The 72,089-nt window shown below is 42.4% G+C and overlaps 1 protein-coding gene, 3 long non-coding RNA genes and 7 gene segments (V, D, J or C); 7 read left to right on the forward strand and 4 right to left on the reverse strand.

Annotated features, from left to right (window-relative positions):
- Positions 1-2,365: 2,365 nt before the first annotated feature.
- On the reverse strand, positions 2,366-4,300 carry LOC117596671 (uncharacterized). The gene is made up of 2 exons (XR_008302295.1): positions 3,702-4,300; positions 2,366-2,841 (listed from the first exon to the last, which is right to left on the reverse strand). It is a non-coding gene; the product is annotated as an uncharacterized LOC117596671 (long non-coding RNA).
- A 998-nt stretch (positions 4,301-5,298) lies between these two features.
- LOC117598022 (immunoglobulin kappa variable 3-11-like) lies at positions 5,299-6,543 on the forward strand. The segment is given in 2 exon segments: positions 5,299-5,694; positions 5,822-6,543. Coding segments are annotated over 2 exon segments (420 nt in total).
- A 12,617-nt stretch (positions 6,544-19,160) lies between these two features.
- Positions 19,161-20,571, reverse strand: LOC128318854 (uncharacterized). The gene is made up of 2 exons (XR_008302291.1): positions 20,486-20,571; positions 19,161-19,636 (listed from the first exon to the last, which is right to left on the reverse strand). It is a non-coding gene; the product is annotated as an uncharacterized LOC128318854 (long non-coding RNA).
- Positions 20,572-20,589: 18 nt separating this feature from the next.
- On the forward strand, positions 20,590-21,298 carry LOC128318852 (immunoglobulin kappa variable 1-39-like). The segment is given in 2 exon segments: positions 20,590-20,769; positions 20,876-21,298. Coding segments are annotated over 2 exon segments (408 nt in total).
- Positions 21,299-22,593: 1,295 nt separating this feature from the next.
- LOC117598117 (immunoglobulin kappa variable 1-39-like) lies at positions 22,594-23,271 on the forward strand. The segment is given in 2 exon segments: positions 22,594-22,797; positions 22,925-23,271. Coding segments are annotated over 2 exon segments (429 nt in total).
- An 11,616-nt stretch (positions 23,272-34,887) lies between these two features.
- On the reverse strand, positions 34,888-36,168 carry LOC117598144 (immunoglobulin kappa constant-like). The segment is given in 2 exon segments: positions 34,888-35,207; positions 36,156-36,168. Coding segments are annotated over 2 exon segments (333 nt in total).
- A 44-nt stretch (positions 36,169-36,212) lies between these two features.
- LOC117598136 (immunoglobulin kappa variable 4-1-like) lies at positions 36,213-36,898 on the forward strand. The segment is given in 2 exon segments: positions 36,213-36,433; positions 36,561-36,898. Coding segments are annotated over 2 exon segments (429 nt in total).
- An 8,445-nt stretch (positions 36,899-45,343) lies between these two features.
- LOC117598116 (Ig kappa chain V-VI region NQ2-48.2.2-like) lies at positions 45,344-46,835 on the forward strand. The segment is given in 2 exon segments: positions 45,344-45,519; positions 45,647-46,835. Coding segments are annotated over 2 exon segments (432 nt in total).
- A 9,893-nt stretch (positions 46,836-56,728) lies between these two features.
- LOC117598143 (uncharacterized) lies at positions 56,729-58,157 on the reverse strand. The gene is made up of 2 exons (XR_008302297.1): positions 58,120-58,157; positions 56,729-57,204 (listed from the first exon to the last, which is right to left on the reverse strand). It is a non-coding gene; the product is annotated as an uncharacterized LOC117598143 (long non-coding RNA).
- Positions 58,158-61,487: 3,330 nt separating this feature from the next.
- Positions 61,488-64,851, forward strand: LOC113526632 (uncharacterized). Its single transcript, XM_053236907.1, is given in 4 exon segments — positions 61,488-61,796; positions 61,969-63,207; positions 63,209-64,006; positions 64,588-64,851. Coding segments are annotated over 4 exon segments (2,610 nt in total).
- Positions 64,852-66,422: 1,571 nt separating this feature from the next.
- On the forward strand, positions 66,423-68,647 carry LOC117598121 (immunoglobulin kappa variable 4-1-like). The segment is given in 2 exon segments: positions 66,423-66,625; positions 66,753-68,647. Coding segments are annotated over 2 exon segments (435 nt in total).
- The last annotated feature ends 3,442 nt before the right edge of the window (positions 68,648-72,089 follow it).

A 72,089-nucleotide genomic window follows, 5' to 3' on the forward strand; every position in this document is an offset into this window, starting at 1 on the left:
TTAGAGGTGCAGTCATTTGTGTAGAGGGAGAAAAGCAGTGGGGAGAGAACACAGCCCTGAGGAGCTCCAGTGCTGATGGTGCGGGTGCTGGATGTGAATTTTCCCAGCCTCACTAGCTGCTGCCTGTCTGTCAGGAAGCTGGTCATCCACTGACAGATGGAGGTGGGTACAGAGAGCTGTGTCAGTTTATTCAGAAGGGTATCTGGGATGATGGTGTTGAAAGCGGAGCTGAAGTCCACAAACAGGATCCTTGCATAAGTCCCTGGTTTGTCCAGATGTTGGAGGATGTAGTGCAATCCCATATTGACTGCATCATCCACAGACCTGTTTGCTTGGTAAGCAAACTGCAGGGGGTCCAGCAAGGGTCCAGTAATGTCCTTCAAGTAGGCCAACACCAGCCTCTCAAATGACTTCATGACCACAGACGTTAAAGCAACAGGTCTGTAGTCATTTAGTCCTGTGATTTTTGGTTTCTTGGGTACAGGGATGATGGTGGAGCGTTTGAGGGGACTTTGCATAGCTCCAGTGATCTGTTGAAGATCAATGTGAAGATGGATGATAGCTGGACAGCACAGGCTTTGAGGCAGGCTGGAGAGACACCGTCTGGGCCTTTGGCTTTCCTTATCTTCTGTTTCCTGAAGACTTTGCGTACATCATCTTCACAGATCTTAAGTACAGGCTGAAAAACAGTAGGGGGGAGCGACGGGATGGTGTTGAATGCTGTGTTGTGAGACGGTCAGAGCAGGTGTGGGGTGTCAGATCAGGCTTTTCAAACCTACAGTAGAACTCGTTCAGGTCTTCAGCCAGTTGTTGATTGGCCTCAGTACTGGGGTATGGGGTCTTGTAGCTGGTGATGGCTTTCAGGCCTTTCCACACTGATGTAGAGTCATTACTTGAAAGCTGTTTTTCCAGTTTTTCAGAGTAGTTTTGCTTTGCCACTCTTATCTCCCTATTTAGTGTGTATTTGGCCTGTTTGTACAAGGCTTTGTCCCCACTTCTGTAGGTGTCCTCTTTGGCCTGGAGAAGCTGTTTGAGTTTTGCACTGAAGCAAGGTTTGTCGTTGTTAAATGTTAAATAAGTCCTGGTGGGAACACACATGTCCTCATATTAATATTAGGGTGGAGAAGTACATTAATCTAGCAGCACTAAGAGCTCAGGAGGCTCTCCTTCCATGTTGTTTGAAATACTACCAATTTAGTTTGAAGCCATCTACATTCTAATATTCAAGTGAGCTGTTTGAAGGTGCCTGTGTGACCGTTATACCAGGGTGCTAGTTTTTTACTCTCTATTTATTTTTCTTTTAAGTGGAGTTACATTATCTAGCGTGTAGTGGAAAGTTTACTCTAAGCATTCAGTTGCCTGATCAAGTTCTGTTGGGTCAGAAATTGATCCGATCATGGTTGATAACTCTGGGAGATTATTGATAAAACTGTGTGAAGTAGCTGATGTGAATGTATGTTTGACGCAGTAGCATGGCAAAGTCCATATATTATGACAACGACACATTTTAAATGAGATGAGATAATGATCTGAGATAGCTTCAGACTGTGGGAATGTGACTATATTTTCTAGATTTAATCTGAATATTAGTGTTAGATCAAGTGTGTGACACCATAATGAGTGGGTCCTATTACGTTCTGATTAACCCTTACTGAATCTAGAATGGACACAACCGCTGTTCTCAGAGGGTCTTCTGGGTTTTCAAAATGAATATAAAAAGTCTCCAACAATTAATGCTTTGTCTTTACAATCTTTCAATAATCAATGTGAATGTGAACGTACATGAGAAATGACAAATAAGTATAATCAGTTTAATATAATTTAATCCAATTTATATCTGGATCTGATGAACCCAATATTTATCCCTTATGCTTGACTAAATTGCTCCTAAATGCTACATTTAAGGTAAATGGGACTAAAAAAAGAATTATTCTGAGCAGCAAATGTCAGAAGTTCATTTGCAGTTTAAATTCAGTGTCCAGTTCTGACATCAAGTAGAAATGCATGAAGGAGATCACGACTCTTCCATACTATTAATGTAAAATAAGTGTGCACTGTCAGTTAGCTCAACCAGAGATCCTGCACTAAAGAAAGACATGAAACGAGCTTCGTGCTCCACACCCAGCTAAACACACAGAGTCACTTTTAACCAGTAAAACAGAGAGCAGTGTAGAGGAAATGAGATTTACATGAAGACGGCTGAGTGATCCTCTTTCTCCCAGAATAGAGCAGCACTTTCACCAGATGTTCAACTTCCTTCAGCCAAACTTACTGAAGCACAACACACAGCACTGAATCTACAGCTGCACACACTCTCTCATCACACTGATAATGACTATTAACTCTAATAAAAGAACACACAATGTCCAAAAGGAAGCTTTATTTCAGCAGAGCAAAACTACAGGAAGAGCAACAGGACAGTGAAGAGAGTAAAGACAGAAATGTCAGCATTGTGTAGAACTGAAACTCTATTGTAGATGGATGTGTAAGCAGCTCAGTGTTAAATTCTATCTTGGAGCTGTTAGGCTTCACACTGGCTCTTTCTGAACGTGACCGGATGATTGACGCCGTCATGGGAGACCGTACAGACAAACTCCTCCCCCTTTTCCCAGAGTGCTTTGCTGAGGGTCAGGGTGCTGCTGCGTGTGTAACCGTCCTTCTTCTGTTCTTCTGCACTGGTCAGAACCCCGTCCTTCACCTGGGAGCCATCCACTGTCCAGCTCACCAGCGCCCCCTGTGGAGAGTAGGCAGACAGCAGGCAGAGCAGCGAGGCCGATCCCTCAGACAGCTGCAGAGAGGAGGGGGGGAGCAGAGACACGGAGGGCTTCACCGTGGGACCGGCTGGAGACCACAAACACACAATAAACACACATTTACATACGCTTACACAACATTTACTCATTACTGCTTATTCACATTACTGCAGTTCAGTAGAACTACTCAGCAGGAGAACATTTACTAGTTACTCGTTATATTGTGGAGCCACTCGGACTTTGATCAGCTTTATTCTGGGAGTGTATTCCAGTCCTCCTAAGCTGTTCTGTTACTTTTACATGTAGTCCTACAGAAAAATAAATACACTGATGATGTAAATACACTGATATTCCACAGAATCAGGGCTGGAAAATGCAACATCACACCTTCCCTTTGAGTTTCCTGAGAACAAGATTTACTCTGTTACAAATCACATATCTGGCAAAAAGGCTGAGAAATCAGTCCAGTGATGGAAATAACCACATCACACCACATCCACCTTTCTACACACTGTTTCTCCTTGTTTAGAGATTCAACATGAGTACATCAGTAAAATTATAGAAGGCTCACAGGCACAGGATGAAGTTTTATACCACGTCCTTCACAGCACACAATATGAACTTAAGAAGCTGTGAATGTAAAAGTGCTCTGTTTACTGAGGAACACACTGCGGACTCATTCAGCTAACAGCTAACTCCTGACTTTTTCTGGCTTTAGTGTTATTTTTATTTTACTGTAACTGTGTCTCTATCAAAAAAATATACTACTTTCTTTATAAATAAATAAATAAATAAATAAATAAATACATAGTGATTCTTTATGATGCCTAAATTATCTACTTAGTAGAGTTCAACATAAATAATTTTCTATTTGTCTAAACTTTATTCAATTTTCTGATTAACAATGAAATAAATTTATAGAATTTTAAATAAAGAAGAGAGACTTACTTTTGATGATCAGTTTGGTTCCTCCACCGAAAGTGAGCCACAGTGATACATTATAATGAAGACATCATACAAAAACCTCTGTTACACTACAGTGACCACACACACACACACACACACACACACACACACACACACGGTTGTGGTGTTTGCATATGTGTGCTGTGTCACTGCTGCACACACTTTAAGAGCTGTAGTGCTGATCAGAGTGTGTTCAGTCCTTTCAGAGCCACTGACACGCAGCACAATGATGATGGTACTGATTCTACTGCTGGGGACACTGGGACTCCTCGCTGTGTAAACCACTCTCTTTACTTTTATTATTCATACAAACCATCAAATCACTCTCACACTCATTACTACATTTGTTTCCATTATTTTAACTCTGCATCCTTCTCTTTAGAGTCCTTTGGGGAAATCGTCGTGACTCAGTCTCCAGGATCTCAGTCTGTTTCTCCAGGAGAATCTGTTACTCTCACCTGTACAACCAGTCAGAGTGTTAGCAGTTACCTCGCCTGGTACCTGCAGAAACCTGGAGAAGCTCCTAAACTCCTGATCTATAGTGCATCTACTCGTCAGTCTGGCATTCCAGATCGTTTCAGTGGCAGTGGATCTGGTACACAGTTTAGTCTAAAAATCTCTGGAGTTCAGACTGAAGATGCAGGAGATTATTACTGTCAGCAAAGTGAGAGCACTCCGTACACACAGTGTTATAGCGCCGTACAAAAACCTCCCTCAGCTGTAGAGGAAGTGCTCTGAGTCAGAAACACACACTGATCTGAGAACAGCTGCAGAGCTGCTAAAGCTGCACTCCACTGAACATCATCAAACGTGTTCATGTTTAAAAAATAATCATTCCTGAAAAGCAGAAAACTCTTAATCAGCTGTTCCTTCTGTGATGAAAAATCAGCTGATGTGTATAAAGGTATATGATGATTTCCACCTTCTGCTAAGAGGAGCAGTGTCTACTACACACTACTGTAACACACAATGTAGTGCAGGATCTTTCAATAAGAGTCAACATTCATTTCTATATTCTTCTATATTTTAATATTCATTTTCTCCTCATCTGTAAAGTTTAACCACAAAACAGTCTCCTTTTCTACCCCATATAAATCAAACTGAACTGAATGCCTTAAACATACATGACCTGAGTTCCTGGTGAAGGAAAAAATCACCACAATAAAACATAAAGCTTCATTTGACTGAAGCTAAATGTGAAGCCAGTTTGATGCAGGTCTACGTGATGATGTAATGACTGTATTTATGGTGTCATTGTCATTACAGTATTAGCCAGTACATTCTCTGTACATTCATTTTTATTTGTATAGCGCTTTTTTACAAAGGTCATTGTCTCAAAGCAGCTTTACACAAACAAAAGTAAAGTGAAGTGTGGGTGTGTGACGTCTCTGATGAAGCCCATTACTCCCATCTTCCTTTTTAAGAATATTCCAGAATGAGTCTCTTACCTCCTGTTTAATGTATTTTCTTTGTTGGTGGATCTGGACAAAGAAAAGTGTGCCTTGTTCCCCCTGAGGCAGAGAGCTCTACAGGCTCTTATCTTAATAAACTTGTTGGTGGGAAAACAACTTTGTATGTAGTTCCAATACAAGGAACCCTTGATATTTCCCCTCTCTCTTTCACTGCAAAAGAGTTTGAAAAAATGCCCAAAGCCACATGCCGTTCCTGTGTGGTAACCATGCCTGTTCAGTAGCTGTGTCTTCATGCAGCCTCTTGTGAAGCTGGAAAAGTCTCTTATTAAAAACATCAGTTACACTACAGTGACCACACACACACACACATACACACACACACACGTTTCCATAGAGAGAGGTTCCACTTTGCATTAGCAGCTCATGCTTCAGCGCTCTGCGAGTGTTTATAGCCCTGTGACTTTAACACTTCATGACTGAGAGCTGCTGCTCAGCGACTTCACCCACAGCAACCATGAGTTTGATCAGCGTCTTCATCTGCACACTGGCCCTCTGCGCTCGAGGTAACACAATGTTTTATCTTCTACTGTTCAGCTGACAAATCCATGTGAAGTAGGCCGACTAGATGAACTTCAAACTCAACATCATTATTAATGTAGGGAATGGATTTATTCTTCTTATTTTTTTCAGGATCCAGAGGTCAGGTGACTGTGACTCAGAGTCCTGCAGTGAAATCTGTTTCTCCAGGAGACACACTCACCATCAGCTGTAAAACCAGTCCTGCTGTTTACCGCTGGAGTGGCTATGACTATTTGTGCTGGTATCAGCAGAAAGCTGGAGAAGCTCCTAAACTCCTGATCTATGATGCTAACAGAAGAGCATCAGGTATTCCAGCTCGTTTCAGTGGCAGTGGATCTGGATCTGATTTCACTCTGACCATCAGTGGAGTCCAGGCTGAAGATGCTGGAGATTATTACTGTCAGAGTGCACATAGTGGTCCAGTGTTCACACAGTGTTAGAGTGTCGTACAAAAACCTGGGTGAGTGTGACTTCTGCAGCTGGGACCTACTGCAGGTGCTGAGGGGGACGATGTGATACAGCACAATGACACACACTGTGGAAGAAAACACAAACACACACACAAATCAAATATTGTTCACATGATATCACATGTTTATTTCACCTCACATCTGCAATTTCATCCCAAAACATGTTGAAAAGCACAAAATTTTATTAAAATGCAACAATCAAATGTCTCTATGGAATGTAGATACAGTGCCCCCTATAATCTTTGGCACAAAGGCATTATTTATTTTTTATTTGCCTCTGTACTCCATAGTTGTACTCAAAGAATTCACACGTGGTTAAGTTGCACATTCTCAGATTTTAATAAAAAATATTTTTATACCATTTAGTATATTAATTAATTCAATTCAATTTTATTTATATAGCGCTTTTAACAATGGACATTGTCACAAAGCAGCTTTACAGAAATAAATGGATTCACAAAAAATATATTGTAAATATGTGAAATTATCCCTAATGAGCGAGTCAGAAACCTTGAGAGGAACCAGGCTCAAAAGGGAACCCATCCTCATCTGGGTGCAACGGATAGTGCAATTATAAATAAATCCTTTCTATTATTGTGTACTATATGGACAAATAGTGCAATTGTGCAACCAATAAATTCATCACAGTTTGGTTAAAGAAGTCAAGTTGGTTAAAATCTATCCACTGTCCACTGATGGAGTCCTGAGTACGAAGGTGCTCGTGGCAACTGCAGCCCCAACGCCACTACAGTACAGCTTGCCATATGAGATCCCCAAGCCATCTCCACAGCCCCTAGGTGGAACCATCCCCAGCAATCCAAATAGTTCCTCAGGCTGTCCATGTGAGGCCACCCCCAGCAGGAGCGAGCGAACTCAACCGATGAGAACTCCAACCAGAAGTAGTGCATCAGGCAGGTCCGGGGAGCAGAAGGGGTCAGGATCACTGGCATCTCAGAAGTAGCATGTGTAACTCGACAGAGAGTGAGGGAGAGAGAGAGATGGAGAGAGGAAAAGAATGTTAGATAAGCTTTGTCCTCTAATGGTTAAGGACAATGTACTTTGCATGCAGAGTGCAACAGGGACTCCGGCAAGACTAGCTATGACAGCATAACTAAAAGGGAGAGCCAGAAGCTAACACAGACATGAGGGAGTCCTGGGACATAAAGCAGCAGCCACTCCACCATCGACAAACCTGAGTGAACACGTGAGAGTGGGGGGGCGACAGCATCCAAACATCCCAGTTCACCACAACACTCTATGCCTGTGAACCCTCCAGATCTGCTCCTTTACCTAAGAAAAAATTACTAACAAAAGGATTGAATAAACAAATATGTTTTCAGCCTAGATTTATACACTGAGACAGAAGGCTGTTCCATAACTGTGAGGCTTTGTAAGAGAAATTTCCGCCCCCTGCTGTAGCCTTCATTATTCGAGGCACCAACAAAGAGCCTGCACTTGCTCTTCATAAATGATCAAAGTAGGCGTCGCGGTTCATAAAAGGCCAGAAGTTCATGCAGGTACTGGTACGAGAACATTCATTGCTTTATAGGTTAATAGTAGTATTTTATAATTTAAAATGTTAAAAATTTTAATATAATTTTACTATATATCAGACAAAAAAGACCTGAGTCAGGAGAGGGCCTGAGAATAGTATGATCAATGGAGTCAAAAGCTGCACTAAGGTCAAGCAACACAAGCAAGGACACACAATACTGATCAGAGGCCGGTAGTAGGTCATTTGCTACTTTAACCAGCGCTGTCTCTGTGCTATGATGAGGAGATTAGAAATCAGGTTGACTGAAACTCAGTGCAAAGCTTGGTTGTGAAAGTATGAAAAGGTGTGAAACACTGAGCGCATACGTTACAGTTTTTTGTGAATGGATAGGGGAGTCCTTATAATGCGTGTGTGTGTGTGTGTTTGTGTGTGTGTGTGTGTGTGTGTAATTGAATCCAGGTGACTGTGATCAGTAATCAGGTGAACATGAACATGTGTGGTGGGAGTTGCAGTGTTTGTAGGCCACGTGGTGTTATGGGATGTGGAGTTCAAGGCCGACTCAGGCGTAGGCCTAACACAGATATAAATGATCATGATCATTATGTTTTATTTATCACATTCACATGATGTCACGTGCAATTTCAGGCCATAACATATTGAAAAGCACATCCACATGACCCTAAAATTTCATTAAAATGCAACAATCAAATGTTTCTCTATTAAATGTAGAAATGTATTAAATGTTGTCTATATAATTCATAACTTTTGGTGAAATTCAGTATGTCAGCAAATCAAATGATCAAATATCTCACTGCAATACTGCACTGTTTGTTCATTTAATACAAACTGATTTCGGTGAACAGCACAGCCTGCATGAAAATCTCCTCTGAAGCAGCGCTAATAGAAATCCAGTGAACAGCACTTCTGTTAGCTTCTATAGCAGATTCACTTACACTGTGTTTTCATGGGAGGAAAGATTAACACTCATTGGACAACAGACTTTTAACACATCATTTTAGGTCCTGCCATTATACCGTGTGTCTCTGGGGGTGAATGGGACCGTGAGGTCAGTGAGTTTTACACAGAATAAAAATATCTCATTGTTTATTGGACAGTGCACTCATCGATTGTCCCCAGATCTCAGCTGTGAAATTCCTCCAGATATTAACATTTAAACTGGAGCTTTTCTAAAAGGCCTTTTGCACTCAAACCCTGAATAAAACATTTCTAAGTGTTCAAATAACCCAAAAGTGAACAGTCCCTGGAGTTCCAATGTGTAACCCTAAGCATTGCTTCAGGAGCTTAAAAGCCATGACCTGCTGCTTCTCCTCACCTGTGGCTGATGGTGCACCACCTCCAGAAGACGTAATAGTCAGTACTTAATGCGATAAAAAATGTATCAGACTTTCAGCACCTAGCAGTAACACAAGTGGCCTCCTAATCCTAGTAATATTACAGAGCTAAAGAAGGAGTCTTTAGTTATATATTAAACACGTGGTTCCATTGATAGTTGATCATGAGTCATTGCCGGTTCCTGCCAAGGAATATAGCTCATAGCAGGAAAATTATGATTTTAACCTCCTCTCACAAACCCACCCAGCTGTATGAAAACAGTCTTAACCAGAAATAACTGACAGAGAGAGAGAGAGCGAGAGAGAGAGAGAGATCAGTGAAGTGAGAGAGAGATTTGCATGAAGACGGCTGAATGATCCTCTTTCTCCCAGAATAGAGCAGCACTTTCACCAGATGTTCAACTTTCTTCTGCTTATTAAGAGTCCAGACTGGAAACATTAATGTGTTCAATAATCTGTGCTATCAAAAACTCATGGTACGAAAACATCATTTACACTACAGTGACCACACACACACACACACACACACGTTTCCATAGAGAGAGGTTCCACTTTGCATTAGCAGCTCATGCTTCAGCGCTCTGCGAGTGTTTATAGCCCTGTGACTTTAACACTTCATGACTGAGAGCTGCTGCTCAGCGACTTCACCCACAGCAACCATGAGTTTGATCAGCGTCTTCATCTGCACACTGGCCCTCTGCGCTCGAGGTAACACAATGTTTTATCTTCTACTGTTCAGCTGACAAATCCATGTGAAGTAGGCCGACTAGATGAACTTCAAACTCAACATCATTATTAATGTAGGGAACGGATTTATTCTTCTTATTTTTTTCAGGATCCAGAGGTCAGGTGACTGTGACTCAGAGTCCTGCAGTGAAATCTGTTTCTCCAGGAGACACACTCACCATCAGCTGTAAAACCAGTCCTGATGTTTACCGCTGGAGTAGCTATGACTATTTGTCCTGGTATCAGCAGAAAGCTGGAGAAGCTCCTAAACTCCTGATCTATTGGGCTAGCAGAAGAGCATCAGGTATTCCAGCTCGTTTCAGTGGCAGCGGATCTGGATCTGATTTCACTCTGACCATCAGTGGAGTCCAGGCTGAAGATGCTGGAGATTATTACTGTCAGAGTTACCATAGTGGTCCAGTGTTCACACAGTGTTAGAGCGTCGTACAAAAACCTGGGTGAGTGTGACTGCTGCAGCTGGGACCTACTGCAGGTGCTGAGGGGGACGATGTGATACAGCACAGTGACACACACACACACAACAAACTCACTACCCCAAACACACACACACAGAAACACACCCTCACTACTCCACACACACACAAACACAAAACACTCAGTACTCCACACACATACACACACACACAATGACACACACTGTGGAGGAGAACACACACGCACACATACACACACACACATTACTCAACACACACACACAAACACAAAACACTCAGTACTCCACACACATACACACACACACAATGACACACACTGTGGAGGAGAACACACACGCACACATACATTACTCAACACACACACACAAACACAAAACACTCAGTACTCCACACACATACACACACACACAATGACACACACTGTGGAGGAGAACACACACACACACATACACACACACACACGCTCACTACTCTATACACACATACACACACAAACAAACATTACTCCACACGCATGCACACACACACAAACTACACTACTCCACATATACACACACATATACACAAACAAACATTACTCCACACACGCACACACACACAAACACACTCACTACTCCACACAAACACACACACAGATCACTACCACACTAAGCACACACAAAGCACTCTTTTTCAAAAATACAAAAACCACAAAAACAGACACTGAATAAGCATTTTAATGAACATTTCACCGTTCACAATTCTCCTTACCTTACACAATGAGATGAGCCACAAAACAAACATTTCTCACAAGCTGCTGCAGAACAAAAAAGTATTGCAGAAACAGAGGGAAAATGAAGTATTGGTACTCTGTGTGAAGTTTATATACAGAAAAACGATCAAAAATCAAGAAATAAAAGAAAACTTACGCATCATCAATCATGAGAATTTGGCCACAAAACCTCATCTACATCACAACTAATGTTCTCCCTGGCCACATAGCAGGGGAAGAAGAGCCTAGAGTGATGGATCCACCCATGACATGACTCTGCAGTGATCTCTTCACAGGCTCCATGCATTGCCTCAAGAAGACTCACTTGTTGATATGGGTTCTGCTCATATACCTTCCACTGCTACACTGAAAACATTCCTCAGCTGGATTGAGGAAGAGGGATTATGGTGGAAGGAATATCATCTGGATGTGTGGAAAACCATTCTTGTATGCACCATTTTTTATTTGTTTGTTTTTTGTTGAACCAGTGTGACAGGGACAGAGTTTACATGCCCCAGGAAATGAGGAAAACTGAGTGGATACTTATGGTGAATTGAGTTTTCACAGGTGAGATGTGGTTTCATTCATTAGCACGCTGAGTTCTGATTGGTGACTCCAGTAGTTAGGAAAATGAGACAGCTGTGTTCCCAATGAGAGGTACATAGTGTGTCGAGAAGTGTGTGTAGAATTTTGCAAAATGAATGCAGCAGAACTACAAACTATGTGGAATCAATGAGAATGTGTTTATCGTTGTGAAGGAATATTGTGTGACTGTGGGATTTCAGCATAAGGAATCAATTATTTGGTGTATTCATTCAGATACAGTGTGTAACTAAATGAGAAAAACTGCAATGAATCATTTTACCCAGAGGTAGCATGTATAGGGAAAAAAGCAATGGGTGTAGAACAGAGCTGTCTCAGTGCTGTGATGAGGCCTAAACACTGACTGAGACATTTCATGTATGTGATTCCTAGTTTATCTGCTGAACTACAAAGAGTTTAGTTGCAAATGGAGCTATTGTTATAAATAATGAAGATTAACAGAAATCCAGATATAAATGATCAGCTTATGTTTTATTTATCACATACTATTCACATAAAGTCACATGTATTTATTTGAGCTCACATCTGCAATTTCAGGCTAGAACATGTTGAAAAGCACATCCGCATCATCCTAAAATGCTAAAGGTGACCAAAAGCCTCAAATCAAGACTAGATGCTGAAATCTGTTTTATACCTGCACTAATGAAGCCATTAAGCACACCTGAGTAAACACAAACACCCGAGACGCCCCAACATTATTTTGCCTTGAAATGGAGGCTTATGTATAAAAAGTGCTGTAATTTCTACTCATTTCTAATATTTTTTATTAAAATCTGAGAAGGTCCACTTTATCAACATGTGAATTGTTTGAGTTTAAATATAAAACTGTGGATTACAGAGGAAAATAAAAAATAAATTATGCCTTTGACCCAAATATTATGGAGGTCAATGTATATTATTAACTATCTGCCAATCACTGAAATTGTAATGAACATGACTGACATCTCAGACTTAAACATCTCAGCTCCAGTCAGACTCTCAGAGCGCTCAGAGCTGCAGCAGTCGCTCAGTAACTGAAAAAAAGTTGCCAACTTTTGTCCACAGAACAGCATCTTGACACTACCATCACTATTCTTTTAATACACCCGTAATTTCCCACCCATGATATTTGTGATAAGGGGAAAATTAAATGTGTTGCATGATGTTTTTCTATATATTTATGCATGAGTTCACTTGGATTGTTGTGTTTTTCTTTTGTGTGAATTGCTGTGTTTTTTTTTCTTTTTTTCGTTTGTAAGCAGTATTCCAAGCCACACCCCTATTTAAGTCAACTGAACTAACAATGAGAGATGGATGTTGATTAGAGCCGCGAATTTTCCCCTATAAAAAGGCAGTTGTGACTGGGACATGAGGTGGCAGCACCGTGTGATCGCAACTGGAATCGGCCTAACAAGATCCAAGATGGTGGCGCGGCAGTAGCATGCAGCGGCCACTCCGGATACAAAATGGTGCTATTTTTGTCTTTAGCCCGACTTTTAACGGCACATGGACATCGGAGCTACTGGTGTTCGTGTATATCACTGCCAGACACTTCTAAACTTCAGAAATAACACTACGGCTACTCTGCATGATGATCTGCTGGAGAAGCTACGCAATCTTGGCTTGCTGCGGGGACCAGGCCTCCAGCCCTCGGTGTCGCCTGATACTGGTGGCCGGGGGAGGGGACGTCGCAAGCGGTGTGCGAGAATGCAGAAGCACGGCAAGAGGGCGGGGGTCCGTGCTAGGCTAAAAACAAACCCTAGTCGGCCGGCTCTCCCGTCCATCCTGCTCGCCAATGTCTACTCCCTGGGCAATAAACGCGGTGCGAGTTTAGAGACTGCTGCATCTTTGTTTTCACGGAGACATGGCTCAGTGACAGAGATCCGGATGCCGCCATTCAGCTAGACGGGCTAGCCTCGTTTCATGCCGACAGAAACACAGCTCTGTGCGGTAAGGCTCGTGGCGGTGGCTTGTGTGTTTACATCAACACGGAATGGTGCAAGAACTCGGTGCTAGTTTCTAGTTACTGCTCATCGCTGGTGGAGTTTGTGAATGTTAGATGCAGACCATTTTATTTACCACGGGAATTCACCACTGTCCTCATAATCGTTGTATACATTCCCCCCAGCGCTAATGCTAAAGACGCGCTCTGTGAACTGTATGGGGCTATTAGCGAGCTGCAGAATTCAAACCCTGATGGGCTGTTTATTGTTGCTGGAGATTTCAACCATGCAAATCTCAAGTCAGTGCTCCCTAAATTCCATCAGCATGTGGACTTTGCAACAAGATGGAAGAACGTGCTGGACCTTGTTTACACAAACATCCCCGGCACGTACCAGGATGCTCAGAGGATGTTCAGACCAGCTGGCAGATGTTTTCACGGACATCTTCAACACCTCCCTGAGCAGCACTGTTGTTCCGATGTGCCTCAAGGCCACCACCATCGTCCCCGTGCCAAAGAAGTCTCCAATGTCCTGCCTCAACGACTACCGTCCCGTTGCACTCATACCCATCATCATGAAGTGCTACGAGAGGCTTGTCATGAGGCACATCAAGACCCTGCTGCCCCGGTCACTGGACCCCTTGCAATTCGCTTACCGCCCCAACCGCTCAACAGATGATGCCATCACCACCACCCTCCATCTGGCCCTCACCCACCTGGACAATAAAGACACATATGTTCGAATGCTGTTCATAGGCTTCAGTTCAGCATTCAACACAATCATTCCTCAGCACCTGATTGGAAAGCTGAACCTGCTGGGCCTGAACACCTCCCTCTGCAACTGGATCCTGGACTTCCTGACTGGGAGACCTCAGTCAGACCTGATCGGGAACGGCATCTCGAACACCACCACACTGAGCACTGGGGCCCCCCAGGGCTGTGTGCTCAGCCCATTGCTGTTCACTCTGCTGACTCACGACTGTGTAGAAATGCACAGCTCAAATCACATCATCAAGTTCCCTGATGACACGAGCGTGGTGGGTCTCATCAGCAAGAACGATGAGTCAGCATACAGACAGGAGGTGCAGCAGCTAACGGACTGGTGCAGAGCCAACAACCTGTCTCTGAATGTGGACAAAACTAAAGAGATGGTTGTTGACTTCAGAAGAGCACAGAACAACCACTCTCCGCTGAATATCGGCGGCTCCTCCATGGAGATCATCAAGAGCACTAAGTTTCTTGGTGTTCACCTGGTGGAGAACCTCACCTGGTCGCTCAACACCAGCTCCATAACTAAGAAAGCCCAGCAGCGCCTGTACTTTCTGAGAAGACTGAGGAAAGCACATCTCCCACCCCCTATCCTCACCATGTTCTACATAGGGACTATCGAGAGCATCCTGTGCATGACTGCCTGGTTTGGGAATTGCACTGTCTCGGACCGCAAGACCCTGCAGCGGATAGTGAGGACAGCTGAGAAGATCATCAGGGTCTCTCTTCCCTCCATCATGGACATTTACACCACACGCTGCATCCGCAAAGCCACCAGCATTGTGGACGACCCCACACACCCCTCTCACATACTCTTTACCCTCCTGCCATCTGGTAAACGGTACCGAAGCATTCGGGCCTCATGACCAGACTGTGCAATAGCTTCTTCCCCCATGCCATCAGACTCTTCAATACTCAGAAACTGGACTGAAGGAACACACACACAAACATATATACACACACAACTGAGCATCCTACATCCTCTCTGCAATTTTTTTGCAAGTTTTTGCACATGTTTATGCTGCTACAATACTTATTATACTGTACATATCTGCTACTCTATGTTTACATTTATGTTTACACTATCTCAGCTACTTGTATTGTACTGTTGTACCCTTTGCACTATTGTCACTATGTTCACTTTTAAACAGAACTGTGTACTGGTCGGCGCTGCACTGGGACTTACTATGCTCACTGTCTGTCCCAGTAGTCACTGTACTGTCTTGTACTGTCTTGTACTGTCTTGTGCTGTCTGCACATTTTTGTACTTGCGCACTTTATGTATAAATTATGTAGTCCCTTGTAGTTCTGTGTTGTTCTGTGTCATCTTATGTAGCACCTTCGTCCTGGAGAAACGTTGTTTCGTTTCACTATGTACTTGTATATGGCTGAAATGACAAACTCCATTTGAACTTGAACTTGAACTTGAAATACCTTCTCAGCGTTCAAGGAAAGCACAAGGCCATCTACATCTTTTTGTTGAAATACTTGTATTATGTTTAGAAGATGCCTAATATTATTATGTGAAATATATCCTACTATAAAGCCGGTTTGATCCGCTTTAATAATCGAGGGTATTGTCTTCTAAACGGACCGCTAAAATTTTGGACAATAATTTATGATGAACATGAAGCAGAGCTTCAGGATTCTGGAGGTTTCCCTTTTTTAAGGATAAGTGAGATGTTTGCTTCCTGTAAAGTCTGAGAAAGGCCTTTACATGAGATTGAATCCTCAAACATCTCAACTAACGGATCTAGTAAGACATCAGGAAACTCCTTATAAAATTCACTGCTAAGTCCATCCGGCCCTAGGCCTTTCCACGGTGTAGCATTTTTGTAAAATTTAAAGCTTCCTCTCTTGTAATGGGAGCACTGAGAAGAGACCTTCGCTTGTCTGTGATTATTGGCAGACCAATATCAGGAAAAAAAAATCATTCATCAACCATGATGCATCCTCAAGGTGCTCTGCTCTGAGATGTAATGATTTACGTAGAATTCTTTAAAGAACTCTTTGATCCTCGTGTGATGATACAACTGATTTCCATCAGAGTCAGTAATAAATGTAATATATTGAAATACAGATCTATTAATAAGATATGTCAAGTACTTTCCTGGTTTATCCCCAAGCTCGTAATATTTTTGCTTGACAAATGTAATTTCTCAGAGTCTTGTGTCAAATGTGATTCCAGGGTGGATCTGAGAGCAGTTATCTCTTTCAATAGCATGGGAGAGGGGAGTTTTAAAGTATGCCTCTTCTTTCATTACTCTGTCGTTCTCTAATACTTCCTGCTTCTCCCTAAATTTTTATCTCTTACTGGCAGAAAATGAAATAATTAATCCTTTAGTATAAGCCCACAGAAGATCAGGGTTATCGTTCGACCTACGATTGACAGAGTGAAAGTGCTTAAACTTGGTTCTGAAGTAAGATGTGAATGAGAAGTCTTTCAAAAAGGTTACATTTAGTCTCCAGTATCTAGTCTGTCCATAGCCACCTTTCCATCTAAAACATAAGGTAACACTAGCCTGATCTGATATGACTATATTCTCAGTATTACTATCAACTACAGAATCCAATGAAGTCATGGGAATAAAAAAAATCTATCCTTGTGTGACACCTATGGAGAGCTGAATAGAAGGTAAATTCTTTGACAAAACCCAGATCCCTGGTCTTTGAAGAATTTGCTTGTGAAGAGAATAGTGCTGTATTGTGGGGAAATCTATCCATAACAGGGTTTAGGATACAGTTGAAAGGCCCCCTACTATAATATTCTCTAAATTCGTCTCTGAAAACTCCACAAATACTTGAGTGATTAAGTCTGACGGATAAGCTGGAGGACAATGTTCATTATAGACATATCGACCATGTTTATCTTTTACATAGTCTTCTAATTGGAAGAGTAAGCCCTTTCTCAATAACATTGCTATGCCCCTGCTTTTAGATGAGAAGAATGAAAAGAACACATGTTCAAAGCCTCCTCATTGCAAATTTGAATGTTCTATGTCATCTAGATGGGTTTCTTGTAGAAGTGCAATATCAATCTTTTCGTTTTTCAAATAACACATTTTTTTTCTTCTTAATGGGACTAGGGACCCCCTGACATTCAATGTGCTTAGCTTCAACTGATTACCCACCATAATGTTCTAAGCTAATATGATGCCTGTAAATCCTGATTTAACAATCAGGAAATCAGCATGTATGCCAATTTCTGTACAAGTTACTGAGCTGAAAAAAGAAAGAAGAACTTGAAAAACAGAACACAAATTTGAAACTACCAACACAATCAAACAACCATTGGAGTAGTCCCTGTTACCTAACTTACAAGGGATTCTAAATTTTTCCTTTAACTCATCTCCTATAGTGTCCTATAGTGTAGTGTCCTAAAGGTGCTACACAAAGGTCTATTTTTGCCTTCATTGTAATTATGAAACCCATGACGTGCTATTCAGGGGTGCTTTGGCAGCAGGTTTAAAGAGTGACCCCAGCATGCAAGGCAAATTCTGCATGGTTGATTTGAACACATCAGACAGAGTGAAATAATATAACCACACTTTACAGATCATAAAAAAACCACCTCGCAGGGAGTCAGCACATGTCCTTACTAGTGAGTCATCAGTGCACCTGCACTCAGCACTTGGACAGCAAACATCTGGGCATAGTGACCAGTGATTCTGGTCAGAACACTAGCAACATGACACAACCATCAACCTAAGGCATATATTCAAAACCAATCTGATTGTGATATTTATCCAGAACATAAACCACAGACTTCAGCCAAAGGTGAGCTGGAGTGTGTCCAAATCCGTGCTCCAAATCAGTCATAGTGCCTGGTATAAAAGGTGCCATGCAAAAGAGTGCATTCAGTGTTGTAGGTTGCATTACACTATTCAACTCAGGCTGTTGCCATCTATAGAGTTGCTGCCACAGCAAGGGTAAGAACTAAAAAAATGTCCAACACTGAGAAAGTCCCTAGAGTCCCCAACCACCTCTGGTCTTATGGAACCCAGCCCATGTGGAGGTCCCAGTAGTAAATGAATGGCTTTAGTATGGTAGTTAATCCCTCACGTTCAGGTGGAGCAACAATTAGATAACTGCAGGGAGGCTCCAGGATAGAGATCAGTTATCCACAAATATTCTGCATCTGAGAAGTTCTCATCATGTTACATGGGGCTCTTCAAGGTGACATATAGGCTCCAGTTACCTTCTAATTATGGACTCTATATAATGCAACCACAAGCACTCATTCTTTGCACAGCATCACACCTTCAATGTGCTTTTATTCTGCAATTCTTTTGCTAAAGTCATTCATGTCAATTCATGTTATGTTTATTTGAATATATCTTGTTAAATTTCATAGAAATCCAGTTGGTACTCATAGGCATTTTTTTTAATCACATTAACATGAACTGGAGCACTGACTGCACCCCAGACCTCCTCGACTTCCCAACATCAGTGCCTGACCTCACTAATGCTCTTAGTGGCTGTGGGAATGAATACATATTCCCACAGCCACACTCCAAATTACAAATGATATTTATTAGTACTAACAACTATACTATAACTATAACTATGAATCATTGCAGATTCATGCCAAGGAATATAGCTCATAGCAGGAAAATTATGATTTTTAACCTCCACCCGCAAACCCACCCAGCTGTATAAAAGCAGTCTTAACCAGAAAAACTGCCAGAGAAAGAGAGAGAGAGAGAGAGAGAGAGAGATCAGTGAAGTGAGAGAGAGATTTACATGAAGACGGCTGAGTGATCCTCTTTCTCCCACAATAGAGCAGCACTTTCACCAGATGTTCAACTTCCTTCAGCCAAACTCACTGAAGCACAACACACAGCACTGAATCTACAGCTAAACACACTCTCTCATCACACTGATAATGACTGATAAAGAACACACAATGTCCAAAATGAAGCTTTATTTCAGCAGAGCAAAACTACAGGAAGAGCAACAGGACAGTGAAGAGAGTAAAGACAGAAATGTCAGCATTGTGTAGAACTGAAACTCTATTGTAGATGGATGTGTAAGCAGCTCAGTGTTAAATTGTATCTTGGAGCTGTTAGGCTTCACACTGGCTCTTTCTGAACGTGACCGGATGATTGACGCCGGCATGGGAGACCGTACAGACAAACTCCTCCCCCTTTTCCCAGAGTGCTTTGCTGAGGGTCAGGGTGCTGCTGCGTGTGTAACCGTCCTTCTTCTGTTCTTCTGCGCTGGTCAGAACCCCGTCCTTCACCTGGGAGCCGTCCACTGTCCAGCTCACCAGCGCCCCCTGTGGAGAGTAGGCAGACAGCAGGCAGAGCAGCGAGGCCGATCCCTCAGACAGCTGCAGAGAGGAGGGAGGGAGCAGAGACACGGAGGGCTTCACCGTGGGACCGGCTGGAGACCACAAACACACAATAAACACACATTTACACACGCTTACACAACATTTACTCATTACTCCTTATTCACATTACTGCAGTTCAGTAGAACTACTCAGCAGGAGAACATTTACTAGTTACTCGTTATATTGTGGAGCCACTCGGACTTTGATCAGATTTATTCTGGGAGTGTATTCCAGTCCTCCTAAGCTGTTCTGTTACTTTTACATGTAGTCCTACAGAAAAATAAATACACTGATGATGTAAATACACTGATATTCCACAGAATCAGGGCTGGAAAATGCAACATCACACCTTCCCTTTGAGTTTCCTGAGAACAAGATTTACTCTGTTACAAATCACATATCTGGCAAAAAGGCTGAGAAATCAGTCCAGTGATGGAAATAACCACATCACACCACATCCACCTTTCTACACACTGTTTCTCTTTGTTTAGAGATTCAACATCAGTACATCAGTAAAATTATAGAAGGCTCACAGGCACAGGATGAAGTTTTATACCACGTCCTTCACAGCACACAATATGAACTTAATAAGCTGTGAATGTAAAAGTGCTCTGTTTACTGAGGAACACACTGCAGACTTATTCAGCTAACAGCTGACTTTTTCTGTCTTTAGTGTTATTTTTATTTTACTGTGACTGTGTCTCTTTATCAAAAAAATCCACTTCATTCTTTATAAATAAATAAATAAATAAATAAATAGTGATTTTTTTTATGATGCCTAAATTATTTACTTACTAGAGTTCAACATAAATAATTTTCTATTTGTCTAAACTTTATTCAATTTTCTGATTAACAATGAAATAAATTTATAGAATTTTAAATAAAGAAGAGAGACTTACTTTTGATGATGAGTTTGGTTCCTCCACCGAAAGTGAACCACAGTGATACATTCTAATGAAGCCATCGTACAAAAACCTCTGTTACACTACAGTGACCACACACACACACACACACACACACACGGTTGTGGTGTTTGCATATGTGTGCTGTGTCACTGCTGCACACACTTTAAGAGCTGTAGTGCTGATCAGAGTGTGTTCAGTCCTTTCAGAGCCACTGACACGCAGCACAATGATGATGGTACTGATTCTACTGCTGGGGACACTGGGACTCCTCGCTCACCGTGAGACACTCTCTTTACTTTTATTATTCATACAAACCATCAAATCACTCTCACACTCATTACTACATTTGTTTCCATTATTTTAACTCTGCATCCTTTTCTTTAGAGTCCTTTGGGGAAATCGTCGTGACTCAGTCTCCAGGATCTCAGTCTGTTTCTCCAGGAGAATCTGTTACTCTCACCTGTACAACCAGTCAGAGTGTTAGCAGTTGGCTCCACTGGTACCTGCAGAAACCTGGAGAAGCTCCTAAACTCCTGATCTATACTGCATCTACTCGTCAGTCTGGGATTCCAGATCGTTTCAGTGGCAGTGGATATGGAACACAATTTAGTCTAAAAATCTCTGGATTTCAGTCTGAAGATGCAGGAGATTATTACTGTCAGCAGGGTTACAGCTCTCCGTACACACAGTGTTATAGCACCGTACAAAAACCTCCCTCAGCTGTAGAGGAAGTGCTCTGAGTCAGAAACACACACTGATCTGAGAACAGCTGCAGAGCTGCTAAAGCTGCACTCCACTGAACATCATCAAACGTGTTCATGTTTAAAAAACTAATCATTCATGAAAAGCAGAAAACTCTTAATCAGCTGTTCCTTCTGTGATGAAAAATCAGCTGATGTGTATAATGGTATATGATGATTTCCACCTTCTGCTAAGAGGAGCAGTGTCTACTACACACTACTGTAACACACAATGTAGTGCAGGATCTTTCAATAAGAGTCAACGTTCATTTCTATATTATTCTATATTTCAATATTCATTTTCTCCTCATCTGTAAAGTTTAACCACAAAACAGTCTCCTTTTCTACCCCATATAAATCAAACTGAGCTGAATTGAACACCTTAAACATAAAAGACCTGAGTTCCTGGTGAAGGAAAAAATCACCACAATAAAACATAAAGTTTCATTTGACTGAAGCTAAATGTGAAGCCAGTTTGATGCAGGTCTACGTGATGATGTAATGACTGTATTTATGGTGTCATTGTCATTGCAGTATTAGCCAGTACATTCTCTGTACATTCATTTTTATTTGTATAGCGCTTTTTTACAAAGGTCATTGTCTCAAAGCAGCTTTACACAAACAAAAGTAAAGTGAAGTGTGTGTGTGTGACGTCTCTGATGAAGCCCATTACTCCCATCTTCCTTGGTAAGAATATTCCAGAATGAGTCTCTTAGCTCCTGTTTAGTGTATTTTCTTTGTTGGTGGATCTGGACAAAGAAAAGTGTGCCTTGTTCCCCCTGAGGCAGAGAGCTCTACAGGCTCTTATCTTAATAAACTTGTTGGTGGGAAAACAACTTTGTACGTAGTTCCAATACAAGGAACCCTTGATATTTCCCCTCTCTCTTTCACTGCAAAAGAGTTTGAAAAAATGCCCAAAGCCACACGCCGTTCCTGTGTGGTAACCATGCCTGTTCAGTAGCTGTGTCTTCATGCAGCCTCTTGTGAAGCTGGAAAAGTCTCTTAAACCTTTTGTTCCTATTTTCTGACTGAATTCTGGACTTTATTTTCAGGACTCACCAGAAGAGTCTGCTAGCATCAGCATCCTTCCTGAAGCAAGTGGCTCTGAGAAGATTGCAGATGTACAGTCAGCCATGTTATTTGTTAGCAGACCAAGAAGGCCAGTGAAGTGAGAGAGAGATTTACATGAAAACAGCTGAGTGATCCTCTTTCTCCCAGAATAGAGCAGCACTTTCACCAGATGTTCAACTTTCTTCTGCTTATTAAGAGTCCAGACTGGAAACATTAATGTGTTCAATAATCTGTGCTGTGAAACACTCATGGTACAAAAACATCTGTTACACTACAGTGACCACACACACACACACACACACACACACACACACACGTTTCCATAGAGAGAGGTTCCACTTTGCATTAGCAGCTCATGCTTCAGCGCTCTGCGAGTGTTTATAGCCCTGTGACTTTAACACTTCATGACTGAGAGCTGCTGCTCAGCGACTTCACCCACAGCAACCATGAGTTTGATCAGCGTCTTCATCTGCACACTGGCCCTCTGCGCTCGAGGTAACACAATGTTTTATCTTCTACTGTTCAGCTGACAAATCCATGTGAAGTAGGCCAACTAGATGAACTTCAAACTCAACATCATTATTAATGTAGGGAACGGATTTATTCTTCTTATTTTTTTCAGGATCCAGAGGTCAGGTGACTGTGACTCAGAGTCCTGCAGTGAAATCTGTTTCTCCAGGAGACACACTCACCATCAGCTGTAAAACCAGTCCTGCTGTTTACCGCTGGAGTAGCTATGACTATTTGTCCTGGTATCAGCAGAAAGCCGGAGAAGCTCCTAAACTCCTGATCTACAGGGCTAGCTACAGAGAATCAGGTATTCCAGCTCGTTTCAGTGGCAGTGGATCTGGATCTGATTTCACTCTGACCATCAGTGGAGTCCAGGCTGAAGATGCTGGAGATTATTACTGTCAGAGTGTACATTCTATCAGTAGTAGCAATGTGTTCACACAGTGTTAGAGCGTCGTACAAAAACCTGTGTGAGTGTGACTGCTGCAGCTGGGACCTACTGCAGGTGCTGAGGGGGATGATGTGATACAGCACAGTGACACACACACACACACAACAAACTCACTACCCCAAACACACACACAGAAACACACCCTCACTACTCCACACACACATACACACACACACTCACTACTCCACACAAACACACACACAGATCACTACCACACTAAGCATACACAAAGCACTCTTTTTCAAAAATACAAAAACCACAAAAACAGTCACTGAATAAGCATTTAATGAACATTTCACCGTTCACAATTCTCCTTACCTTACACAATGAGATGAGCCACAAAACAAACATTTCTCACAAGCTGCTGCAGAACAAAAAAGTATTGCATTTAAATGACTTCTTCTCCTCTCATAGTCTGGATTTTATGTTTATCACTGAATCCTGGAGAAAGGTTGGTGATTTAACCACGTTTTCTGAATCAGTTCCAACTGACTGTACATTTTTTAACTCTCCCCGTCCAAACAGACAAGGGGGAGGATTAGTGACTACTTTAAAAAACTCTTTTCTTGCGCGATGCCGGTCAGTTCCAGTAAGTGTATTTACCAGCTTTGAAGCTCAGCTTCTACATCTTGACTGGAATGGCCCTGTTTTGCTAGGAGTGATTTACCGTCCTCCACACTCAGTCAAGGATTTCATACAGCAGTTCACTGAATTCATCGGTAATATCGCCACAAACTATGACCGCTTTTTATTGGTGGGTGAGTTTAACATCCACGTATGTTGTCAGTCTAAACCTCTATCAAAGGAGTTTCTCAGGCTCATTGAGTCTTTCAGCCTGGTCCAGTGGATAAAAGACTCCACTCACATTCAGGGTCATACTTTGGACCTTGTACTTTCTCACGGGTTTGCAATCAGTGATATTGTTGCATCTGACTTTATGCTTTCGGACCATAGGCCGATTTTATTTTCTTTGTCTCTCCCTAATCTTTCTCATTTCACTACAAAAGATATAACATTGTCTCGGTCCTATTCTCCTCAGTTTGGCTCAAATGTTAATCAGTACTTCATGGAATCCTGTTCACATTTGCTCTTGGATTCATCGTTACCTGACTTGGATGCTGACCAACATCTTTGTCTATTAAACTCTGCCTGGCTGGATGTCCTAAATGTCACCGCTCCGCTCAAGCCTTATAAGCCCAAACCTAAATCTGAACCGTGGCTCAGCTCTGATATTCGACTTTTAAGACAAGCTTGTAGAAAGGCCGAGCGTAAATGGAAAAAGGACAAATTACATATTTCATTCCAGTTGTTTAAAGACAGTTTATCGGTTTATCAGAGTGCTGTTAAGTCTGCCAAAGCTATATATTTTTCTAACCTAATCATGAATAATCATTCTAGACCTAAGGTTTTATTTTCAGTTATTAATTCTGTTGTAAATCCTCCAGTTAATATGATCTCTGCTGCTTCTGATGCTATATGTGAAAGCTTCTTGAGATTTTTTATTGACAAAATCTCTAATTTGAGACCCAAAGTAAGCTCTTCTCATACTGAACCCTCAATCCCGTTGTTGCATTCTGCCTCCTGGGATAGTTTTGATCCTATTTCCCTGCAACTACTTAAAGATATCATTTTTTTTGCTCTCTCGATATCATACACCCTAAATTTTTTAAATCAATTATTGACTCTGTTGGGCCAGGATTAGTGTCTTTTTACAATAAGTGTCTTTTTATTGGCTCTGACCCTGCTGCCCTTAAAGTGGCTACTTTCACTCCGTTACTCAAGAAGCCTTCACTAGATCCTTCTGTTCTGAACAATTTTCGCCCTATTTCTGTATTACCATTCATTTCAAAGGTATTGGAAAAAATTGTGTTTGACCAGCTTCAGTTTTTTCTCAATTGCAACGGCATTTTTAAGTCGGCTCACAGTACTGAATCTGCCCTCTTGAGAGTGTTAAACGACATTTTTTATCTACGGACTCTGGCGATTCTGTAGTCCTTGTGCTCTTACATCTATCAGCAGCATTCGATACTATTGACCACTCTACTCTGATATCTAGATTAGAGTCCTATGTGGGGATAAAAGGAACCGTCCTTAAGTGGTTTCAGTCATATCTTTCTGACAGAAAACTTTTAGTCAAGTTAGGTAATTTTTCCTCTTCTGTTGCCCATGTAGCCTGTGGTCTTCCTCGAGGCTCGATCTTGGCGCCTTCTCTTTTCTCTCTGTACATGCTACCTTTGGGTTCCATTCTAAGAAGACATGGGGTGCCCTTTCATTTTTATGCCGACGATACCCAAATCTATTTACCAATCAAGAGAAATGATCCTTCAGCATTTACATCTTTATTAAGATGTCTAGATGGAGTTAAATCTTGGTTAGCCCAAAATTTCTTATCCTTAAATGAAGATAAAACTGAGATGATCGTTTTTGGCCCCACTGACAACTATCAGGCAACCAGCTTACATCTGGGTAGTCTATCTCTTTTTAGTTCATCACGTGTACGGAACTTGGGCGTTCTGTTAGATGAATCTTTAAACCTTGACAAACATATCTCCTCTGTAATAGGTTCTAGTTTTTATCAACTTCGTCTGCTGTCAAACCTTTTCTAAATCATAAAACCTTAGAGATGGCTGTTCACGCTTTTATTACCTCACGCTTGGACTACTGCAATTCACTATACCGTGGTAGTTCAAAGTCTCAAATTGCTCGCCTTGAACTAGTGCAAAATGCTGCTGCCAGATTCCTTCATAATTGCCGTAAAAGCGCTCACATTACTCCAATTCTCAGGACCCTCCATTGGCTGCCTATCAAATTCAGAATCGATTTTAAAATTCTTTTATTTGTATATAAATCATTACATGATCAAGACCCCACTTACTTATCCGAATTGTTGCACCCATATACTCCTTTCAGAAGTTTAAGGTCTAGCGATCAGAATCTTCTTTTAGTCCCACACACTTTTATATGTGCTATATAAATAAACTGAACTTGAACTTGATAATGCCTAGAGTATCATCATAAATGGCCTCTGATCAGGGTTTTGTCTCCTTGCTTGTGCTGCTTGACCTTAGTGCAGCTTTTGAAACCATTTATCATGCTATTCTCTAGATAGACTAGAAAGATAGACTAGAAAATGTAGTAGGCATTAAGGGAACAGCCCCAATGCCACATGTGTTTATTTGAGCTCTCATTTGCAATTTCTGGCCATAACATGTTGAAAAGCACATCCACATCACCCTAAAATTTCATTAAAATGCAGCAGTCAAGTGTTTCTCTATGAAATGTAGATACAGTGCAAACTCTTTTCAGTACTTTTTATTAAACTCTATCCTGGCCATCCTGTTTTTGTGGCTAACTAGTGGCTTACATCTTGCAGTGTAGCCTCTGTATTTCTGTTCTTGAAGTCTTCTGTGAACAGAAAATCATTGATCCACATCCGCCTCCTGAAGAGTGTTTCTGGACCAAAAGCCTCAAATCAAGACTAGATTCTGAAATCTGTTTTATATCTGCACTAATGAATCAATTAAACACACCTGAGTAATCACAAACACCCGAGACGCCCCAATATTATGATGCCTTGAAATGGAGGCTTATGTATAATGCTGTAATTTCTACATCGTAAAACTAAAATGTATAAAAATATTCTTTATTAAAATCTGAGAATGTCCACTTTAAATGCATGTGGATTGTTTGAGTACAAATTTTAAAATGTGGAATACAGAGGCATATAAATATAAATTATGTTTCATCCCAAACATTATGGAGCACACTGTACTGTATATGTCTATAATATTATCTATCTGCCAATCACTGAAATGGTAATGAACATGACTGACATCTCAGACTTAAACATCTCAGCTCCAGTCAGACTCTCAGAGCGCTCAGAGCTGCAGCAGTAACTGTAGTTTTACTTAAACTGTAGTTTTTTTTCAGTAACTGAAAAAAGTTGGAGTGCCACGTTTTGTCCACAGAAAAGCACCTGGACAGAAGCATCACTGTTCTTTTAATAAACCTGCAATTTCCCTCCCATGATATTTCCAATTTAGAGTACATTTCTTCTTCTGAGGTTTTAAACTCACGTCATGTTCTCCGCTGTAAAATTCCTCCAGATATTATCATTTCAACTGGGGCTCTTCTAAAAGGCCTTTTGCACTCCAAACCCTGAATAAAACATTTCTAAGTGTTCAAATAACCCCAAAGTGACCAGTCCCTGGAGTTTCAATGTGTAACCCTAAGCATTACTTCATTAAGGAGCTTAAAAGCCATGGCCTGCTGCTTCTACTCACCTGTGGCTGATGTTGCACCACCTCTAGAAGATGCAGAGGCCATCACTTTAATCATATCCTTTTAACTGTTTAAGGTCAGGGTCAATCCTGCTGGCTCCTCCACTCCACTGCATACACCACTGCCAGATTTTTGCAGTCCTGTGTGTCCACACAGTATACCAGAGCTCAGTCCCCCTACTGTCTCCTCTGCCTGATCTCCTGTACCTGTCCACTTTTAAAATACTGACCCTCTCCCCAGTTCCCTCAGCAGCACCTTTAGCACTGACTGGAAGAAGCTGGCTTTGGTCAGAATATTGGACCCATGAAGTAGACATTCACTGTGTGGAACACTAAACAACACCCTGTCTATCTGTGTCTCAAAGGTAGAAGGAGCATTACAGAGACCAAAACACAGGATCTGAAACTCCCACGGCCAGTCCCTGGGTGTTCCTGCCAGTATCTGGTACAAAGGACAGGGGTGAAGAACTAGGATGACATGGCCACCAAATCCAGCAATTCCTTCATTCTTAATAACATTAAATAGGAAATGTAGAAGAGTTGAAGTCAAGCCCCTGAATTATCAGAAACTCAGACAACTGAGGCATCTTGCGGCAAAAAGGGTCCAGGACACAGACCTTATCTGAGTGATCTGCTGCACTATTTTGTAATTTTTTGTAATCACTTAATCAAGACAGGGAAAACTAAACTGTAATAGTCAGTCCTTAATGTGATACAAGGATCCGATATATCAGATGTATCAGATATCCAGCACCTACTAGTAACACAAGGGGTATCCTAATCCTAACAATATTACAGAGGTAATAGAGACTTTAGTTAAATATTAAATAAGTGATTCAGTTGATAGCTGATCACGAATCATTACTGGTTCATGCCAAGGAATATAGCTCATAGCAGGAAAGTATGATTTTAATCTCCTCCCACAAACTCACCCAGCTGTAAAAGCAGTCTTAACCTGAAGAACTGACAGAGAGAGAGAGAGAGAGAGAGAGAGTGAGAATCAGTGAAGTGAGAGAGAGATATTTCATTTCGACCTGGTTGTATTCACTCATCAACTCCTAGGCAACACCAGGAGGTACCCATCCTTCATGATTCAGGCTTTGTCTGCACCCTCATCTGGGATCTAGACCATAAAACTGCCAAGGCCAATCGCCAACCAGCACCAGAGTCATTTACATTTCTACATCCAGAGTGACTTACAATTATCTCATTTATACAACTGAGCAGTTGAGGATTAAGGGCCTTGCTAAAGGGCCCTGCTCAAGGGCCCAGCTGTGGCAGCTTGGTGGTACTGGGATTTGAATTCTCAACCTTCCAATCAGAAGTCTAACGTCTTAACCACTGAGCTACCACTTCCCTTTCATGTCATGTCCCACCAGAAAACCTACGTTGTGCCCAGTTTGTGGGAGAAACACATCACATGGGCTAATTCATCTCCAGCAATGGGACACACAGGATTGCATAAAACCCATGCTTTATTGCAGAATAATTACTGGTGGCTTCAGATGCTTGTGGACATCCACCATATCATATCCTCCTGTACAGTGTGCCCTCAATCCAATGTGCCCCACAAAGCCCTTGTTCTGGCCCTGGACTTCATGACCAATGGACAAGTCGAAAGAGCCAATCAAGAGATTGGCCGGTTCTTGCACTCTTTCTGTGCCGAAAACCAGGAGGATTGGGCTCAGTTACTTTCCTGGGAAGAGTATGCCTAAAACTCGCTCAGACATACTGTACGTCCACTCAGCTCACCCCTTTCCAGTGTTTCCTTGGTTACCAACCACCACTATTTCCCTGGAATTCCAGCCCCACATATTCCCATGCAGTGAACCAGTGGTTCAGGCAGAATGATCAAGTGTGAGAGGCAACCTGTCAACAGCTTGAGCAGGTAATTCTTAGCAACCCGGAGTTTGCTGACTGAGGCAGAACCGACACACCAGTGTATCAACCCAGACAGTCTAGCTCTCAAGTCAGGACCTGATTTTGGCCCACATGCATCTAACAAACTGCCAACAGCTGATGCAGTGGTTTGGAAAAGCTGCTCTTTCAGAAGGTCATCAAAAGTTCTTCCACTGAGCTTGGCTATCTTCTGCAGTTCTGTATATCAGCGCTCAGTCAGCATTAGTACAGTGTTCAGTCACTGCCAGTAGACAAACACTTGATAAAAGTCTGATGAATTCAGAGACATTGTGTGGACTTTTGAAAGTATAAGGCAGTAGAGGTTCGAGAGTCGCTAGGGCAGAACAACTTTCATACTCAACAATGACGTCTCTATGGTAAGGTGACTTCGGATTGTCTATACGAATGTTTCTACAGACACGAGTGTGCTTATTAAAGAAATCATCTAGGTCTTCTTCTAGTTCTGTGTCAGTTAGCCCCCTATTTATCACTGAGTTTGCAACTGTGACGTGCAAAGATATCCATTTTTATGAGAATTTACACTATTTCTGGTCTGTGTAATCTGTTTTTTTTCTCTTAGGTTTCAAATTCACAGAATATAAAATACAACTGCTCTCCTGGCTGGCTCGCAAAGATTTTTTTTGTAACAAATGTGTGTCACATGCCCTTCAATATAGGCTTAAAGGATTAGAGCACAGTGAGATGGACCAGGGTCTAGGTTAGTAAAGAGCAGGGCTGATAATGGAAATAAATAACACACAGACTCTCAGATGAAATTGCTCTATCAGTATATATTGTGTTGGAACAAAAAACAGTACAGTATGAACAAGGAATGAAACTTGAAAAAATGAAAAAATACTCAAACAACAATAAATAACGTGTAAAGTGTACTCTTTGTTTGTAGTCTTTTCTCTCTACATATAATTTGGTTCTTTTCGTTGGTTGATTTGATCTAAATATGGTAAATTAACCTATTTTATCTAAGTGGTAGGGTTCTTTTAATGGCTTTATTCATCTGGTTTGTATAACTATTTGACTTTTAATCCTTTAGCCTATGAAATGAAATTAATTAGTGCTGTAGTGCTCTTGTTAAATACATCATCTTTCAGAAGAGCTTTGTTAAAGTGGAAATTAAAAAAGCTCGATTCTAGATCTTAAGGTTAAAAGACTATTGGACGAAGTAAGATCAAAAGTGTTAGAGTTAAAAACTGCCTTGTATCCATCAGAGAGATCAGATCATAATGAGAGAAGAGAATTGCTTGTCTGTGGGTCTATATTACATTTAGGAGGGAATCTATCTAAATCTATCTAAAGCATCATCAAAGCACTCATTAAAATCCCCACCTACAATTATTATAGAATCCAGATATTTACAGAGACATCCTTTAAGTTCAGATTTTATCTGATGAGAAAATGTCTTGTTGTCCTAACCCTAACCCTAGCTTTGCCAAGAATATCGATCATCTTCCCCTCCTCCTCTCTCACCCCGTGCAGCTTCAGTGCTCATCTCCAGCTGTAAGGGTTGCAGTCAGCTAGGCTGCTCTCAGGGACTCATTTTCTTCTTTAAATGTTTTGATTTCAGCATTCATGTGTTCCAGTGTCTCTCTGTGTTGACTCACATCCATGGCCAGCTGGTGCACAGCTGAAGTCATCTTCTCAATCTGGTCAGAGTTTCTATGTTAGTGTGACCCTCCTATCTCAAGGATTAGAACTATTGCCAATTTTGGCACTAAATTTTAGCCTACACCACCCCAGAATTTTGGCTAGGGATCCATCCAAGTACGTCAAGTACCCAATACACAGATTCGTTGTGGCTGAGACAGGTACCAAACAATGATGGAAGGGTTCACACAATTTATTCAGAGCAGCATACAATAACTGCAGCATTGATCTCTTTAATATACAAACATTAAAACACCTCACTCATAACATTATACACATGCACACTTTACCACTTCAGAACTGGGGAAATCGTCTTGCCTATCCAATAAACACAGCAACCACACGTGCCACCACAGCACCAAACCACCCGTTGTGAACACTGCAAGCCGACAGCCGCACCACCACCACACACGGAGGACTCTGGCTAATGCTAGCCCCCCAGTTCTGAAGGAAAAAAGAAAACAAAATATAAGACACAACCAAACATACACTTAAATAATAACCCCAATAAAGAAACATTTAGCTTGGGCTGTTGGAGGAAAAGAGCAAGTCAAACTGCTCACAAAAATAAACAAAAGAAAGAAAAATTCAAAATACACAACCACATACACACAAAAACACAACCAAATAGTACTGACAAACACGTCGCTATTCGCCTCCGGTACCCCTCCTCAAGTCCCACATTCACCGGATGCTGAAATGAAATGGTCATCCAATTAGCCCCAAACGCATCCACAACCCATGCATGGTTCTAGTAAAAGGCAGGAGGTTGGTCGAAGAGTACAACTCATTAAAAAAAAAGGAAGCAATCCGATCTGTGCCGGCGCTCCTAAACAGCCGGTGAATAACCCATGATCGTAGTTGCAGCTCATACAGACGAACAGCGTCTAGCAGCTCCCCACCAAAAAACCTGGTGCAACACCTTCCAGCCCCCGTATCACTACTGCGACTGACAACGCACCCTGCCCAACGCGCTCGGCGGTGTGCAAATTAAACCCTCGCAGAGATCAGCCTTCACTCAATGCATCCGTAGTTCTCCTCAGCCACGCTCCAGAATGTGCACCCGGCGCACCAAAATTGACGTCACTTCCAGGACCCAACTGGACGCACTTAATTAGGCGTCAGTCCTATCTCCTTTTATAGCCACGAAGCGTACCCTATATCCGCCCCTCATACAAAAAATGGCAGATCACATCGCCACATTCGCATTGTCATTAATTGCTGACTGCAGTTATAAGCGGTTATAAGCACAGACGAGGCAACAGCCTGTTCTTTTCTTCTTCCTGCCCATAAACAGAACAGGAAGAAGTCGGCTTCCAATTTCTTCTGTCATAAGTTTTTCTAAATAGAAAGCTAACATTAGTGGTGGTATTACCACATGACCTCCAGCGTTCCTGAAGGAGTTACACCAAACACATCTGATCTACATGTAGTACTCCTACAACACAAGAACATTTGAGAAGAACGACTCGGATGCAGTACTTCATCATCGCTGCTTTACCTTGAATCATTTCAGTAATGTGCTGTATACAGTTTACAATATCTTATCCCAATAACATGAAACTCACTCAATATAATGTCACAGAAATTTCAGAAAATGTGGAGGCACTTTAAAATTGAAAGACTTTCCATCAAGCATGATGCATAAACATGTCATTTGGAAGACATGAGCAATGAAAACATTTTTCCTGTTAAACTATACTTTCAATAATATAATTTAGAGAAATATATCAGTATTGGCAAATAAACCATTCACTTTACCCAGTAATACTCTCAATCCACTTTACCTGAACACTGAAGTTCAATAGAGCCACATACTAGATTATATATTACTCATCACATTTAACTCAGGGTAACAAACATAAGTTGGGTTAAACTCACTGAATTTGCAGGTTAAAGACTACATATAACACCTAAACATACACTAAGAACTGAATTAATGTAAATAAACATCTATCCATGTGCTCCAACGCAATGAACTCATAAAACACTTCTTATAAAGCATAAAAATAACATTTACACACCCATAACCATCAATTTTGTGACTAATCATGTTTATGCTCAATCAGGATAGTGTAAGGTGTGTTTTATGCACTGATATCTGAAAAAGGAGAATATTTGAGAAGAAAGATTCAGATGCAGTACTTCATCAACAGTGCTTTAGCTTGAATGAAATGCATTGCGAGAGTTCTCTCTGATCATGTGTGTGAAAACGCAGGCATGAAGGTGTGCACAGGTACAACCAATCACACACACCCATAGCAGAACATGAAAACATCACATTAAAAACACGCGATCTTATGAACAATATATATTTTCTCTATCAGACCTGGTATTTTGGAAAAAAAAGCTCTGCAAAAACTCAAACATGAAAGCACCATTATCAACTTTATAAATTTGTAAATTAAATAATTAAAAAAATAAAAGCTGTACACATAATTAGCTTTATGAAAGACTCTATAAATGCACCAGAATTTACATTATTTTCCCACAATCCCACATACACAGCCACCATCTGGGTGCCATTGTGTTCTTTTCTCCTAGGTAAGACTAGCTTCCTGAATATTCCTTGTAGTTTTTTGAGTCTGTGATTGTCAGAGTAGTTCACTGTCTGTGAATGAAGTTTTAGAGTTGTGGTTCTGTAACTGCAATAAAATCTACAGCCAAACTTCAAACTCCTGTCAGTCTCATTTCCACCTCCAGCTCGTACCCTCCTTTCAACCCACAATCTTAACTGGAGCCCAAACACCAAGGGGTAGGATGGTCCTCTTGTTTTTGGTCTGTTTAGCTTTTTCTAAACTTTGGCTGGTTTGTAGGTGCAGGGCATGCTCGAAAACACACAAAACTTGGATGTGTGCCTGGCCCAGGGGCTCAGCAGTGCCCATCCCATTGGAGTGCATGGTGTGTGAATGAGCTGATTTTTTTGGGGGGAAATGATGTGGATTTACCATCAAAGTAAACTATAACAATCACACACAAATCTCACTGGAGTTTAAATATTCTCAGGAACAGCAATAGATGAATTAACATGTTTTGCTGAATTAGGATTTGACTTTGATTTGATAAACTCTTGCAATCAGAGAACAGATTCACATCTGGTTTAGAAATATTCATTTGTGTATCATCTGCTAAAATGAAGTGGGTCTATAATGGATCCGTGTGGAACGGCCTGTTTAACTGGGACAGTGTGTGATCTGAATGGATCTCTAGAGACAAGATGGAGTCTGTCACATTGATATGATTTAGGTCACTTTATATCTGTACCTGAATGTCTCATAGATTTAAAATACTTAGGAAAATAGGTACTTAATCAAACAGAAGAAGATTTGTTCCTAGAACCAGAACAGTTTGAGTTCTGAGCCCAGTTCTGATTGACTACATCATCAAGATGAACAGAAACCGGTTTTAACCAGTAAAACTGAAAGATCAGTGAAGTGAGAGAGAGATTTACATGAAGACGGCTGAGTGATCGTCTTTCTCCCAGAATAGAGCAGCACTTTCACCAGATGTTCAACTTCCTTCAGCCAAACTCACTGAAGCACAACACACAGCACTGAATCTACAGCTAAACACACTCTCTCATCACACTGATAATGACTATTAACTCTAATAAAAGAACACACAATGTCCAAAATGAAGCTTTATTTCAGCAGAGCAAAACTACAGGAAGAGCAACAGGACAGTGAAGAGAGTAAAGACAGAAATGTCAGCATTGTGTAGAACTGAAACTCTATTGTAGATGGATGTGTAAGCAGCTCAGTGTTAAATTGTATCTTGGAGCTGTTAGGCTTCACACTGGCTCTTTCTGAACGTGACCGGATGATTGACGCCGGCATGGGAGACCGTACAGACAAACTCCTCCCCCTTTTCCCAGAGTGCTTTGCTGAGGGTCAGGGTGCTGCTGCGTGTGTAACCGTCCTTCTTCTGTTCTTCTGCGCTGGTCAGAACCCCGTCCTTCACCTGGGAGCCGTCCACTGTCCAGCTCACCAGCGCCCCCTGTGGAGAGTAGGCAGACAGCAGGCAGAGCAGCGAGGCCGATCCCTCAGACAGCTGCAGAGAGGAGGGAGGGAGCAGAGACACGGAGGGCTTCACCGCGGGACCGGCTGGAGACCACAAACACACAATAAACACACATTTACACACGCTTACACAACATTTACTCATTACTGCTCATTAAGATTCCAGACTGGAAACATTAATGTGTGTTCAGTAATCAGTGCAGTGATCCACACTGTTCTCACATTACTGCAGTTCAGTAGAAACATCTGGAAACTTCTATGACCTTCAGCAGCATCTCTAAACTCTACCCATAGACATAAATACAGTTCCTAACTCTAAATGAACAGAGACACATGGAGGGCTTCAAGTCCGGAGCAGTTTCAGTGGAGAAACATCAGTCCATTTGGTTTAAATTCCACTAACTAACAAAGAGAACATGTGGAAGCCATCAGCTTTAACTCCACACCATAATCCATCTTCTTTCTGATTTAGTGTTCACCCAGTTCTATTCAGTAACTGCATCCAATAGTCACACTGTATTCCAACACTGAAACACTCAGTGAGTGTATTCTGTAAATGCTCTGAACTCCAATAGAGACAAAACTGGAAACTCTGCAGCAGCACAAATGTGTTCCAGCAGCAGGAGAACATTTACTAGTTACTCTTTACATCGTGGACCGACGAGAACTTTGATCAGCTTTATTCTAGTGTTGATACTGAATGAAAATGAATCACTAGACACTGAACTCAAGGTGACTTTAAACAGCACAAACATCTGGATTTATTCTCTCACTTTTAACAATGAAATATAATCATTAAATTGAACAAACAAACAAAAAACAAACAAATAAATGTAATGTGTTATTTAAGATACTGAATTTTTTTACATGCTACACTTTATAACAAATGTTTGAAATGATTTTTTTTCAGCTTGTCTAAAATTTATTCAATAATCAAATTAATAATGAAAACAAATTCATTAATTTATAGAATTTTAAATAAAGAAGAGACACTTACTGATGATGAGTTTGGTTCCTCCACCGAAAGTGTACCACAGTGATACATTCTAATGAAGCCGTCGTACAAAAACCTCTGTTACACTACAGTGACCAAACACACACACACAAACACACACACACACACACACACACGTTTCCATAGAGAGAGGTTCCACTTTGCATTAGCAGCTCATGCTTCAGCGCTCTGCGAGTGTTTATAGCCCTGTGACTTTAACACTTCATGACTGAGAGCTGCTGCTCAGCGACTTCACCCACAGCAACCATGAGTTTGATCAGCGTCTTCATCTGCACACTGGCCCTCTGCGCTCGAGGTAACACAATGTTTTATCTTCTACTGTTCAGCTGACAAATCCATGTGAAGTAGGCCGACTAGATGAACTTCAAACTCAACATCATTATTAATGTAGGGAACGGATTTATTCTTCTTATTTTTTTCAGGATCCAGAGGTCAGGTGACTGTGACTCAGAGTCCTGCAGTGAAATCTGTTTCTCCAGGAGACACACTCACCATCAGCTGTAAAACCAGTCCTGCTGTTTACTCTAGTGGTAGTACCTATTATTTCTCCTGGTATCAGCAGAAAGCTGGAGAAGCTCCTAAACTCCTGATCTATTGGGCTAGCAGTAGAGAATCAGGTATTCCAGCTCGTTTCAGTGGCAGTGGATCTGGATCTGATTTCACTCTGACCATCAGTGGAGTCCAGCCTGAAGATGCTGGAGATTATTACTGTCAGAGTTACCATGAGATCAGTAGTAGCTATGTGTTCACACAGTGTTAGAGCATCGTACAAAAACCTGGGTGAGTGTGACTGCAGCAGCTGGGACCTACTGCAGGTGCTGAGGGGGACGATGTGATACAGCACAATGACACACACTGTGGAGGAGAACACACACACTCACACACAAACACACACACTGTGGAGGAAAACACACACACACAGACACTACTCTAAACACACACACAGAGTATTTATTATAAATAATGGGCATGAACAGAAATCCAGATATAAATGATCAGATTATGTTTTATTTATCACATCCTATTCACATGATATCACATGTTTATTTCACCTCACATCTGCAATTTCAGCCCATAACATGTTGAAAAGCACATCCACCTCACCCTAAAATTTCATTAAAATAAAACAATCAAATGTTTCTCTAAGAAACAATGTAGTGCAGGATCTTTCAGTAAAATTCAATATAAATCTATTCTCTCATCATCTGTTTAACTTCACAATATTCTCCTTTTCTACCCCAATCTGATTAAATGCAGACACATTTGAATTTTGAGGTTCAAAACTGAACCTTAAAACATACACGACTTTTTAGGCAAATGACCCTAAATGGACATTTTGAATTTTCTGCGACCTCAAGCCCTGACCACCCTACATTTGATTATATTCCTGATTTACAATAGAGGAATACTGTAACATTTGAACATTCTATTATATCAGTAACATACGCATGTGTAAGTTAAGGGACTGAAAACCAAGGGAATACTCCTCGCCCTTACTTATCAGTCTAGTGGGAAGTGTTGTGTTGTTATAGGAAACATATAAGGCCCAAAGCACAGGAGTCTGGTTTATACTTGGTATAACTTTACACGCACACGTAGAAGCTGTGGTAATGCGAGTAGCACTGTTCTCAGACTCACTGTACATCTTAAGTACATTAAGAAGATTTAAAATGACATTAACTAGATGGCACGTCAGAGCCAAAACATCCCTGTCCATCAGGTTTCCAAGTAGAACTGTAAATGTTTAGTGATTTTCTGCACAGTGATGTTAAACACACTGATGAGCTCTGTGTCTCTCTTAAAACTTTTCACCAGCATCATGATTGTTGTCATGTTCTGCATCTCAAATCGAAAACTCTGATGTTACATTCACAATTATTTACTAATCTAGAAAATCCAGAAGACTGATACGCAAATCAGAGCTTTCAGTAGGTTTGAAGGCGACATGAGAGGTTTTTAAAATTCAAACACTAACTGTACTAGGAAACTCGATTACTGTTTGTACTCAATAACACTCTAGAATAGTACATAGTAAGTGATTTGAGACAGATAGCTAGTTTGTTTAGCAGAAGTAGATGGACGGGGAAATTCATTCATTTTTATTGCTGATCTACACTAGTGCAGTGTGTTACGTCAGTAAAAAGACTAAAATAACACGTACACTATTCAGTAACACGTGACTTATCTAAATGTGACTCCCAGTAGCAATGAAAAATATTAGGACACAAAATCCATCATTGATATTTCTAATTTGTAAAATGAATGAATGAAACAAAGAGGAGATTGTGAGTTTCTCTCACGGCCCCATTTGTAAATCAAGCGAACCCCATGTGGGGTCACCACGCCTAGTTTAGGAACCCCTGAGATACAGACTCCATCTCTGGAGTGAAATATGGCAAGGTGTGTAATATTAGTCATTAGGCATTTCAGACATCTGTGCCTATAAAGCTCTTACTTCCTTAATTATAGGTCTGTAGGTTCAGGACGGTGGTCAGTTGATCTTTTTAAATTTCTTATGTCTGGAAAGTTGGTGAATTTAAATGCGGTCACATCTTGGTGTGGTGTTACTGATCCCAAACAGTTCCACCAACATTGAGCTCTCTCTCTATTTTAAATAGTCTGTTTGGAAACGTGTTAAATCATTAGAGAGAAATCACAGCTCAAATGCCTTATAGTGTGTTTGTTCCATTTTAAAGTACATTTATCTTCCTCAGTCTGATCTATGATTCCTCACTTCTATAGATCCTTTCCAGGACTGTTCCACAACAAATTAATGGCTGGGAAAAGAGAGCACACTCTACTGTTTTCAATCTGAAAAACAGATCCAATCCTGCCAGCTGTTTTCCTCTGCACTTTTACCTTGTGCACAGAAATATGGACAAGACTCCAAAACCCTCTGAAGAATTGGTCCTTCTACAGGCAGGGATGTGTAGGAGGACAATCCGTGTTCCAGAGGATGCTGACCGCTGTCTGGTAAATTAGAAGAGCTGAGAATTGTTCTGTAGAGGACCACAGCAGTTTTACACAGTGCTGCTCTTTTCAGTTTTAACTACTTCCTTTTCATTTATTTAGAGGAAACTTGATCAATTTCTCATAAACACAGCTGAAGCAAGAGTGTCTCAAACTATGCTCTATAACTGGAGTGAGATTTACTCAGGAAAAGTGCAGGAGCAATTTCCACACACAAAGTCTCTAGTTTTAAATTTAGTAATAAGTATATATTTTAAGTAAGCTTTACACAGCACCGAGGATTATTCTCATAAAAAAATGTAAGTAAATTTAATTATCAGTTTTCTGTTTTCTGAGTAAATTTTACTCAAACTTGAATGAAATGGTTAACTATTGCACAAATAAAACAAGTGAATCAAACTTTTGCGTCTTTATTTAAAGCAAATTTTGCTTTTATTTCAAGCCTTACTTAAAGCCAACACAAAACAAGAAGTATTGAGTGAAATATTAAAACAGTTTAAAGTTCTGCAAACACATATGCAAATTGAGTTCAAAAGCCACACCCCCACATCAGTATGCAATCAGTTCAAGTGAACCTTTATAAATGATTTAAAATGTTTAATTTTTTTTTTTTTTTTTAAATATCTCAAGTTTTGCGAGCACTTGCAAAATAATATTAAATTTAAACCAAAAGTAAGTAAAACATACACTGTGGGTTTTAGCCGCATGTTTACATGATTTAACTTAGTGCAGGATTTAAAGCATTTAAGTAATAATTTGCTTTGTTGTGTAAAATCATAAGAATTGTGTTAGAATCACAGATTTGTTGCAGTTGCAGGTGAGGTTTACTGAGATCAGGCAAACAATCCAAAACATGAAACAAGGTCAAAGCCAATAACAGGCAGAGATTCAGGCGATCAACAAACAACATACACCAGATAATATCCAAACTCATGAAACCAGGTAACAAAGAAAGTTTAAAAACAGATGAAGAGAAAAAAACACCAGAATAACAAGTCTTTATATAGGTGAAGGTGTGATTGGGAACAGGTGCATGATTAGAAGTCTGGAGACGCTGAACTTGACAATGGGAGAGTGAGTTGGGAAATGTAGTCCGTGGCAGCCATGTTTGTAGGCTGCAGTGTGTTCTAGGAAATGGAGTATAGCGCAGAATCTGGTGCAGAAATAACATTGTCATAATAATAAATAGAACAATAATATGTTTAGTTTAGATGGCACCTTTCTCATGCACCAAAGTCGCTTTACAATTCTGTAGAAAAAAAAACATACAAACACAGAAAAAATAAAAACACAGAAGCCTCCGAAAGCTGGGGATCTAATTTCAGTGGTGTAGCTGTCCAGAAAACCTTCTGGGACGTCAGCAAACTAAAAGGTACAGTAAGAGAATAAGATTATTACAGTAGAGAATAACAGCAATTTAATATATTTTTTAACTGTTCTGTCTAAATCCTGCTTTCTGTTAAAAATTTCATAAGCATTGTGGACAAGACAAGACTGCTATCTTCAGTATTAGCATTACCAGGAATGAGATGCTCGAGAGAATCGTAAAACAGCGGAAGCACCTTAAAAAAATCTTCCTCTCAAAAATCCCCTTTATTTTCCTTTAACTGGGAGCCTGGGATTGATAATGAGGCATTGAGGAATGAATCTTTAACAGTGTTCTTTTCCACCATATCATATAATACCTTATAATATATCTATACTAGATGATATTTATTTCTAGGAATGTTGCATTCCTTTCTCTTTACTGAAAAATCAAACACAACCCCTAGCCATTAAACCCAAACATAACACACCTTCACAGTAGCACACTGTCATCAATTTCCCTCCTTTTTCCCCCCTTTGGTTTTGTGATTTCAATATGCTATTTTTATTGTTTGGAAACAAAGATGGATGCAGATTTTCTCGTGAAATCTCTGTCTCCAGTCTTCATCAAGCTCGGTACAGTGATATGTCAAGAGTCATCAATTTTCTGCAGGTCTTTATCCAGGACATGGAGGATGAAGGTGAATAGCGCCAGGTTTTAGGGAATAATTCTTGGTTCTATTACAGGACTGAATAAATGAAACTTTTTCTTGCTTTTCAGCAATCTGAAGTAGTTTTCAATAGAGTGACAGTCAGTTACAAATCTTTTTGGTGTAATACAGATTTATTTATTTGTATTTAAAGAATAAAATGATTACAGCAAATGAATATAAAACTCATAAATATTCAGCTGGTTAATATGTAATCAAGGGTCCATACAATAAAAGAAACTGCAACAAAAGTCAGTACACCCTACACTAGTGGGAGTTCAGTTGTTTGTTTTTCTAATATTTTGTGTGTCCATCTTTGTTGCTGATTACAGATTGAAGCCTCCACGTCTTGGTTGATTCCAGTCGTGAATCTGTGGAGAGATGTTCTGCCATTCTTCACAGAGCTTCTCAGCTCCTCTTTGCTTGAGGGGTTTCAATCCTCTACTTTCTGCTTTTTTTGCTCAAAGGTGTTCTGTGACATTCAGGTAACACACATGGTCACGTGAAACGTTTTTTTTTAAAGAAAGTTTCACGTGACCATGTGGTTTCATGAGTTCAGCAGGTGTAGGAGAGATGATTTTTATAGATGAAGTTTTATAGTGTTCATCTATAAAAATCATCTCTCCTACACCTGCTGAACTCATGAAACCACCCGCATTAACACACTCCCTCCTCCATGTTTCACAGCTGGCACTATGCAGTCATAAAAACCTGTTAAAACTTATTTGGTTCTCATTAGTAAAAACTAGAACATGACATATTAATCATTATTAATAATTATTCTGTCACCTAGAGATAATACATTAAACTTTTCCTTAATAGTCCTAAATAAAACACCATTAGCATTATTAGATTATTTTCTAACCATTAATATTTATTAAGCACTCATATTTTAATAAATTTTACTTTTTTCACCAGCCTACTGATCCACCAGCCAGGTTAATTACTGCACTTTTCTCTCATTAGGCCTAAACTGCTTAAACAGTATGAGCTGTCTATTACATTGTAAAGTCGTAACATTTTACAGTGTATAAAGTTTTCTAGCTGTATTTTGCTTTCACTCACACTGTATATACTCATTAGTATACTAGCTATATTTCCTGTTGGAGGACTGGACATTGATTTCTGCCTCTGTCCCACATCCACTTATTTTACAATGCCAACTCTCAGTTCATCTTTTTAGCAGAACCAGCAGCTCTATATATTTCTGCAGGAAATTGTGCACTTCAGCTCCAAGACACCACTGCATTATTCACTGAAATGGTACAGTAGCATTGTACAACCCAAAGGACATTTTCTCTAGCTCTAACTGCTAGTACTGACTTTCCAGATTAAACGTGCAGTTCTGTTAAGTCTTTGAAAAACAGGTGATGAACTTCTCAATCCAGAAGAGAGTATAGTCATTCTTATAGCTGACTGTATTCAGCTATATATCATAAACAATCCTTCTTCTGAATGAGCATCACAAAGATCTGAGTATCTCCTTATCATCCTTCTATCACACAGTGGAAGAGAGTGCTCAGTTCAGTGTTAAGACTTGGTGGTTTAGTTTCTCCCTGTCTTTAAGTGGGACAGTAGTTCTTGTACACCTTCTTGGACACACTCCTTTAGTGAGAGACAATTCTGTGTTCTATTGAAAGTCTATTAGGAATGTCATTCACTCATCCAAGAGTAAAATAGTCTACTCCAAACACTGCACTAGTGAGTCCTCTTTACAGTAATCCTGGATGACATTCATTCATTCATCTAATCATCCAATCATCCATCCATTCATTCATCCATTTCAGTAACTGCTTTATCCTGATCAGGGTCATGGAGGATCTGGACCTTGCTGAATGATATTCATACTCGAACTCACACAAATGGTACCTGATGTAAGAGTTGTTACGACTATATAAAGAAGGCCATGATGGGAATTAGGCAGTGCTTTTGCTGCTGGTGTGAGTTTCCCTCACCTTCTGTGTTCCCAGACTGAACCTGACTCAAAATGGAACCCATCCTCATCTGGGTGACACTGGATAGTGAAATTAAAAATATGATCTCTTCTATAACTGTATACTATACAGTCAAAAAGTGCAATTGTGTAAACAGGAAATTATGAGCAACTTATGAGCATGAGCATCAGAGTCATTTCTGAATGCATTATAGTTTTAACTTTAAGTCTATTGTATCAAACAGAAAGCATTAACTGTTCTATGATGAAGACTTGTGTGGAAATTGTTCTTAGCAATTGAAGTCCTAAGGCTATCCAAGGAAGAACATCCACAGCCATCTTTATGGTTTCTATGTTGTACCATCCACACTAATGTCATGGTGATCTTTAGGCTGTGTGAGAGTGGGGGGGGCGACAACATCCAAACATCCCAGTTCACCACAACACTCTATGCCTGTGAACCCTCCAGACCTGCTCCTTTACCTAAGAAAAAACTATTAACAAAAGGATTGAATAAATGAATATGTTTTCAGCCTAGATTTATACACTGAGACAGAAGGCTGGTCCATAACTGTGAGGCTTTGTAAGAGAAATTTCCGCCCCCTGCTGTAGCCTTCATTATTCGAGGCACTAACAAAGAGCCTGCACTTTTTGATCAAAGTAGGCGTGGCAGTTCATAAAAGGCCAGAACTTCGTGCAGATACTGGTACGAGACCGTTCAGTGCTTTATAGGTCAATAGTAGTATTTTAGAATTTGCAATTTTATAAATTTTAATACAATATTACTATATATCAGTCAAAAAAGACCTGAGTCAGGAGAGGGCCTGAGAATAGTATGATCAATGGTGTCAAAAGCTGCACTAAGGTCAAGCAACACAAGCAAGGAGACAAAACACAGATCAGAGGCCAGTAGTAGGTCATTTACCACTTTAACCAGCGCTGTCTCTGTGCTATGATGGGGCATAAATCCTGACTGATACATTTCATGAATGTTATTCCTATGTAGGTATGAGCATAGCTGCTGTGCTACAACCTTTTCTAGGATCTTGGAGATAAAGGGGATTTTTGATATTGGCCTGTAACTGGACAACTTACAGGGGTTGAGGTCAGGTTTTTTAATCAGGGGTTTGATAAGGATAAAGGGGTTTAAAGGATTTAGGTACAGAGCCAGTGAAAGGGAAGATTGAACTATTTTAGCAGAGGTTCCATTGCTTCTGGAGTTTTCTGTTTGAAGAAACATATAGGTAAATGATAGTACACAAGTTGATGATTTTGATGATGAAATTAGTGAAATTAGTTCAGTCTCTCGAAGGGGAGTAAATCATTCATCTGATATCGTTATATTAGTCTCTACAGGGTTAGTTATAGAATTGTCTGGTTTTAAATTTACAATCCGAATTTTTGCCTGATATTTTAAATTTTTCCATTGAAAAAATGAATGAAGTCATTGCTGTTACATATTGATGGTGTGCATGTTTCTACTCTAATCTTATTCCTAATTAACTTTGCTACAGTATTAAATAAGAATCTAGGATTATTTTTGTTATCTTCTATTAGGGTGGAGAAATACGTTGATCTAGCAGCACTAAGAGCTTTCCTATAGCTCAGGAGGCTCTCCTTCCATGCTGTTTGAAATACTACCAATTTAGTTTGAAGCCCTTCATGTTCTAATATTCAAGTGAGCTGTTTGAAGGTGCCTGTGTGACCGTTATACCAGGGTGCTAGTCTTTTTCTCTCTATTTATTTTTCTTTTAAGAGGAGTTACATTATCTAGCATGTAGTGGAATGTTTACTCTAAGCATTCAGTTGCCTAATCAAGTTCTGTTGAATCAGAAATTGATCCGATCATAGTTGATAACTCTGGGAAATTATTGATAAAACTATGTGCAGTAGCTGATGTGAATGTACGTTTGACGCAGTAGCATGGCGAAGTGCATCTATTATGACAACGACACATTTTAAATGAGATGAGATAATGAATGTGTGAATGTGAACGTACATAAGAAAAGACAAATAAGTATGATCAGTTTAATATAATTTAATCCAGTTTATATCTGGATCTGATGAACCCAATATTTATCCCTTATGCTTGACTAAATTGCTCCTAAATGCTACATTTAATGTAAATGGGACTCAAAAAAGAATTATTCTGAGGCAGCAAATGTCAGAAGTTCATTTGCAGTTTAAATTGAGTGTCCAGTTCTGACATCAAGGAGAAATGGATGAAGGAGATCATGGTACAAAAACCTCTGTTACACTACAGTGACCAAACACACACACACACGTTTCCACAGAGAGATGTTCCACTTTGCATTAGCAGCTCATGCTTCAGCGCTCTGCGAGTGTTTATAGCCCTGTGACTTTAACACTTCATGACTGAGAGCTGCTGCTCAGCGACTTCACCCACAGCAACCATGAGTTTGATCAGCGTCTTCATCTGCACACTGGCCCTCTGCGCTCGAGGTAACACAATGTTTTATCTTCTACTGTTCAGCTGACAAATCCATGTGAAGTAGGCCGACTAGATGAACTTCAAACTCCACATCATTATTAATGTAGGGAACGGATTTATTCTTCTTATTTTTTTCAGGATCCAGAGGTCAGGTGACTGTGACTCAGAGTCCTGCAGTGAAATCTGTTTCTCCAGGAGACACACTCACCATCAGCTGTAAAACCAGCTCTGCTGTTTACCGCTGGAGTAATGGAAATGAAGGAATGTACTGGTATCAGCAGAAAGCTGGAGAAGCTCCTAAACGCCTGATCTATGATGCTAGCAGTAGAGCATCAGGTATTCCAGCTCGTTTCAGTGGCAGTGGATCTGGATCTGATTTCACTCTGACCATCAGTGGAGTCCAGGCTGAAGATGCTGGAGATTATTACTGTCAGAGTGCACATAAGATCAGTAGTAGCCGTGTGTTCACACAGTGTTAGAGCGTCGTACAAAAACCTGGGTGAGTGTGACTGCTGCAGCTGAGACCTACTGCAGGTGCTGAGGGGGACGATGTGATACAGCACAATGACACACACTGTGGAGGAGAACAAACACTCACACACATACACAGAGTATTTATTATTAATAATGGAGATGAACAGAAATCCAGATATAAATGATCAGATTATGTTTTATTTATCATATACTATTCACATGATATCACATGTTTATTTCACTTCACATCTGCAGTTTCCGCCCATAACATGTTGAAAAGCACATCCACCTCACCCTAAAATTTCATTAAAATAAAACAATCAAATGTTTCTCTATGAAACAATGTAGTGCAAATGTGACAATTTTAAAATTGTTTTAATTCACTAGATTTTCCTGTTTATATGCATTCAGTGTTGTTCTATAATTGTTTAAACCAATGTTTGAAAAAAAAAAAAGAAAAAATACCTTAAAAAGGGTCTGTAAGGAGGTGATGGTTTCACCTCCCCTGCACCCCCTCCTTTAACAACAAAGTGGTTCAGTCTAGGCAGCCATTCTTTTAGCGGTCTTTTCCTCCTCTCTCCCAAATGGAAGAGGTATGCTGTGTCCCATGCTGCAGATTAATAGTTAGCATTGGTTGAAAATAATTCACACACAGAAATACATAATTTTTAAGTTGTTTTTATTTTTTTTGTTATTTACAGATGTAAGATCATATATACTTAACATACGTGTTTCATTGATGTGGATTGGTATACTTTGGAATGCTATTTTTGTTGACAGTGTTACTGATGTGTGAGCTGAAGCTGTCACGACGATCTGTCTATATAAAAATACATTCTCTATGCAGACCCAATCTGGCGCTCTCCTGTCGTTCTTCGCTAATTTTCCCACACAACGCAGATCACAGAATCATACGATTACACTGGTGCCCTGACCCGGATGATTGTTCAGCGGCTGCCCTCATTATACGGTGCCCGTCTCTCCTCAGTGCCCTCAGGAGATCGATCTGCCAACCCTGCCACCTATGGTGTTTCAGGGCGCAGGGTTCTTCCCACTCTGGTGGGCCCCGAGCAGGCTCTGGTAATGGAACAGGAAGTGCACACTCTCCTGAGGAAGGAGGCCATCAAGGTGGTCCCTCCTCATGACAGAGAGTCTGGGTTCTACAGCCGGTACTTCATCGTTCCGAAGAAGGGTGGAGGGCTGCGTCTCATTTTGGATCTGTGTCATTTGAACCGTTCAGTCGTGTGACTGAAGTTCAAGATCAAACAGGTCGTGTCTCAGATCAGCTCCGAGGACTGGTTGGTCACGATCGATCTAAAAGACGCGTATTTCCCTATCTCCATCCTTCCCCAACACAGGAAGTTCCTGAGGTTTGCTTTCAGGGGCGAAGCTTACCAATATCGGGTTCTTCCGTTCGGCCTGGCACTCTCACCCCGCACTTTCATGAAGTGTGTGGATGCTGAACTATATTGACGATTGGTTGATATTAGCTCGATCGGAGCAGGTGGCGGTTCGGCATTGAGATGTCGTTCTCACCCACATGAAAGAGCTGGGGTTAAGACTGAACGCCAAGAAAAGTGTGCTTTCTCCAGTACAGAGAATCACTTAGCTGGCCATGGTGTGGGATTCGACCACGATGCAGGCAAGTCTGTCTCTTGCTCGGATCGAGTTGATCCTCACAGCAGTCACGAGAGTGAGAGAAGGCCGGTCACTCACTGTAAAGCAGTTCCAGAAACTGCTGGGTCTGATGGCAGCTGCATCCAACGTGATACCTTTTGGCCTACTGTACATGAGACCCCTACAGTGGTGGCTCAAGACCAGGGGGTTCTCCCTGAGGGGAAACCCGCTCCGCATGATCAAGGTCACACGGTGATGCCTAAGTGCTTTATACATGTGGAGGGAACCTTGGTTCTTGTCCCAGGGCCCGGTGCTGGGAGCTCCTTGTCGCCTCGTAATGGTAGCAACGGATGCATCTCTCACCGGATGGGGAGCGGTCATGAGTGGCATTGAGTGTTTCTAGCATTGAAACACTTTCTCCCGGACCTAAGAGATCGCCACTTGTTTGTGTGCACCGACAACACAGCAGTGGTCTCTTATATCAACCACCAGGGTTCGGCATTCGTGCCCCCTTTACAGGCTGGCGCAGATCCTTGTGTGGTCTCTGAGAGCAGTTTACATCCCTGGCCGTCTCAATATGGGAGCAGACGCCCTGTCGAGGCAGGGGCCAATGCCTGGGTAATGGAGGCTCCACCCCGAGGTGGTGGAGCAGATATGGAGAGTGTTCGGCCGGGCTCAGGTGGATTTGTTTGCGACTCAGGAGACATCGCACTCTCCCCTCTGGTTCTCCTGGTACACCTTTCCCCCTGTCGCTCTGCTCCCGGGAGTTCTGGAGAGAGTGCTCCGGGACGGGGTCCATCTTTTGCTAGTAGCCCCGTTCTGGCCGGGCAGAGTATGGTTCTCAGACCTGATTTCCCTTCTCGACGGCTCACTGTGGGAGATTCCCGTCAGGAGGGATCTCCTCTCACAGGCGGGGGGCACTATCTTCCACCCCCGTCCCGAGTTGTGGAAGCTGTGGGTGTGGCCTCTGAGGGGGCACAACTCATAGCTTCCGGTCTCTCAGCCGAGGTTGTTGAGACCATTCTCCAATCCAGAGCTCCCTCAACGAGGAAACTGTACACCTTGAAGTGGAAACTTTTCACTTCCTGGTGCGGAGACCGCCGGCTTTACCCAGTTAACTGCCCAGTTGGTACAGTGCTGGAGTTCCTGCAGGCCCGTTTCTCCACAGGGTTGACCCACTCCACCCTGAAGGTTTACGTGGCGGTGGTGTTGAGGCTTTCTTGTAAACCTCCTTCTCTTGAGAGAGTTGGGGATCTACAGGCCCTCTCAGTGGCCCTCTCTTTTTTAGGCTTTGCGCCCAGTCTGGCCAAAGCATTTCTCTACCCTCGAGCGGGGTATATTCCCAAAAGTTCCCTCCTCTACACCACGGCCTGTTGTACTCCAGGCCTTCTGTCCTCCTCCCTTTCGGGAGCCCGACCAGCGGAGGCTTAACTGTATGTGTCCAGTGTGAGCACTGGACGCATACGTCCTCAGAGCTGCCCGGTGCGTCGTGGATGCCATCTATCTGGCCTATGAGTCCTCTGATCTCCCCTCGCCCTTGGGAGTCAAGGCTCACTCCACTAGAAGTGTGGCAGCCTCCAAGGCCTTTTCTGGCAGGTGTCCCTATGCAGGACATCTGCAACGCTGCGGGTTGGTCCGTGCCCCTGACTTTCGTCGGGTTCTATGGCCTCGACATGCAAGCCCCTCCGGGCTCTTTTGTTCTCTCACCCTAACTGTGCTCTTCCACACTGGGCAGGGATTTGTAAGTCTGGTGGCGTGGGCATACTCATTCCCATAGCGTTTCGACGCAGCACGAGTTCCTGAAGGGGAACGTCTCCAGGTTACGTATGTAACCATGGTTCCCAGAGGGAACGAGACACTGCATCTCAGTGCCATACTTCCGGCATCCCTGCGAGCGCTTGCTTCATTCCTCAGAAGCTGTCACGGCGCCCACCGCTCGTGCTTTTAAGCTTCTGGGTCGCTATGTCACCCCGCCTGTGACGTCTCGCCCATCCATTGGACTGATTACACACGTGATTCAGAGCGCGGTCACGCTGAAGGCGTTCCCGTAGTGTTTCGACGCAGCGTCTCATTCCCTTGGGGAACCATGGTTACATACGTATCATAAACATAAATCATAAACAAATTGATGGGCCGGGCAAAGGATGTTATTCAGACATGGTTGCGCAACAGTGCCTCAGTCTCTAGGACTGGTGATATGGTGTTCCGTATCCTCAAACAGCACTTTGGGGGTGTTATATCCATAGGTCTCGCCCTAGCTGACTTTTACGCTACCAAGCCTTATCATAATGAGGGCCCTTTTGATTATTGGATCAGATTGAACAAGGCTGCTGACCTAGCTGAACAGCATCTTAAAAGTGAGGGCAGAACAATGCAAAATTGGGACATGGAGATTACTGTTATGTTCATACGTAATTGTCCCGATAAAGGTCTCTCAGTAATGTTTTTGAGCAAACCACAGCGTCAGTGGACTGCTGCAGAGGTGCAGGATCGTTTGGATGAATTTGTAAGAGACAGCAAAGTATATGAGTATCAGTTCTCACAACAAACAGCTAGTGCTGTCAGTACTGATGTGTGTGGTACACCACCTTGTAAAACTCAAGTTGTCAGGGCTCCAGGGAGTGTAGTTGAGCCTAATCATGCAACATGTGAAAGTAACATGATAGATAGGATACTAAATATGCTGGAGAAAGCATTGACATGTAACACACAGTCCTCCAAAGCAGCTGTGCATCGCAAGCAGAATGTTAAGAGACCACAAGTGTGTAAAGTCTGCCAGAGTAATGACCACAGCACAGTTGCTCACTGTAGATTGCACAAATTGTGTTTCACTTGTTACCTTCCTGGACATACACATGACATGTGTGAGATGTCCACATCACAGGTTCGATTGCTGCTGTTGTCGGTCACAGTCAAAGGCCCTCTCAGGGAAACTATTAAGCCTCCATCTTGAGTAGGGCGATGGTAGGCACATGAGTTCAACCTCCTTTGGTAATGATGATACTGAGTCGATATATGCTTTCTTATGTGAAAATGTCCCGAAGTCTAGCAAAGTAATCTTGCAAAATACCATGAGAACAGCTCAAAGTGAAAGTTTGTTCTACACTAATATATTAGTGCAGGACAAGGTTGAGTTGAAAGGAATGATGGATACTGGGTCGATGGCAACTACCATCAGTGCGGACATAATACCCATGTTAAAACAAGCAGGTGTGATGACAGAAGACATGCTGGCCCCTGCGGATATTGTTTTAGTGAGTTGTGGGGGAAAACAAACCAGTCCTTTAGGACTATGTGATTTGAAACTTGAGGTTTATGGGTACAAGTTTTTAGTCCCAGTCTTGTTTGTTGATGGACAGATTGATCCCACTGTTTTGGGTACAAATGTGCTTAAGCCACTTATCAGACATTTCAAGTCAAATGATGGATTTTGGCGTGTTATGAGTAAACCTGATGCACCGTGTCAGAGTGACAGTAGCCAGTTTCTTGGTCTTCTGTCTAACCTAGAGAGATGGCGAGGGGAGTCCATCGCAGACAAGGTTGGAACTCTGAAGTTGAAAAGTGCTGTAACTCTTCAGCCTATGACTGAACATTTGATGTGGGGTCGTTTGCCCACAGGTACCGTGTTATCAGCATGTGCATCACCATGTGTGAACAAACAGATAATGGTTGGGCGAATAATGGACTTTTTAGGGATGGTAATCTACTATCAGCACTTTATTGAAAACTGTTCTGTACTGGCCAAACCCTTGTTTGCTCTGATTGGTGGTCAGAAAAGACCTCGTACCGGGTACTGGGTACTGGGTCGACTGGACCCAGGAGTGTAAACAGGGATCTTAAGGCAGCACTCGTTGAAGAAGTGCTTTTGGCGCACCCTGACTTTAGTAAGCCGTTCATTTTATCTGTTGATGCATCTACAGCCAGACTTGGCGCAGTGTTGTCGCAAATTCATCACAACAGTGACAAAGCACAACCAATAGCTTTTGCCAGCAAATCTCTAACTCATGCTCAGGCAAAATACCCTGCACATCGCCTTGAATTTTTTGCAATGAAATGGGCAATTTGTAATAAATTTAGCCATTGGTTACGCGGGCACAGGTTCACTGTGTGGAACGACAACAATCCCTTAAAGTACATACTGACCAAGCCCAGGTTAGATGCCTGCGAGCAGCGCTGGGTGGCGCAATTGGCACCATTCGACTTTGACATTCAGTATATTCCGGGTTCTAAAAATGTGGTGGCTGATGCCCTCAGTAGAGAGCCTTTTGTGCAGTCTAAAATTTTGCACAGATTGACTAGGGCTCCTTATTCCACCCTTCTTAAGCAGACAGCCAATTTCAAAAAGGATGATGTTCAGAATATGTTTCGGCTCTCACCTGAAATGAGGGATGTGAATGCTCAGATTGAGCCTGGAGATGCTACCATTAAAGCTATGTGTACTGCAGGGAGTGTACAGGTGCATAGTGATGAGATTTCTGCTGTCATGCAAACACATCAGCATTGGGAAGATGTAGGTACTGTAAGAGCCATTTCACATGTGCAGTACTTAGAGTCTCTTGTTGCAGTGGGGCAGAACCCTGTGCCCGTTTTTAACCATGATGAACTCCTTACTGAACAAGTCAATGATGCTGTTGTCGGCCGGGTCAAGTTTTTTGTTGACCGCGGTCGTCGTCCCTCAAGGCGTGAAAAAGTTCATGAATCACATGGGACATTAAGGATATTGAGACAGTGGGGTAAGCTGACCACGTGCCTGGGGATAGTGTATCGTGTGTCCAAGCACCCAGTGACAAAATGGAAAACTTACCAATATGTTGTACCTGAATCGCTTCGTAGGGCAGTGTTGAAAGGCATTCATGATGACGCGGGCCATCAGGGTCAGCAGTGCTCATTAGGGTTGGCCAAACAGAGGTTTTATTGGGATACGATGGGGAAAGATGTCCATGACTACGTTCGCAAGTGTAAGAGATGCGTTGTGAGCAAGGTTCCTGAGCCAGAGGCTAGGGCCCCATTAGTTTCCATTACCACTTCGTCGCCACTCGAATTAGTCTGTATAGACTTTTGGTCAGCTGAAGACCACAACAATAAGTCTATTGACGTTTTAGTAGTCACTGACCACTTCACGAAGTGGGCATGTGCATATCCTTGCCCTAACCAATCCGCAAAGACAGTGGCATGGGTTCTTTGGAATAATTTCTTTTGTGCGTATGGTTTTCCTTCTAGCATTCACTCTGACCAGGGTGCCAATTTTGAGAGTTTGTTAATTGCGGAGCTGTGTCAGTTGGCTGGTATTGACAAAACTCACACCACACCATACCACCCAATGGGAAATGGTCAGGTGGAAAGAATGAACCGCACTCTTGGTAACATGATTCGTGCGCTGCCCCCTAGATCTAAAGTCAAATGGCCGCAAATGTTGAACACCTTGACTTTTGCATATAATTGTACAGTTCATGAGACAACAGGGTTTGCACCTTTCTTTCTCATGTACGGCCGTACTCCGAGACTACCTGTTGACCTTATGTTTGAAAGTGTACTTTTGAATGGAGAAACAGTTGATATTGACAAGTATGTGCAGTCACTCAAGCGTGACCTCTGTGAGGCTATGAAACTTGCACAGTCACATTCAAAAAAACAACAACATAGACAGGCAGAAATGTATAACAAAAGGAGTAAGGGACAAATCAGTTGACATTGGTCAAAGAGTTTTATTGGCCAACAAAGGTGAAAGAGGTAAAAAGAAACTGGCAGATCGTTGGGAGAGTACAATTTATGTAGTGATCGACAAAAATTCCTTGTTGAACACGTACAAACTCAGAAGCCCTTCTGGTTTTGTTAAAACTGTTCATAGGAATCTGATTATGCCGGTTGACTTTCTGCCATTGCCTGATACAGATGCTGTCGAGGAACAGTTATCCAGTTTGACTGATGATAAGCTTGAGGGCTCTAGTTTTGAGCATCTTGCAGAAGGAAGGACTACTCAGTGAGTTGCTGACCTCTCTAGCAGCACTGGCGGTTCTGTAGCAGACAGAATTGGATGAGCAGAATGTGATGTGTGAGGAAACTGCCCAGGCAAGTGATGGTGCGGAAGTTGAAGGGGATTTGGTAACATCTGCTACCAGTGAGTGTGATGTTACTTTTGCTGGTGTTGACTTCCAGGTGAACTGTGATAAACATGGTTGTGGCCCTTCGGAATACGGGAATGGGAATCAGGATGATTCTGCATCAGGTGTAATTTTGAGTACAGAGTATGACACTGAGGTTAAGGCAGTTCACGAAGAGAGCCCTGTTAATGAGCCTTCCCCTACTGTACAACCATCTACCTTTGAGAAGACTGAGTTGTCAGTGAAAAAACCTGATCAGAGTGAGGGTTTTCGTACTAGACATGGCAGACTTGTAAAGCCGTTGAATAGGCTCATTCAGACTATGTCTAATCAATTTATTAAGAATCTTTTTGGGGAAAACAAAATGATACTATGAGTTATTGGTAAGTGGTTACTTATTTGTATATTACTTTTTTTTGTTGTTGTTCTGTCATTGTTACTATGTCTATTGATGTATTTTCTGTTTTATATTTCTTTAAAAAGGAATAATACACATTTGTGTGTAGTCTATTAAAATAGACAATTATGCGATCTTGGATGTGATCTATTGATAAGATGTGTATATGGCATGTCTTCCTATGGTTGGGTAAAGGAGTAGCTAACCTTTGCCTTTCCTAGTCCTTCAGTGGACAGCAATAATGTTGGTAGACTTTGTTCAGTCTGTATGTTTAGGGGTTACACCTGATTGCTAAGTAATTTAACTGTAGATTTGAGTATTTTGTGTATAATTTTATTTATTTTTATTTATTTATTTATTTTTCTCCTCTCTTTAATTGTGAATTACTCTTCTGTATGCTATACATAATGTTACGCAAAATCTAGTGAAATCAGTGGGGGTGAGTGTAACAAGCTTAAAATTGTTTTAATTCACTAGATTTTGCAGGTATGCATTGACGAATCATATTTTTGTTGTTTTAACATCAATATTGTTGCGTTTCATACGCCCTCTGTGCAAGTTTAAGTGCACAGAGTTACTGCTTTTTCTCCTTGTTTTCTTTTTTTTTCTTTCCCTTGTCACTTTTTTCCTTTTCCTTCTCTCTCCCAAACGGAAGAGTGTTACTGATGTGTGAGCTGAAGCTGTCGTGATGATCTGTCTATATAAAAATACATTCTCTATGCAGACCCAATCCGACGCTCTCCTGTCGTTCTTCGCTAATTTTCCACACAACACAGACCACAGAAGCACACGGTTACACAAGCAACACAAGCAAGGGGACACAATACTGATCAGAGGCCAGTAGTAGGTCATTTGTTACTTTAACCAGTGCTGTCTCTCTGCTATGATGAGATAAAGATGAGGTTTGATATTGGACTATAGTTGGACAACTTACAGGGGTCGAGGTCAGGCTTTTTTTTTTATCAGGGGTTTGATAACTTGTAGTTTAAAGGATTTAGGTACATAGCCAGAGCTAATTATTTTAGCAGAGGTTCAACTGCTTCTGAAATTTTCTGTTTGAAAAAACATATTGGTAAGGGATGTAGTAAAGAAGTAGATGATTTTGATGATGAAATTAGTTTGGTCTCTCGAATGGGATTAAAACATTCTAATCATTGATCTCATATCGTTATATTATTATCTACAGGATTAGTTATTGAATTGTCTGGTTTTAAATTTATAGTATGAATTTTTTGCCTGATATTTTCAATTTTGCCATTGAAAAAATTCATCGCTGCTACATATTGATGGTGTGCATGTTTCTACTGTGGTCTTATTCCTAGTTACCATTGCTACAGTATTTAATAAGAATCTAGTATTATTTTTGTTATCTTCTATTAGGGTGGAGAAGTACATTAATCTAGCAGCATTAAGAGATTTTCTATAGCTCAGGAGGCTCTCCTTCCATGCTGTTTGAAATACTACCAATTCAGTTTGAAGCCCTTCATGTTCTAATATTCAAGTGGGATGTTTTAAGGTGCGTGTGTGACCATTATACCAGGGTGCTAGTTTTTACTCTCTATTTATTTTTCTTTTAAGTGGAGTTACATTATCTAGCGTGTAGTGGAACGTTTACTCTAAGCATTCAGTTGCCTGATCAAGTTCTGTTGGGTCAGAAATTGATCCGATCATAGTTGATAACTCTGGGAGATTATTGATAAAACTGTGTGAAGTAGCTGATGTGAATGTATGTTTGACGCAGTAGCATGGCAAAGTGCATCTATTATGACAACGACACATTTTAAATGAGATGAGATAATGATCTGAGATAGCTTCAGACTGTGGGAATGTGACTATATTTTCTAGATTTAATCTGAATATTAGTGTTAGATCAAGTGTGTGACTACCATAATGAGTGGGTCCTATTACGTTCTGATTAACCCTTACTGAATCTAGAATGGACACAACCGCTGTTCTCAGAGGGTCTTCTGGGTTTTCAGAATGAATATAAAAAGTCCCCAACAATTAATGCTTTGTCTTTACAATGTTTACAATCAATGTGAATGTGAACGTACATGAGAAATGACAAATAAGTATAATCAGTTTAATATAAATTAATCCAATTTATATCTGGATCTGATGAACCCAATATTTATCCCTTATGCTTGACTAAATTGCTCCTAAATGCTACATTTAATGTAAATGGGACTCAAAAAAGAATTATTCTGAGGCAGCAAATGTCAGAAGTTCATTTGCAGTTTAAATTCAGTGTCCAGTTCTGACATCAAGTAGAAATGGATTAAGGAGATCTTCCATACTATTAATGTAAAATAAGTGTGCACTGTCAGTTAGCTGAACCATAAATCCTGCACTAAAGAAAGACATGAAACCAGCTTCGTGCTCCACACCCAGCTAAACACACAGAGTCAGTTTTAACCAGTAAAACAGAGAGCAGTGTAGAGGAAGAGAGATTTACATGAAGACGGCTGAGTGATCCTCTTTCTCCCAGAATAGAGCAGCACTTTCACCAGATGTTCAACTTCCTTCAGCCAAACTCACTGAAGCACAACACACAGCACTGAATCTACAGTTAAACACACTCTCTCATCACACTGATAATGACTATTAACTCTAATAAAAGAACACACAATGTCCAAAATGAAGCTTTATTTCAGCAGAGCAAAACTACAGGAAGAGCAACAGGACAGTGAAGAGAGTAAAGACAGAAATGTCAGCATTGTGTAGAACTGAAACTCTATTGTAGATGGATGTGTAAGCAGCTCAGTGTTAAATTGTATCTTGGAGCTGTTAGGCTTCACACTGGCTCTTTCTGAACGTGACCGGATGATTGACGCCGGCATGGGAGACCGTACAGACAAACTCCTCCCCCTTTTCCCAGAGTGCTTTGCTGAGGGTCAGGGTGCTGCTGCGTGTGTAACCGTCCTTCTTCTGTTCTTCTGCGCTGGTCAGAACCCCATCCTTCACCTGGGAGCCGTCCACTGTCCAGCTCACCAGCGCCCCCTGTGGAGAGTAGGCAGACAGCAGGCAGAGCAGCGAGGCCGATCCCTCAGACAGCTGCAGAGAGGAGGGAGGGAGCAGAGACACGGAGGGCTTCACCGTGGGACCGGCTGGAGACCACAAACACACAATAAACACACATTTACACACGCTTACACAACATTTACTCATTACTGCTTATTAAGATTCCAGACTGGAAACATTAATGTGTGTTCAGTAATCAGTGCAGTGATCCACACTGTTCTCACATTACTGCAATTCAATAGAAACATCTGGAAAGTTCTATGACCTTCAGCAGCATCTCTAAACTCTACACATAGACATAAATACAGTTCCTAACTCTAAATAAACAGAGACACATGGAGGGCTTCAAGTCCGGAGCAGTTTCAGTGGAGAAACATCAGTCCATTTGGTTTAAAGTCCACTAACTAACAAAGAGAACATGTGGAAGCCATCAGCTTTAACTCCACACCATAATCCATCTTCTTTCTGATTTAGTGTTCACCCAGTTCTATTCAGTAACTGCATCCAATAGTCACACTGTATTCCAACACTGAAACACTCAGTGAGTGTATTCTGTAAATGCTCTGAACTCCAATAGAGACAAAACTGGAAACTCTGCAGCAGCACAAATGTGTTCCAGCAGCAGGAGAACATTTACTAGTTACTCTTTACATCGTGGAGTGACGAGAACTTTGATCAGCTTTATTCTAGTGTTGATACTCAATGAAAATGAATCACTAGACGCTGAACTCAAGGTGACTTTAAACAGCACAAACATCTGGATTTATTCTCTCACTTTTAACAATGAAATATAATCATTAAATTGAACAAACAAACAAAAGAAAACAAATAAATGCCTTAATTGTTATATTTAAGATACTGAATTTTTTACATGCTACACTTCATAAAAAACATTAGAAATTATTTCTTTTCAGCTTGTCTAAAGTTTATTCAATAATCAAATTAATAATGAAAACGAATTTATTAATATATAGAATTTTAAATAAAGAAGAGAGACTTACTGATGATGAGTTTGGTTCCTCCACCGAAAGTGTACCACAGTGATACATTCTAATGAACATTTCACTGTTCACAATTCTCACTATTACAGAGTATTGGTACTCGGTGTGAAGTTTATATACAGAAAAACAATCAAAAATAAAGAAATAAAAGAAAACGTAGGCATCATCGATCATGAGAATTTGGCCACAAAACCTCATCTACATCACAACTAATGTTCTCCCTGGCCACATAGCAGGGGAAGAAGAGTCTAGAGTGATGGATCCACCCATGACATGACTCTGCAGTGATCTCTTCACAGGCTCCATGCATTCCCTCAAGAAGACTCACTTGTTGATATGGGTTCTGCTCATATACCTTCCACTGCTACACTGAAAACATTCCTCAGCTGGATTGAGGAAGGGGGAACATGGTGGAAGGAATATCATCTGGATGTGTGGATGTGTGGAAAACCATTCTTGTATGTCAGTAATACACCATAATCAATGATAAACAATAAACATTAATAAACAATAATCACTGTGTAATGACACAGGGTCACTGCCCTGCTGTGCGCTGTAAATACTAATTAGTGGAAATTAATTTTGTGTTTGTAATGTTAAGAAAAATGACTTCAAATGAGTTAAATTCATATTCAGGTTTAGATAATGCCTAGTGTATTGTCATAAATAATGAAAATGAACAGAAATCCAGATATAAATGATCAGATTATGTTTTATTTATCACATACTATTCACATAAGGTCACGTGTTTATTTGTTCACATCTGCAGAATGTGGATTTCAGGCCAGAACATGTTGAAAAGCACATCCACATCACCCTAAAATTTCATTAAAATGCAGCAGTCAAGTGTTTCTCTATGAAATGTAGATACAGTTCAAACTCTTTTCAGTAGTTTTTATTAAATTGCATTAAACTGTTTTTGTGGAAGACTAGTAGTTTGCATCTTGCAGTGTAGCCTCTGTATTTCTGGTCATGAAGTCTTCTGTGGACAGAAAGTCATTGATAAATCCACATCTGCTCCTGAAGAGTGTTTCTGATCTGTTGGACAGGTGTATGGGGATTTTACTTCATTATGGTGAGAATTCTTCTGTCATCAGCTGTGGAGATCTTCCTCGGCCTTCCAGTCGCTTTATGGTTACGAAGCTCACCAGTTCTCTCTTTCTTCTTAACAATGTTCCAAACAGTTGATTTGGTTAAGCCTAAGGTTTGTCCGATGTGCCTGACTGTTTTATTCTTGTTTCTCAGACTTATAATGGTTTTCCTGACTTTCATTGGCACAACTCCGGTCCTCATGTTGACAAACAGCAGAAGCAGGTGACCAAAAGCCTCGAATCAAGACCAGATCCTGAAATCTGTTTTATATCTGCACTCTCAGAGCGCTCAGAGCTGCAGCAGTCGCTCAGTAACTGAAAAAAGGTGGAGTTCCACCTTTTGTCCACAGAACAGCATCTTGACATTACCATCACTGTTCTTTTAATAAACTGGGTCACTGAAGAACACTGGACTCATTGTCATATTCATGAAACCAGTTTGAGGTGACTTTTGCTTTGTGACATGGTGCATTATCATGCTGGAATGATAAGCCATTAGAAGATGGGGAAATTGTGGCCATGAAGGGATGCACATGGTTAGTAACAATACTCAAATAGGCTGTGGCATTCAAGCAATGTAACTTTTTTATGGATTGGAATATTATGATTTCTTTAATAGTTTTATTGAGTTAATACCAATGTCTGGTCTACATTTCATGTGAATAGCTGCACTGGAAATATGTTTATAAAAGATTGTTGACGTGCTGAATGCTTATTTCCTCCACTGTAAATTCCATTCTGAATGTATGTAATTGGTGTGTTAATTCAGACAGTATCTAAACATGCTCATTAATGTACTTTGTCTGATATCCAACTCTAATGGCAGCATTAATTTTCTCTTCTTTTTTTAAAGGAGTTTTACTTAACTGTATTGGCATGTGAGCTTTCTGTGATCCTGTGATGTCTATCATTTGATTAAAGAAGGCTCAGTGCTGCTGTTAGTGGATCCAGTACCATATCTGATAAAGCATCTTTATTCTATACATTCTTATAAAATCTGGATCATATTAGACTTATTTTTAATATTAAACTTTACTTAGTTGTGATAAACTATAGGAGAGAATTTGTTTCTGATGCATGTTTGTAGTTCCCCTTCAGGAACTCGAGCTGCGTCGAAACGCTATGGGAACGCCTTCAGCGTGACCGCGCTCTGAATTACATGTCTAATCAGTCTAATTAATGGCGAGACGTCACGGGTGGGGTGACGGAACGACCCGGAAGCATAAAAGCCCGAGCGGCATGCGCCGCGCTAGCTTTCTGTCATTCAGCAAGCGCTCTATGTCATATTGTCTGTCATATTGTTTGTCTATTTTGTGTTGTCGGCGGCATGTCTAAGGCCAAAGACAAAACGAAACACCGGGAGGGCAAGATTAGCGGACAGCGTTTTAGGCGTTGTCTGTTTGGGAGCGGAAGGCTCTCGGAAGACTCTCTTCGAGGAGGGAGCCTTCACTCGTGAGCCTCGCGGTGCCGGCCCTGCTTCTGCCGAGGCAGAGCGGCGTCTGCATTCGTGGGGCTCGCAGCTAGATCTGGCGGAGGGAATGGAGACGGGCGAGCCCTTTTCTCCTTCCTCACCCTCCAGATCTACCGTCCGCTCCCTGGGTTCAGAAGCACGCTCTGCAGTTTCTTCCCCCCGGGGAACGGGCCCGGCGCTCCGCCTGTCTTCCTCCGAGGAGGTTGACTTGGAGGGCGCCGATCCTGAGCCGCAGTCTCCCCAATATGAGGAGCTGCTGGAGGTGGTTTCGCGGGCCGTCGCTAAGTTGAGTATCGACTGGCCCGCTGAGACTCGGACTCGGGTTTCGCCGGCGAGGTCGAAGCTCGATGAGCTCTTTTTGCGCAGCAGACCGCCACCTCCACCCCGGAGCCTGCCGTTCTTTCCTGACCTCCACACCGAGGTGTCGAGGTCGTGGAACAGGCCCTTTTCCGCCCATCTATTTACTCCCGCCTCCTCTCATTATGCTAACGTGGCGGGGCTTGACGTGGCTGGTTATAGGTTATAGGTTATTACGTCCCTGAAGGCTCCGGTGCTGCCCACTAAGCCGTTGCGTACCACCTCGGCGCTCGTGGGCAAAGCGTACGCGGCAGCGGGTCAGGCCGGTGTGTGTCTGCACACTATGGGCGTCTTACAGGCGTACCAGGCCGACCTGCTCAAAGAGCTGGATAGGGGGAGATGCCGTCTGAGCACCTGGAGGAGCTCAGGCGGGCCGCTGACCTTTCCCTCCGCGCCACCAAGGAGTCCTGGTGGCGGCGGAGAGGCACCTTTGGCTGACCCTGTCCGACATGAAGGAGAAGGACAGGGTTGTTCTTATGAACGCCCCAGTGGCTCCTTCTGGCCTGTTCGGCGACGCGGTAGACTCTGTCGTCGACAGGTACCAACAGGCTCGCGCTCAGGCTGCGGCCTTTCAGCGGTTTCTCCCTCGTTGCTCTCGTGGGGCTGCCGGGCAGGGGCAGCCCCCTCCGTGTATGGTCGCCTCCCATAGGGAGGCGCAGAAACAGAGCGTCGCCTCCCGTGCTCCCCCGAGGCGGGACCGGGAGTCTCGACGGCGCTCCAGGTCCGGTCCCTCCGACACTAAAACGGATCTGAGGACCGTTCTTCTGTCGAGGAGGGCCGCGGCGAAGAAGCCCTGACGGTTTGGGCCCAGGGCTGCTGAGGGTGCGCCCCTCTGGGGCGTGGCGGCGTTCACCTCATCATACGGTGCCCGTCACGCCTCGGTGCCCTCGGGAGGCCGGTCTGCCAACCCTGCCACCTACGGTGCTTCAGGGCGCAGCGGTCTCCGGCGAGCACTTCTCCCAGCTCTCGCCCGGCAACGTAGCGGGTCTGGGAGGCTCGCGGCCTCCTTGGAGGCCTGCCGAGCAGCTAGCCCGGGCGTTCCCTGTCGGTTCGCCGCTCCAGGGCGCCAAGCTAGCCGCTTCTGTCATGCCAGAGGTCAGTCTCGAGAGGCTGATCCCCTTAGTGAGCTTTTTGGCAGCGTGGAAACTTCTGCCGAATGTGTCTCAGTGGGTCCTGCGTACCATAGAGAGAGGCTACCGAATTCAGTTCGGCTTTCCTCCGCCTCATTTCTCCGGGGTTCTTCCCACCTTGGTGGGCCCCGTGCAGGCTCTGGTGATGGAACAGGTGTGCACTCTCCTGAGGAAGGAGGCCATCGAGGTGGTCCCTCCTCACGACAGAGGGTTTTACAGGCGCTACTTCATTGTTCCCAAGAAGGATGGGGGGCTGCGTCCTATCTTGGACTTGCGGCAGTTGAACCTCTCAGTCGCTCGACTGAAGTTCAGGATGCTCACGGTCACTCAGGTCGTGCCTCAGATCAGGTCCGAGGACTGGTTTGTCACGATCAACCTAAAAGATGCATATTTCCATATCTCCATCCTTCCCCAACACAGGAAGTTCCTGAGGTTCGCTTTCGGGGGCGAAGCTTACCAGTATCGGGTTCTTCCTTTCGGCCTAGCACTCTCACCCCGCACCTTCACGAAGTGCGTGGATGCTGCTCTGGCTCCTATGCGACTCCAGGGCATCCGCAAACTGAACTATATTGACGATTGGTTGATATTAGCTCGATCAGAGCAGTTGGCGGTTCGGCATCGAGATGTCGTTCTCACCCACATGAAGAAACTGGGGTTAAGGCTTAACGCCGGGAAAAGTGTGCTTTCTCCGGTTCAGAGAACCACTTACCTGGGCGTGGTGTGGGATTCAACCACGATGCAGGCGCGTTTGTCTCCCGCTCGGATAGAGTTGATCCGCATGGCAGTCGCGAGAGTGAGGGAAGGCCGGTCACTCACTGTCAAGCAGTTCCAGAAACTGCTGGGGTTGATGGCAGCAGCGTCCATCGTAATATCCTTTGGCCTGTTATATATGAGGTCCTTACAGTGGTGGCTCAAGACCAGGGGGTTCTCCCTGAGGGGAAATCCGCTCCGGATGATCAGAGTCACGAGGCGGTGCCTGCGGGCTCTAGACATGTGGAGGAAGCCTGGCTTCTTGTCTCAGGGCCCGGTGCTGGGAGCTCCTGGTAATCCTCCTCGTAATGCTAGCGACGGACGCGTCCCTCACCGGTTGGGGAGCGGTCATGAGTGGCCGCTCAGTCTGTGGTCTGTGGAGTGGCCGCCGTCTCACTTGGCACATCAACTGCCTGGAGATGCTGGCCGTGCTTCTAGCACTAAAACATTTTCTCCCGGACCTAAGAGGTCGTCACGTGTTGGTGCGCACCAACAACACGGCAGTGGCCTATTACATCAACCACCAGGGAGGTCTGCGTTCGCGCCTCCTTTACAGGCTGGCGCTCCAGATCCTTGTGTGGTCCCAGGGAAAGCTCCTCTCGCTGAGAGCAGCTTATATCCCTGGCCGTCTCAATACGGGAGCAGACGCCCTGTCGAGGCAGGGGCCGATCCCCGGGGAATGGAGACTCCACCCCGAGGTGGTGGAGCGGATATGGCGGGTGTTCGGTCGAGCTCAGGTCGACCTGTTTGCAACACAGGAGACGTCGCACTGCCCCCTTTGGTTCTCTCTGACTCATCCAGCTCCCCTGGGACTGGATGCTATGGCACAGGCGTGGCTGAGGCTGCATCTGTATGCCTTTCCCCCGGTCGCTCTGCTCCCGGGAGTTCTGGAGAGAGTGCGCCGGGACGGGGTCCGCCTGTTGCTAGTAGCCCCGTTCTGGCCGGGCCGAGCGTGGTTCTCGGACCTGATTTCCCTTCTCGACGGCTCTCCATGGGAGATTCCTGTCAGGAGGGATCTCCTCTCACAGGCGGGGGGCGACATTCTTCACCCCCGCCCGGAGTTGTGGAAGCTTTGGGTGTGGCCTCTGAGGGGGCACAATTCAGAGCTTCCGGTCTCTCAGCCGAGGTTGTGGAGACCATCCTCCAGTCCAGAGCTCCCTCAACGAGGAAACTGTATGCCTTGAACTGCAGGCACCCCCTGGTTACACGTTTCCTCCGCGGTGCGCTGAGGCTGAGGCCTCCAGAACGATCTCGGGTCCCTCCGTGGGACCTGGCCGTGGTTTTAGAGGCTCTTTGCAAACCCCCCTTCGAGCCTATAGAGGAGATTTAGGACCGTCTCTTGACGTTAAAAACTGCCTTTCTTTTGGCTATTTCCTCTCTGAGGAGAGTGGGGGATCTTCAGGCCCTCTCGGTGGCCCCTTCCTATTTAGACTTTGCGCCCAGTTTGGCCAAAGTGTTCTTGTACCCCCGAGCGGGGTACATACCGAAAGTCCCCTCCTCGGCGCTACGGCCAGTCGTGCTGCAGGCCTTCTGCCCTCCTCCCTTTCGGGAGCCCGACCAACGGAAGCTCAACTGTACGTGTCCAGTGCGAGCACTGGACGCGTACGTCCACAGAACTGCCCTGTGGAGGAAGGCGGACCAATTGTTTGTATGCTTTGGTTCCCCTAAGAGGGGTCGTCCTGCTACTAAGCAGACCCTCAGCCGGTGGATCGTGGAAGCCACGTCCCTGGCCTACGAGTCCTCTGGCCTCCCCTCGCCCCTGGGGGTCAAGGCTCATTCGACTCGAGGTGTGGCGGCCTCCAAGGCCTTCTTGGCAGGTGTGTCCATGCAGGACATCTGCAATGCGGCGGGTTGGTCCACGCCCCTCACTTTTACCAGGTTCTATGGCCTGGATATGCGAGCCACTCCTGGCTCTTCTGTCCTTTTGCCTTAGCTGTGCCTTTCCCACACTAGGCAGGGATTTGTAAGTCTGGAGGCGTGGGCATACTCGTTCCCATAGCGTTTCGACGCAGCTCGAGTTACTGAAGGGGAACGTCTCTAGGTTACGTATGTAACCATGGTTCCCCGAAGGGAACGAGACGCTGCGTCTCGGTGCCACACTTCCGGCATCCCTGCCGCGCTTGCCTCATTTGTTGAAAGCTAGCGCGGCGCATGCCGCTCGGGCTTTTATGCTTCCGGGTTGTTCCGTCACCCCGCCTGTGACGTCTCACCATTAATTAGACTGATTAGACATGTAATTCAGAGCGCGGTCACGCTGAAGGCGTTCCCATAGCGTTTCGACGCAGCGTCTCGTTCCCTTCGGGGAACCATGGTTACATACGTAACCTGGAGACGTTCTGCTTGATAAAAAAAGGTAGTTTGTTATAAATGTATAAGAGGTTCTGACTCACGCACTCATCCACCTTAACATGACATTACTTATTGCACAGCATTGCATTACTTAACACAGCAACAGGCTGGACAAAGAAAAGTAAACTGCATATAGGAAGCAGAGAGAACTGACACACAGAGGAACATATTGCAAAGCTCTGGGTCAGACAGATGTATGATGAAGTTTATTTTAAAAAAAGAAATAATTAAACCAGCACTTTAAACTGAGAAGGTTGTCACTATAATGAATACCCCCCCATTCACTATTTTATTGTGTGCTTTGTTTTTGTAATCAGGACTCAGATGTAGCAGAGGACTTCACCCAGGTGCCTGTTGGGATTCTTACTTTCATCAGCAACAACAACCCAAATGCTGACCCCAGTAATTCATTCTCCTTAACAGGTAACTGTTAGCATTCATAACTTAACCATAGTTAGACATACTCAGAGGATTATGGTTGATTCTACAAATACATAAGAATTCCAAATTGCTTGACTAACATAAGTTCCTTTACTTGATTTTCTCAAGACAATTGGAGTCCAAGTATTTTTTTTTAAAGTTTTGAAGTTTATAATAGTCATAGCACTCTGGAAACAGGTAAGGTAAGTACAGGTAAGTATTCGGGTGGGAGAATGCCTGGAAATGCCAGGTGCTGTAAAAAGTCTACTCCAACCATCACACTAGTGAAGCCCCCTCACACCACTGCTGGATGCCATTCATTAATGTATCTTCAGTAACTGCTTTATCCTGATCAGGCTCACGGTGGATCCAGAACTGTGCTGAATGACATTCATATTCAAAATTACACAAAGAGTGCCTGATATAAGAGTGAAACCCATTCAGCACAGTCAGAGAACCTCAATAGCATGTTTTCTTTTTCCTGGAGATGTTTATGAAGGGCAGAGTGTTAAGAGCAGCAGAGTTTACCCCATATAACCTGAGAGTTACATATACAATACAGTAGATTTCCACATATTGGTCTTTTCTTCTGTTTTCTTCTGCTTATTAAGAGTCCAGAGTGGAAACATTAATGTATTCAATAATCAGTGCTCTGAAACACTCATGGTACAAAAACCTCTGTTCCACTACAGTAACCCCACCCACCCACACACACAAACAAACACACACACACACACCCCCACACACACACATGCACACGTTTCCATAGAGAGAGGTTCCACTTTGCATTAGCAGCTCATGCTTCAGCGCTCTGCGAGTGTTTATAGCCCTGTGACTTTAACACTTCATGACTGAGAGCTGCTGCTCAGCGACTTCACCCACAGCAACCATGAGTTTGATCAGCCTCTTCATCTGCACACTGGCCCTCTGCGCTCGAGGTAACACAATGTTTTATCTTCTACTGTTCAGCTGACAAATCCATGTGAAGTAGGCCGACTAGATGAACTTCAAACTCAACATCATTGTTAATGTAGGGAACGGATTTATTCTTCTTATTTTTTTCAGGATCCAGAGGTCAGGTGACTGTGACTCAGAATCCTGCAGTGAAATCTTTTTCTCCAGGAGACACACTCACCATCAGCTGTAAAACCAGCTCTGCTGTTTATGATGACTGTGGTGATAGCAATGACTGCTTGTCCTGGTATCAGCAGAAAGCTGGAGAAGCTCCTAAACTCCTGATCTATTATGCTAATGAAAGAGAATCAGGTATTCCAGATCGTTTCAGTGGCAGTGGATCTGGATCTGATTTCACTCTGACCATCAGTGGAGTCCAGGCTGAAGATGCTGGAGATTATTACTGTCAGAGTTACCATGAGATCAGTAGTAGCTATGTGTTCACACAGTGTTAGAGCGTCGTACAAAAACCTGGGTGAGTGTGACTGCTGCAGCTGGGACCTACTGCAGGTGCTGAGGGGGACGATGTGATACAGCACAACGATACACACACACACACACACACATACACAAACACATACTACTCCAAGCACACACAAACACACACATACACACACATACACAAACAAACATTACTCGACACACGCACACACACTCACTACTCCACACACACAAACATTCACTACTTCACACACACAAACACAACACAACCACTACTCCACACACACACACACACACACACACTACTCCAAGCACATACACACACACACTACGCCACACACATACACACACTCACTACTACACACATTCACAACACACTCACTACTCCACACACACACACACACACACATACTACTGACCACAAACACACACACACACACAGATCACTACCACATTAAGCACACACAAAGCACTCAAAACAAACATCTCTCAAAAGCTGCTGCAGAACAAAAAAGTATTGCAAAAACAGAGGGAAAATGTAGTATTGATTCTCTGTGTGAAGTTTATATACAGAAAAACTATCAAAAATAAAGAGATCTGGGAGATTTTCAATCATTCTCAGTACAGTAGTGGATGTGATTGTACGCTTGATGCAGTAGTGAGTGAAGTGCATATATTATTACTCAGACACATATAATAAAATGAGGTAGTGATTATAGAGCTTTTCACATTAACAGGAGCAAAACTGTATCACCTAAAATGTCATTGATGTTCATGTTGCAACAAAAGCTTAGAAAAGAAAAAGTTCTACACCTATCTGATCTCACAGCAGCTAATATTACACCAAAATACTCTTTAACTGTGATCAAAATGTCTGTTTATTCTAGCTGCACCCTGAATAACTACTGCATCACCACTGGAAATACTAATTAGTGGAAATTAGTCATGTTTAGTACTTTGTTGCATATCCTTTACATGCAATGACCACTTGAAGTCTGTGACTCATAGACATCAGCAGGTGTTGAGTATCTTCTCTGCTGATGCTCTGCCAGGCTTGTACTGCAGCCATCTTCAGCTCCTGCTTGTTTCAGGGGCTTAAGTCCCCTTAAGATGTTTCTTCAGCATATGAAAGTCATGCTCAATGGGATTCAGATCAGGTGAGAGACTTGGTGAGTCAAGAATCTTCCAGTTTTTAGCTGTGAATATGTTGGCTTTGGCAGTATGTTTGATGAGTTGCTATGCTTTGGATCTTGGGCAGTCCTCATCACTGTGATACAAGTTAATCTCGGTTCCATTTGTCTACAAGAACCTTTTCCAGAACTCTGCAAACTCTTTTCAGTAGTTTTATTAAACTGTATCCTGGCCATCCTTTCTTTGTGGCTAGTTAGTGGTTTGCATCTTGCAGTCTAGCCTCTGTATTTCTGTTCATGAAGTCTTCTGTGGACCAGAGGCATTATTTTGCCTTGAAATGGAGGTTTGTGTAAAAAATGTGCTGTAGTTTTTACATGGTCAATCTAAAATGTATAAACATATTCTTTATTAAAATCTGAGAATGACCACTTTAACCACATGTGAATTGTTTGAGTTTAAATTTAAAACTGTGGAGTAGAGAGGACAATAAAACTTAAATTATGCCTCTGACCCAAATATTATGGAGGGCTCTGTATGTGTCTAAATTATTAACTCTCTGCCAATCACTGAAATGGTAATGAACATGACTGACATCTCAGACTTAAACATCTCAGCTCCAGTCAGACTCTCAGAGCGCTCAGAGCTGCAGCAGTCGCTCAGTAACTGAAAAAAGGTGGAATGCCAATTTTTGTCCACAGAAAAGCTCCTGGAAAGAACCATCACTATTCTTTTAATTTCCCACCCATGATATTTCCAATTTAGAGCACATTTCTTTTTCTGGGGTTTTACACTCACATCATGTTCTCAGCTGTAAAATTCCTCCAGATCATTTCAACTGTGGCTTTTGTAAAAGGCCTTTTGCACTCCTAACCCTGAATGAAACGTACCTAAGGGTTCAAATAACCCCAAAACAACGAGTCTCTGGAGTTCCAATGTGTAACCCTAAGCATTGCTTCATTAAGGACCTTAAAAATCATGACTTGCTGCTTCTACTCACCTGTGGCTGACGGTGCACCACCTCCAGAAGATGCAGAGGCCATCACTTTAATCATATCCTTTTTGCTGTTTCAGGTCAGGGTCAATCCTGCTGGCTCCTCCACTCCTCTGCATACACCACTGCCAGATTTGTGCAGTCTGGTGTGTCCACACAGTATACCAGAGCTCAGTCCCCCTACTGTCTCCTCTGCCTGATCTCCTGTATCTGTCCACTTTTAAAATACTGACCCTCTCCCCAGTTCCCTCAGCAGCACCTTTAGCACTGACTGGAAGAAGCTGGCTTTGGTCAGAATATTGGACCCATGAAGTAGACATTCACTGTGTGGGACACCAAACAACACCCTGTCTGTCTATGTCTCAAAGGTAGAAGGAGCATTACAGAGACCAAAACAGAGGAGCTGAAACTCCCACAGCTCTGTGTGATACAGCCAGTCCCTGAGTGTTCCTGCCAGTATCTGCTACAAAGGACAGGGGGGAAGAACTAGGATGACACGGCCACCAAATCCAGCAATTCCTTCATTTTTAATAACATTAAATAGGAAATGTAGAATTGTTTAGGTCAAGCCCCTTGTAACGAATCCGGCCTCTGTGGTTCCCCCTGATCGTCACCAGAGGTCACCATCACCCGAGTATTGACTTTCCCCTCGAAACTACATTTCCCATCACCCCGCACCCAGCTCTGATTACGAGCTCACCTGCAGCCTATTACCGGGACTACTTAAGCCTCCGCCTCTCGCTCACTCATTGCGAAGTCTTGTTTTGCCCCGGCTAACATTTCTGAGCGTTTATATCTTCTCTGTTGGATTACTGTGTTTGACCTTGGACTGTTTCTTCTCGTTTCTGATTCTTTGCTGCCTGCCCTGACCTCGGACTGTTCCTTCTCGTTTCTGATTCTTTGCTGCCTGCCCTGACCATCTGCCTGTTTGATCACTCTGCCTTTGTTTTGCCTCTGATTACCCTGTTTCGCTGTTGCCCGACCACGCCTGTACGACTGTGTCTGCCTTTTATTAAAACGCTGCTAATGGATCCCCATTCTGTTGACTCCTCGTTACACCCCTGAATTCCCAGAAACTCAGACAACTGAAGCATCTTGCTCCCAAAACTGTCCAGGACACAGACCTTATCTGAGTGATCTGCTGCACTATTTTGTTACATTTGTTTAGAGGTTTATCAGGTAAGACAGAGAAAACTAAACTGTAATAGTTAGTCCTTAATGTGGTAAAAGGATGTATCAGACATTATGCATCTAGTAGTAACACAAGTGGTCTCCTAATCCTAGTAATATTACAGAGGTAAAGAAGGAGACTTTAGTTATAGACCGTAGATGGCACGTCAGAGCCAAAACATCCCTGTCCATCAGGTTTCCAAGTAGAACTGTAAATGTTTAGTGATTTTCTGCACAGTGACGTTAAACACACTGATGAGCTCTGTGTCTCTCTTAAAACTTTTCACCAGCATCATTATTTTTGTCATGATCTGCATCTCAAATCGAAAACTCTGACGTTACATTCACAATTATTTACTAATCTAGAAAATCCAGAAGGCTGATACGCAAATCAGAGCTTTCAGTAGGTTTGAAGGCGACATGAGAGGTTTTTAAAATTCAAACACTAACTGTACTAGGAAACTCGGTTACTGTTTGTACTCAATAATGCTCTAGAATAGTACATAGTAAGTGATTTGAGACAAATAGCTATTTTGTTTAGCAGAAGCAGATGGACGGGGAAATTCATTCATTTTTATTGCTGATCTATACTAGTGCAATGTGTTACGACAGTAAAAAGACTAAAATAACACGTACACTATTCAGTAACACGTGATTTATCTAAATGTGACTCCCAGTAGCAATGAAAAATATTAGTACACAAAATCCATCTTTGATATTTCTAATTTGTAAAATGAATGAATGAAACAAAGAGAAGATTGTGAGTTTCTCTCACGACCCCATTTGTAAATCAAGCGAATTCCACATTAGAAGAGCTGAGAATTGTTCTGTAGAGAACCACAGCAGTTTTACACAGTGCTGCTCTTTTCAGTTTTAACTACTTCCTTTTCATTTATTTAGAGGGGCCACAATGTTTCAAACAAACTTAAATTAAATATATTAAATAAATCTTTAGTGTCAGTGCTTTCTGAAACACCACACAGAATGGGATTCTTACCATCTGAATGTGTATGAATTAGTTATATATATATTATATATTACACAAAGTGCTAGTGTCCAAATTACTATCTGATGGTTATTGTGTCTAAGACACACACATATATACACTGCTGCAACACTTTTTAATCAGAGTATAGCATCAAGTCAGTTAAACTCCTGGGATATTGATCTGGTCAGTTAAGTAGCAGAGGGGGTTGTTAATCAGTTGCAGCTGCTTTGGTGTTAATGAAATTAACAACAGGTGCACTAGATGGGCAACAATGAGATGACCCCCAAAACAGGAATGGTTTTACAGGTGGAGGCCACTGACATTTTTTTCCCTACTCATCTTTTCTGACTGTTTTTCACTAGTTTTGCATTTGGCTAGGGTCAGTGTCACTACTGGTAGCATGAGGCGACTCCTCCAGGATGGCACATCAATACGTGCCATTGCCAGAAGGTTTGCTGTGTCTCCCAGCACAGTCTCAAGAGCATGGAGGAGATTCCAGGAGACAGGCAGTTACTCTAGGAGAGCTGGACAGGGCCATAGAAGGTCCTTAACCCATCAGTAGGACCATTATCTGCTCCTTTGTGCAAGGAGGAACAGGATGAGCACTGCCAGAGCCCTACAAAATGACCTCCAGCAGGCCACTGGTGTGAATGTCTCTGACCAAACAATCAGAAACAGACTTCACGAGGGTGGCCTGAGGGCCCGACGTCCTCTAGTGGGCCCTGTG

This window comes from Pangasianodon hypophthalmus, chromosome 9 (genome assembly GCF_027358585.1).
Source record: "Pangasianodon hypophthalmus isolate fPanHyp1 chromosome 9, fPanHyp1.pri, whole genome shotgun sequence".
NCBI classification, from domain to species: domain Eukaryota; kingdom Metazoa; phylum Chordata; class Actinopteri; order Siluriformes; family Pangasiidae; genus Pangasianodon; species Pangasianodon hypophthalmus.